General features: G+C 43.7%; 2 protein-coding genes and 1 long non-coding RNA gene across 8 annotated transcripts; 1 reads left to right on the top strand and 2 right to left on the bottom strand.

Annotated features, from left to right (window-relative positions):
• Positions 1-23,662: 23,662 nt before the first annotated feature.
• On the bottom strand, positions 23,663-37,265 carry LOC112253317. 2 transcript variants are annotated; one of them, XR_002953975.2, is made up of 5 exons: positions 36,826-37,265; positions 36,220-36,582; positions 35,162-35,320; positions 34,994-35,064; positions 23,663-24,195 (listed from the first exon to the last, which is right to left on the bottom strand). It is a non-coding gene; the product is annotated as an uncharacterized LOC112253317 (long non-coding RNA). The 2 variants fall into 2 exon arrangements; XR_002953974.2 differs by having other exon boundaries at positions 23,665-24,195; positions 35,162-35,227.
• Positions 37,266-39,460: 2,195 nt separating this feature from the next.
• Positions 39,461-43,111, top strand: ifi44g (interferon induced protein 44g). 3 transcript variants are annotated; one of them, XM_024423077.2, is made up of 8 exons: positions 39,461-39,613; positions 39,732-39,910; positions 40,839-40,908; positions 41,017-41,212; positions 41,408-41,560; positions 41,977-42,148; positions 42,249-42,349; positions 42,756-43,111. In XM_024423077.2, exons 2-8 carry the CDS (start codon positions 39,733-39,735, stop codon positions 42,942-42,944), a joined length of 1,059 nt encoding a protein of 352 aa, XP_024278845.1. In that variant the 5' UTR covers positions 39,461-39,613; position 39,732; the 3' UTR covers positions 42,945-43,111. The 3 variants fall into 3 exon arrangements, with proteins under 3 accessions (XP_024278845.1, XP_024278843.1, XP_024278846.1); XM_024423075.2 differs by having other exon boundaries at positions 41,017-41,218; XM_024423078.2 differs by having other exon boundaries at positions 39,516-39,613; positions 39,788-39,910; positions 41,017-41,218.
• Positions 43,112-46,532: 3,421 nt separating this feature from the next.
• LOC112252115 (phospholipase A2 inhibitor gamma subunit B) lies at positions 46,533-69,299 on the bottom strand. 3 transcript variants are annotated; one of them, XM_024423074.2, is made up of 6 exons: positions 69,169-69,299; positions 68,278-68,413; positions 68,023-68,133; positions 67,633-67,797; positions 62,462-62,584; positions 46,533-47,140 (listed from the first exon to the last, which is right to left on the bottom strand). In XM_024423074.2, the coding sequence occupies exons 2-6, from the start codon at positions 68,324-68,326 to the stop codon at positions 47,097-47,099; spliced, it is 492 nt and encodes a 163-aa protein (XP_024278842.1). In that variant the 5' UTR covers positions 68,327-68,413; positions 69,169-69,299; the 3' UTR covers positions 46,533-47,096. The 3 variants fall into 3 exon arrangements, with proteins under 3 accessions (XP_024278842.1, XP_024278840.1, XP_024278841.1); XM_024423072.2 differs by lacking the exon at positions 46,533-47,140 and adding an exon at positions 55,775-56,293 and having other exon boundaries at positions 69,169-69,298; XM_024423073.2 differs by lacking the exon at positions 46,533-47,140 and adding an exon at positions 55,775-56,293 and having other exon boundaries at positions 68,278-68,432; positions 69,169-69,277.
• Between the last annotated feature and the right edge of the window lie 2,035 nt (positions 69,300-71,334).

Below are 71,334 nucleotides of genomic sequence, written 5' to 3'. Positions count from 1 at the left end.
TGGCGGCGGGGTTACTTAGCGCCTTGTCTGCGATTTGCGTGTCAGACATGACGCAGGGACTCGGCTCTAGCGTTGACAGATGCACCAGGTTTGTATGTGTCGGTATGTGTGTTTATGTGTGTGTGTGTGTGTGTGTGTGTGTGTGTGTGTATGTGTGTGTGTGTCAGAGTACTCTGTGTCCGTACTGTAGGGAGCTATTCTGTGTCACGAAATGGAGGAACCCACTGTCCCACAGGCGCACACACAGACAGACAGACAGACAGACAGACAGACAGACAGACAGACAGACAGACAGACAGACAGACAGACAGACAGACAGACAGACAGACAGACAGACAGACAGACAGACAGACAGACAGACAGACAGACAGACAGACAGACAGACAGACAGAAACTGTCTTATATAAATACACCAAGTGTACAAAATATTAAGAACACTCCCCCTTTTGCCCCTCAGAACAGCCTTATTTTTTGGGGCATGGACTCTACAAGGTGTCAAATGCGTTCCACAGGGATGCTGGTCCATGTTGACTCCAATGCTTCACAAAGTTGTGTCTAGTCGGCTGGATGTCCTTTGGGTGGTGGACCATTATTGATACACACTGTTGAGTGTGAAAAACCCAGCAGCGTTGCAGTTCTGAGCCTGGCACCTACTGCCATACCCTGTTCAAAGACACTTAAATAGTTTGTCTTGCCCATTCACCCTCTGAATGGCACCCACAATCCATGTCTCAATTGTCTCAAGGCTTTAAAATCCTTCTTTAACTTGTCTCCTCCCCTTCATCTACACAAATTGAAGTGGATTTAAAGAGTGACATCAATAAGGGATCATAGCTTTCAACTGGATTCACCTGGTCAGTCTATGTCATGGAAAGAGCAGGTGTTCATATTGTTTTATACACTCAGTGTAGTTTCTCACATATTGGAGTTCCCCCAAATTAATTTGTTTGTCTGGTTTTGCAGAACAACAAGAAATTCTAGGAATTGGACAACCAGAATGTTACTCAATACACCATAATTAAAAGTTGCACACAAACCAATTTTTGTATGACATTTGACATATTCCTGCATTTGTTTTGAGCCCCTTCCAATGTACAACAATGAGATGGTTGAGTGAACAAGAGGCTTTTTATATCAGATCCTTTGTCTAAATCAATGAAGAAATATCCCATGAAGAAGATCCAGTCTGTGCTGTGTCAAATCACAAAATATGTGCCATCTCTCTATGCAAATTGTCACGTTCTGACCTTTATTTCCCTTGTTTTGTATTTATTTAGTATGGTCAGGGCGTGAGTTGGGTGGGCAGTCTATGTTTGTTTTTCTATAATTTGGGTATTTCTATGTTTCGGCCTAGTATGGTTCTCAATCAGAGGCAGGTGTCATTAGTTGTCTCTGATTGAGAATCATACTTAGGTAGCCTGGGTTTCAATGTGTGTTTGTGGGTGATTGTTCCTGTCTCTGTCTTTACACCAGATAGGACTGTTTAGGGTTTCACATCTTCCATGTTTATTGTTTTGTAGTGTTCATGTGTACATTTACATATTAAAAGAACCATGGACACTTACCACGCCGCATATTGGTCCTCTGATCCGTTTCGCCTCTCCTCTTCGGAAGAAGAGGAGGAAATCCTTGACAGAAACACCCACCCAACTCGGACCAAGCGGCGTGGTAAACAGCAGCGACGACAGCAGCAGCAGCAGCAACAACAGCGGCCAGCATCACAGGACTCCTGGACATGGGAGGAGATATTGAACGGAGAGGGACCCTGGGCACAGGCTGGGAAACATCGCCATCCGAAAGCAGAGCTGGAGGCAGCGAAAGCTGAGCGGCGGCGATATGAGGAGGCAGCACGGCAGTGCGACAGGTACGAGAGGCAGCCCCAAAAATTTTTTTGGGGGGGGCAGACGAGGTGTGGTGCTAAGCCAGGTAGCAGACCTGAGCTCACTCCTCGTGCTTATGATAAGCAGCGCATTACTGGTCAGGCACCGTGTTATGCGGTTAAGCGCACGGTGTCGCCAGTGCGTGCCCATAGCCCGGTGCGCTATAGGGCAGCCCCCCGAAAGTGCCATGCGAGTGTGGGCATTGAGCCAGGGTGTATGGTGCCTGCTCAGCGGGTCTGGTCGCCGGTACGCAGTTTTGGTCCAGGTTATCCTGCGCCGGCTCTTCGTGCTGTGTCTCCGGGGCGCTGGGAGGGTGCAGTGAGTCCTCTGCCTGCGCTCCGCTCGTGCCGGGCAAATGTGGGAGTGGAGCCTAGGGGAGAGGTGCGTGTAGTGAGCACTAGATCTCCCGTGCTTATCCACAGCCCAGTTCAACCTGTGCCTGCACTCTGGAGGGTCCGGGCTAGAGTAGTTGTCCAGCCTGGGGAAGTGGTGCCAAGGTTGCGCACCAGAGCTCCAGTGCTCCCCCACAGCCCGGTCCTTCAGGTGCCTCCTCCTAACACCAAGCCTCCTGAAGGTCTCCCCTGGGGTGGCCATGGCTGTCTCTCCGTCTCCTTCCTGCAGGTCCTCCCGCCTGTCCGGCGCCGCTGCCGGAGCCTCCCGCCTGTCCGGCGCCACTGCCGGAGCCTCCCGCCTGTCCGGCGCCGCTGCCGGAGCCTCCCGCCTGTCCGGCGCCGCTGCCGGAGCCCCTCAGCCCAGAGGCGCCAGAGCCCCTCAGCCCAGAGGCGCCAGAGCTTCCGCCCCTCTGTCCCGAGCTTCCGCCCCTCTGTCCCGAGCTGCTCCTCTGTCCCCGAGCTGCTCCTCTGTCCCGAGCTGCTCCTCTGTCCAGTGGGGTCATTGAGAGGGGTGGCCATGGGTAGAAAGCCACGGAGGCGGACAATGAGGCGGACTAAGACAATGGTTAAGTGGGGTCCGCGTCCCGCGCCAGAGCCGCCACCGCGGACAGACGCCCACCCAGACCCTCCCCTATAGGTCAAGGTTTTGCGGCCGGAGTCCGCACCTTTGGGGGGGGTACTGTCACGTTCTGACCTTTATTTCCCTTGTTTTGTATTTATTTAGTATGGTCAGGGCGTGAGTTGGGTGGGCAGTCTATGTTTGTTTTTCTATAATTTGGGTATTTCTATGTTTCGGCCTAGTATGGTTCTCAATCAGAGGCAGGTGTCATTAGTTGTCTCTGATTGAGAATCATACTTAGGTAGCCTGGGTTTCACTGTGTGTTTGTGGGTGATTGTTCCTGTCTCTGTCTTTGCACCAGATAGGACTGTTTAGGGTTTCACATCTTCCATGTTTATTGTTTTGTAGTGTTCATGTGTACATTTACATATTAAAAGAACCATGGACACTTACCACGCCGCATATTGGTCCTCTGATCCGTTTCGCCTCTCCTCTTCGGAAGAAGAGGAGGAAATCCTTGACACAAATAGTATTCGGCAAACACATCTCTACACAGTGCCTCACAGGCAGCATATACAACAAACCCAGTAATTTGTGTACTTTGAAGACACACCAGTCGGACATCAGCAAACAGTCAGACGCATGCCACTGAACAGGAGCCAGTCAGTCAGACATCAGCAAACAGTCAGACGCATGCCACTGAACAGGAGCCAGTCAGTCAGACATCAGCAAACAGTCAGACGCATGCCACTGAACAGGAGCCAGTCAGTCAGACATCAGCAAACAGTCAGACGCATGCCACTGAACAGGAGCCAGTCAGTCAGACATCAGCAAACAGTCAGACGCATGCCACTGAACAGGAGCCAGTCAGTCAGACATCAGCAAACAGTCAGACACATGCCACTGAACAGGAGCCAGTTCTACCGCTGTGACTGGGTTAACCAGTGTGGAGGACCTTTGGATGGTTTGGTCTGCCAGGGCAGTCACTCCCCTCTCTGTGTTTGCAAGTGGAATTGTCTTGAGGTCTGTGAATGGGGAGCTTGTGAGAGAAGGGTCCCCACCGAGGAGGGGGGTGGGGATGGTCACTAACACAGCTGTTCAGCTCAAATAGTGCCTGCTGTCGTTTGGGGACTCCTGTTGGAAGTTAGTGTGTTTTGCTGGGAGAGAGCGTTGTAAGGAGCAGCAAGGAGGGATACTCTATTGTTTTTCTGTGTTTTTACTTTGCTGGGAAAGACTTTAGTGATAAAGGAAGAGTCCAGGCTGTTTTGCTTGAATTTCATTTTATCCACTTCAAACTGGTCAAAATGGATGTTCTTGTTAAATGCTATTCCACTGTATGTATGATAAGTCAAGCTTACGTGATCATGAGAGTTTTTTTGGGGAATCTATGCTACATTTTGAACTTCCTCAGTTACAGTGTGTCCAACCAAAAAGGGATCACAGTTATAGTGGCCAAAAGTGAAACCTGTAGTCGTCCTTCACTGTTTGAACACCAAATCAGATTTTCGTGTGTTGTGTTCCCTTAAAGGCGGTCCCTGGTGCAACGAGGAACATGCTCTGCAGGGGAATTCGTGACACTGGTAGTTTACGGCTCTTTGGTCACGGGTTATAAAAACTCTGAATCAGCATGGAGTGGAGGCTCCGGACTGGGGTCTATCCCACAGTGCAGTGGGGTAATGAATGCCCCTCACCACGGTGAAGCTCTCGACTGAGTTATGAGGTGAGAGCAAAGGTCGTAACCTCTCCCTTAACACGGCCTCCTCCAGGGGCCTAATTCTAAATCCAATTACAATGTTTAACCTGGATCCTTCAGCCATATAAACCAGAAACAGACGTAACGTTCTACTCTACCACTGTGCAATCATTACCTTGTAAGACAGCTTTGCCTTCTCTATCAAGACGTAACTTTGGGAATTCCATAGAATACCCACATGCACATGTACATCAATCTACAAACATATGTTGACACAAGCGGGTGTATAGCTATTTACAGACTGGTAATTTATTGTTGAAATTACCTGACGAAGGTCCTAGTGCAGGGGTTGTCAACGTTTTCTTGCCCAGGGACCCCCTCTCAGGCAAACCGGCGACCCAGGGACCCCCTCTCAGGCAAACCGGCGACCCAGGGACCCCCTCTCAGGCAAACCGGCGACCCAGGGACCCCCTCTCAGGCAAACCGGCGACACAGGGACCCCCTCTCAGGCAAACCGGCGACCCAGGGACCCCCTCTCAGGCAAACCGGTGAACCAGGGACCCCCTCTCAGGCAAACAAGCGACCCAGGGACCCTCTCTCAGGCAAACCGCCGACCCAGGGACCCCCTCTCAGGCAAACCGCCGACCCAGGGAACCCATCAAACGTTAAACGTTAGCAAAAAATGTGCTGTCTTGTCTTATCGTATGATGGTGAACGATAATGGCGGAAGTAGTCAACAGTAGTTAACATTTTAAAATCAATTGATTTAGTAGATAGTTTTTCATTATTTTGACCTCCCCACATAATAATTGGAAGAGGAAGTGTAAACTCTAACATAACCTATTAGCTAGGTAACTCTAAACACATTTTCGCTAAGAGCAGCTGTTTAGCTGGTTAAACAAAGGTTAGCCAAGTGTAGGCAAAAATGAATATCCAAGTCAAGAAAGCTTACCAGCTGTCAGTGGCACTTGCCACACTGGTAACCTATTCACATGAGCTTTTTCAAAGCCTATGTCACATACTTCAGGTGGGTGTCTGTAGCTTGACTGTCTGTAGTGGGTGTCTGTAGCTTGACTGTCTGTAGTGGTTGTCTGTAGCTTGACTGTCTGTAGAGGTTTTATGTAGCGTGACTGGTTTAGGTGGGTGTCTGTAGCTTGACTGTCTGTAGTGGTTTTATGTAGCGTGACTGTCTGTAGTGGTTGTCTGTAGCTTGACTGTCTGTAGTAGGTGTCTATAGCGTGACTGGTTTAGGTGGGTGTCTGTAGCTTGACTGTCTGTAGAGGTTTTATGTAGCGTGACTGTCTGTAGTGGGTGTCTGTAGCTTGACTGTCTGTAGTAGGTGTCTATAGCGTGACTGGTTTAGGAGGGTGTCTGTAGCTTGACTGTTTGTAGTAGGTGTCTATAGCGTGACTGGTTTAGGTGGGTGTCTGTAGCTTGACTGTCTGTAGTGGGTGTCTATAGCGTGACTGGTTTAGGAGTGTGTCTGTAGCTTCACTGTCTGTAGTAGGTATCTATAGCGTGACTGGTTTAGGTGGGTGTCTGTAGCGTGACTGTCTGTAGTGGGTGTCTGTAGCTTGACTGTCTGTAGTGGGTGTCTGTAACGTGACTGTCTGTTCTGGGTGTCTGTAGTGTGACTCTCTGTAGTGGGTGTCTGTAGCGTGACTGTCTGTAGTGGGTGTCTGTAGCTTGACTGTCTGTAGTGGGTGTCTGTAGCTTGACTGTCTGTAGTGGGTGTCTGTAGCGTGACTGTCTGTGGTGGGTGTCTGTAGCGTGACTGTCTGTAGTGGGTGTCTGTAGCGTAACTGTCTGTAGTGGGTGTCTATAGCTTGACTGTCTGTAGTGGGTGTCTGTAGTGTGACTGGTTTAGGTGGGTGTCTGTAGCTTGACTGTCTGTAGTAGGTGTCTATAGCGTGACTGGTTTAGGTGGGTGTCTGTAGTGTGACTGTCTGTAGTTGGTGTCTGTAGCTTGACTGTCTGTAGTGGGTGTCTGTAGCTTGACTGTCTGTAGTGGGTGTCTGTAGCTTGACTGTCTGTAGTGGGTGTCTGTAGCTTGACTGTCTGTAGTGGGTGTCTGTAGCTTTGACTGTCTGTAGTGGGTGTCTGTAGCTTGACTGTCTGTAGAGGTTTTATGTAGCGTGACTGTCTGTAGTGGTTGTCTGTAGCTTGACTGTCTGTAGAAGGTGTCTATAGCGTGACTGGTTTAGGTGGGTGTCTGTAGTGTGACTGTCTGTAGTGGGTGTCTGTAGCTTGACTGTCTGTAGTGGGTGTCTGTAGCTTGACTGTCTGTAGTGGGTGTCTGTAGCTTGACTGGTTTAGGTGGGTGTCTGTAGTGTGACTGTCTGTAGTGGGTGTCTGTAGCTTGACTGTCTGTAGTGGGTGTCTGTAGCTTGACTGTCTGTAGAGGTTTTATGTAGCGTGACTGTCTGTAGTGGTTGTCTGTAGCTTGACTGTCTGTAGTAGGTGTCATTAGCGTGAATGGTTTAGGTGGGTGTCTGTAGCTTGACTGTCTGTAGAGGTTTTATGTAGCGTGACTGTCTGTAGTGGGTGTCTGTTGCTTGACTGTATGTAGTAGGTGTCTATAGCGTGACTGGTTTAGGTGGGTGTCTGTAGCTTGACTGTCTGTAGTGGGTGTCTGTAGTGTGACTGGTTTAGGTGGGTGTCTGTAGCTTGACTGTCTGTAGTAGGTGTCTATAGCGTGACTGGTTTAGGTGGGTGTCTGTAGTGTGACTGTCTGTAGTTGGTGTCTGTAGCTTGACTGTCTGTAGTGGGTGTCTGTAGCTTGACTGTCTGTAGTGGGTGTCTGTAGCTTGACTGTCTGTAGTGGGTGTCTGTAGCTTTACTGTCTGTAGTGGGTGTCTGTAGCGTGACTGTCTGTAGTGGGTGTCTGTAGCTTGACTGTCTGTAGAGGTTTTATGTAGCGTGACTGTCTGTAGTGGTTGTCTGTAGCTTGACTGTCTGTAGTAGGTGTCTATAGCGTGACTGGTTTAGGTGGGTGTCTGTAGTGTGACTGTCTGTAGTGGGTGTCTGTAGCTTGACTGTCTGTAGTGGGTGTCTGTAGCTTGACCGGTTTAGGTGGGTGTCTGTAGTGTGACTGTCTGTAGTGGGTGTCTGTAGCTTGACTGTCTGTAGTGGGTGTCTGTAGCTTGACTGTCTGTAGAGGTTTTATGTAGCATGACTGTCTGTAGTGGTTGTCTGTAGCTTGACTGTCTGTAGTAGGTGTCATTAGCGTGAATGGTTTAGGTGGGTGTCTGTAGCTTGACTGTCTGTAGAGGTTTTATGTAGCGTGACTGTCTGTAGTGGGTGTCTGTTGCTTGACTGTATGTAGTAGGTGTCTATAGCGTGACTGGTTTAGGTGGGTGTCTGTAGCTTGACTGTCTGTAGTGGGTGTCTGTAGTGTGACTGGTTTAGGTGGGTGTCTGTAGCTTGACTGTCTGTAGTAGGTGTCTATAGCGTGACTGGTTTAGGTGGGTGTCTGTAGTGTGACTGTCTGTAGTTGGTGTCTGTAGCTTGACTGTCTGTAGTGGGTGTCTGTAGCTTGACTGTCTGTAGTGGGTGTCTGTAGCTTGACTGTCTGTAGTGGGTGTCTGTAGCTTTACTGTCTGTAGTGGGTGTCTGTAGCGTGACTGTCTGTAGTGGGTGTCTGTAGCTTGACTGTCTGTAGAGGTTTTATGTAGCGTGACTGTCTGTAGTGGTTGTCTGTAGCTTGACTGTCTGTAGTAGGTGTCTATAGCGTGACTGGTTTAGGTGGGTGTCTGTAGTGTGACTGTCTGTAGTGGGTGTCTGTAGCTTGACTGTCTGTAGTGGGTGTCTGTAGCTTGACTGGTTTAGGTGGGTGTCTGTAGTGTGACTGTCTGTAGTGGGTGTCTGTAGCTTGACTGTCTGTAGTGGGTGTCTGTAGCTTGACTGTCTGTAGAGGTTTTATGTAGCGTGACTGTCTGTAGTGGTTGTCTGTAGCTTGACTGTCTGTAGTAGGTGTCTATAGCGTGACTGGTTTAGGTGGGTGTCTGTAGCTTGACTGTCTGTAGAGGTTTTATGTAGCGTGACTGTCTGTAGTGGGTGTCTGTTGCTTGACTGTATGTAGTAGGTGTCTATAGCGTGACTGGTTTAGGTGGGTGTCTGTAGCTTGACTGTCTGTAGTGGGTGTCTATAGCGTGACTGGTTTAGGAGGGTGTCTGTAGCTTGACTGTCTGTAGTAGGTATCTATAGCGTGACTGGTTTAGGTGGGTGTCTGTAGCGTGACTGTCTGTAGTGGGTGTCTGTAGTGTGACTGTCTGAGATGGGTGTCTGTAGCCTGACTGTCTGTAGTGGGTGTCTATAGTGTGACTGTCTGTAGTGGGTGTCTGTAGCCTGACTGTCTGTAGTGGGTGTCTGTAGCATGACTGTCTGTAGTGGGTGTCTGTAGCCTGACTGTCTGTAGTGGGTGTCTGTAGCTTGACTGTCTGTAGTGGGTGTCTGTAGCTTGACTGTCTGTAGTGGGTGTCTGTAGCATGACTGTCTGTGGTGGGTGTCTGTAGCGTGACTGTCTGTAGTGGGTGTCTGTAGCGTAACTGTCTGTAGTGGGTGTCTATAGCTTGACTGTCTGTAGTGGGTGTCTGTAGTGTGACTGGTTTAGGTGGGTGTCTGTAGCTTGACTGTCTGTAGTAGGTGTCTATAGCGTGACTGGTTTAGGTGGGTGTCTGTAGTGTGACTGTCTGTAGTGGGTGTCTGTAGCTTGACTGTCTGTAGTGGGTGTCTATAGCTTGACTGTCTGTAGTGGGTGTCTGTAGCTTGACTGTCTGTAGTGGGTGTCTGTAGCTTGACTGTCTGTAGTGGATGTCAGTAGCGTGACTGTCTGTAGTGGGTGTCTGTAGTCTGACTGTCTGTAGTGGGTGTCTGTAGGGTGACTCTCTGTAGTGGGTGTCTGTAGCTTGACTGTCTGTAGTGGTTGTCTGTAGCTTGACAGTCTGTAGTGGTTGTCTGTAGCATGACTGTCTGTAGTGGGTGTCTGTAGTGTGACTGTCTGTAGTGGGTGTCTGTAATGTGACTGTCTGTAGTAAGTGTCTGTAGAGTGACTGTCTGAGATGGGTGTCTGTAGTGTGACTGTCTGAGATGGGTGTCTGTAGCCTGACTGTCTGTAGTGGGTGTCTATAGTGTGACTGTCTGTAGTGGGTGTCTGTAGCCTGACTGTCTGTAGTGGGTGTCTGTAGCATGACTGTCTGTAGTGGGTGTCTGTAGCCTGACTGTCTGTAGTGGGTGTCTGTAGCCTGACTGTCTGTAGTGGGTGTCTGTAGCGTGACTGTCTGAGATGGGTGTCTGTCGTGTGACTGTCTGTAGTGGATGTCTGTAGTGTGACTGTCTGTAATGGGTGTCTGTAGTGTGGTTGTCTGTAGTGGGTGTCTGTAGCATGACTGTCTGTAGTGGGTGTCTGTAGCCTGACTGTCTGTAGTGTGAAGCAGCGTACACCAGCCTGACCCTGTCCCCTGATTTGCAGATACTTAATCTGATTCTATTCAGTCTGACAATTGGTTTCATTACGCCAACCTGGCTGTCATTGCGTGTTAGGCAGTAATGGGCTGTAAACATTTGATTTGAGTGTAATTTATTCTGATGCTATGTCAAATAACTTCTCTATTTATGTTCTAATTCTTATTAAATTTTTCCTTTCCTCCTATTTCCTTCAAAATACAGTATGACAGAAAGAAAGAATTTAGTGTCATATCCTAGCTGGCCAAAAGAGAAGTCTCTCCACACATGCATAGATGGTCAGGATGAGAAATCATTTTGCCGGACTGGACAAGTGAGATCTCTGTGCTGATGATCGTGATGTCCTGATATAGATCTTAAGCGTAAATGTGCCCTAAATAGCCGGGCAGATGACTCCCAAACCAAATGAAGCCACATCATGGGCAGTCATGGGCGGATGTTTAAACCCCCTGTCACGCCCTGGCCATAGAGAGGCTTTTATTCTCTATTTTGGTTAGGCCAGGGTGTGACAAGGGTGGGCATTCTAGTTTCTTTATTTCTATGTTTTGGCCGGGTATGGTTCTCAATCAGGGACAGCTGTCTATCGTCGTCTCTGATTGCGAATCATACTTAGGCAGCCTTTTCCACACCTGTATTTTGTGGGTAGTTGTTTTCCGTATAGTTTATGCACCTTACAGAACTGTTTTGGTTTTCCCTCTTGTTTATTTTGTTAGAGTGTTTTGTGATCAAATAAAATCATGACAACTCAAAACTCATTTCACGCTGCACTTTGGTCCGATCCTCATTACGGCGAGAGCCGTGACACCCCCTCACCCCAGTCGTGTACCGCAGTTTCACTGGCCCCCCCCGCAAGGTCTGAGCAAACCCCTCCTCTCCAAATTGTATATACTGTATATATATATATATCCCCAGTGGATGGCTGCGCCCCTTCCCATTCATGTGAAATCCATAGATTAGGGCATAATGAATTTAATTCAATTGACTGATTTCCTTCTATGAACTGTAACAGTAAAATCTTTGAAATTGTTACATGTTACATTTATATATATATATATATATATATATATTTTGTGTTTTTTTGTTTGTAATTTTACCCCCTTTTTCTCCCCAATTTTGTGGTATCCAATTGTTAGTAGCTACTATCTTGTCTCATCGCTCCAACTCCCGTACGGGCTCGGGAGAGACGAAGGTAGAAAGTCATGCGTCCTCCGATACACAACCCAACCAAGCCGCACTGCTTTTTAACACCCAAGTCGCACCAATGTGTCGGAGGAAACACAGTGCACCTGACAACCTTGGTTAGCGTGCACTGCGCCCGGCCCGCCACAGAAGTCGCTGATGTGCGATGAGACAAGGATATCCCTACCGGCCAAACCCACCCTAACCCGGACAACACTAGGCCAATTGTGCATCGCTCCACAGACCTCCCGGTCACGGCCGGTTGCGACAGAGCCTGGGCGCGAACCCAGAGTCTCTGGTGGCACAGCCCTTAACCACTGCGCCACCCAGGATGCCCTACATTTATATTTTTGTTCAGTACATAAACTCAGCAAAAAAGAAATGTCCCTTTTTCAGGACCCTGTCTTTCAAAGATAATTCATAAAAATCCAAATAACTTCACAGATCTTCATTGTAAAGGGTTTAAACACTGTTTCCCATGCTTGTTCAATGAACCATAAACAATTAATGAACACCTGTGGAAAGGTTGTTAAGACGCTAACAGCTTACAGACGGTAGGCAATTAAGGTCACAGTTATGAAAACTTAGGACACCAAAGAGGCCTTTCTGATGACTCTGAAAAACATCAAAAGAAAGATGCCCAGGGTCCCTGCTCATCTGCATGAACGTGCCTTAGGCATGCTGCAGAGAGGCACGAGGGCTACAGATGTGGCCAGGGCAATAAATTGCAATGTCCGTACTGTGAGACGCCTAAGACAGTGCTACAGGGTGACAAGATGGACAGCTGATCGTCCTCGCATTGGCAGACCACATGTAACAACACCTGCACAGGATCGGTACATCCGAACATCACACCTGCCGGACAGGTACAGGATGACAACAACAAGCTGCCCAAGTTACACCAGGAACGCACAATCCCTCCATCAGTGCTCAGACTGTCCGCATTAGGCTGAGAGAGGCTGGACTGAGGGCTTGTAGGCCTCTTGTAAGGCAGGTCCTCACCAGACATCACCGGCAACAAAGTCGCCTATGGGTACAAACCCACCGTCGCTGGACAAGACAGAACTGGCAAAAAGAGCTCTTCACTGACGAGTCATGGTTTTGTCTCACCAGGGGTGATGGTCCGATTGGCGTTTATCGTCGAAGGAATGAGTGTTACACTGAGTCCTGTACTCTGGAGTGGGATTGATTTGGAAGTGGAGGGTCCGTCATGGTCTGGGGCGGTGTGTCACAGCATCATCGGACTGAGCTTGTTCTCATTGCAGGCAATCTCAATGCTGTACGTTACAGGGAAGACATTCTCCTCCCACATGTGGTACCCTTCCTGCAGGCTCATCCTGACATGACCCTCCAGCATGACAATACCACCAGTCATACTGCTCATTCTGTGCGTGGTTTCCTGCAAGACAGGAATGTCAGTGTTCTGTCATAGCCAGCGAAGAGCCCGGATCTCAATCCCATTGAGCATGTCTGGGACCTGTTGGATTGGAGGGTGAGGGCTGGGGCCATTCCCCCCAGAAATGTCTGGGAACTTGCAGGTGCCTTGGTGGAAGAGTGGGGTAACATCTCACAGCAAGTACTGGCAAATCTGGTGCAGTCCATAAGGAGGAGATGCACTGCTGTATGTAATGCAGCTGGTGGCCACACCAGATACTGATTGTTACTTTTGATTTTGACCCCCCCTTTGTTCAGGGACACATTATTCTGCTTATTTTAGTCACATGTCTGTGGAACCTGTTCAGTTTATGTCTCACTTGTTGAATCTTGTCATGTTCATACAAATATTTACACATGTTAAGTTTGCTCAAAATAAACACAGTTGACAGTGAGAGGACATTTCTTAGTTTGCTGAGTTTATATATATATATATATATATATATATATATATTGTTATTATTATTTTATTTTTTCTATGGGGAAACAATTCTACACATTTTGCCATGGACAAAGAGAAAAATGTGCAGTTTTATAGCTAATCTCATGCTTGTCTACACATTTTGAAATGAGGCTGAGAAAATGTTGCTGCTGTTTTAAAGCTAATGTCCTGCAATTCTATTGATATTGCCAAGGGACAAAGAGAAACATTTGCAGTTTCATAGCTAACCTCCTGCTTGTCTACACATTTTGAAATGAGGCTGAGAAAATGTTGCTGTTTTAAAGCTAATATCCTGCAATTCTACACATATTGCCATTGGGCAGAGAAAAATGTGCAGTTTTATAGCTAATCTCATGCTATTCTACACATTTTCCAATGAGGCTAAGAGAATTTAGCATGTTAAAGCTAATTTCCTGCTATTCTACACATTCCCCCCCAGAGACTGTGGGCCCCATCTTGCGGCTGCAGGGAGGGGGAGGGCGGATACGCCAGTGCCCTGACCCATATGAGGTGTATCCACTACACCCCATCCAGTACATATGGTTCTTCTCAGCGTAGGTATGTGTAGATATGTACTCATGTCAAGTATGCATGCCTTATGATAATCAATACATATGACATGCCCATGACACCTCCTGACCGCCTTATGTAACTGTGGTGAAAACACCTGTCATGGACGCCCTGTGGTGCTCCGATCCCCATGCATGCATTTTCATCATCATTGAACTGCCTTGGGAGAAGATGGAGGACGGGTCCTCTTCAACTTCTCAGGAATGTATACCCGGGTCCTTTTACAGGAGACAGAATGTAACGGGGTGCTTGGGGAAAAGTTCAGCCAGTCCTCGTCTGAGACAGAGAGAGAGACAGAGAGAGAGAGAGAGAGAGAGAGAGAGAGAGAGAGAGAGAGAGAGAGAGAGAGAGAGAGAGAGAGAGAGAGAGAGAGAGAGAGAGAGAGAGAGAGAGAGAGAGAGAGAGAGAGAGAGAGAGAGAGAGAGAGAGAGAGAGAGAGAGAGAGAGAGAGAGAGAGAGAGAGAGAGAGAGAGAGAGAGAGAGAGAGAGAGAGAGAGAGAGAGAGAGAGAGAGAGAGAGAGAGAGAGAGAGAAAAGGAGGGAGAGAGAGAGAAAGGAGGGAGTGGGTTGGACTTCCCCTGAGAGTCGGCGCGCGCTGGTTCAGACCGGTTCCTGTTTTCCCCTTTCCCTTCACAGACATGTAAATACCGGCCTGGCTTGCCACCAGCATTAGTCACCATTCTGTCTTGTGAGAGAGAGAGAGCGAGAGAGTGAGAGAGAGAGAGAGAAGTAGAGAGACGCAAATTAAGTGAAGAGAGGCTCACATGAAGAGAGAGGGAGACAGAGAGGGATAGAGAAAGAGAGCGAAAGAGAGAGAGCAAGAGAGAGAGAGCAAGCCAACACCCACTCTGGCTCACAGCTCTCTAGACTACTCTCTGTCACGTGGTTGGACACCGAAAGCAGCGATAAGGCTTCACACACACAGGGCTTCTGGGGTTGTTTGCAGAGAGGACAGGAGTTCTAGATGAAAACCCTGAAGCTGCACATCTTCCCTAGTCTGGGAGGGATTAAGGGCTTTTCAGACCGACGCCTCGGAAAAACTATTACTTTAGAGCAATTATAGCCAGTTTGATTAGTATCCCTTATTGTCCGAAACAAATAAAGGACTTTGTACTGTTGTGAAATTAACGTGACATGACCAATAAAAGGAATGTGAAAAAAAGGAGGAGAATAACTCTCCTAGAATGTAAATATTGATATCACCCCCTCTTCATGTTTCATGCGTCATTTGGGGTCTTATAGATAGGGTCTCGTGGTGATTATACATGTCTTGAGCAACAACAACAACAGCAAAAAGGTCTACAATTTTATCCCTGATGTCCTTACACAGCTCTCTGGTCTTGGCCATTGTGGAGAGGTTGGGGTCTGTTTGATTGAGTGTGTGGACAGGTGTCTTTTATACAGGTAACAAGTTCAAACAGGTGCAGTTAATACAGGTAATAAGTGGAGAACAGGAGGGATTCTTAAAGAAAAACTAACAGGTCTGTGAGAGCCGTAATTCTTACTGGTTGGTAGGTGATCAAATACTTATGTCATGCAATAAAATGCAAATGAATTACTTAAAAATCATACAATGTGATTTTCTGGATTTTTGTTTTAGATTCCGTCTCTCACAGTTGAAGTGTACCTATGATAAAAATTACAGACCTCTACATGCCTTGTAAGTAGAAAAACCTGCAAAATCGGCAGTGTATCAAATACTTGTTCTCCCCACTGTATATATCACACTTGCCTTCCCAAGTAAGAATTGCAAACTATGCAAATGTCGACACTTCACATGTGGTTAGCATATGTCACTTTGGCTAATGTCAGACCTAAACTGAAAGCATCAATCTTCCGCTCAGACTATATTCAAATGTTACAGTGTTTTATGATACTTATTATAATTATACTTATTATAACACATTATAAGACTTAATGAACACGTCATAAACACGTTCACACCCCTATAATGGCTTAGAATCATCTCCTAATGATCCTGTTTAAATTAAACTTATTTTCAGTATTTTTTTACTTTTGGGGTTAGTAGCCCTCTCCTGCAGTCACATGACCAAAGCACCCTCTAGTGGTCTCATGGGTGGAATGTTATTAATATTTCTCAATATGTCATAATGAATAACTTTATTTTATTTTTTACCAATGAAACTCTGGTGTTACTATGTGAAACGGTTTTGTTATAGTTCAGTCTTCTGTGATGTATATCAAGTGTAATTTTGGGATGCAGACTCAAAATGGAATACATTTCAACTCTATATCTGACATGGTACAGGTGTCTTCTTTTTTTAAGCCCATAACCATGTGTGTGAGCGGTATACTTTTGTATTAAAGTAGATTTGTTTAAGACTACCAATAAACACTGTGACCCTGATTTAGCCCACTGCAGTAAAAGGTTAATACTGGGGCAAACCTATCTTGATTCAAATTTCAGATTATAGTATAGTGATACCTGTAACTATTTTATGTGAAATGTACCATGTAATATAACCGTATTTACCAGAGTATGGATCTTATCCCTTTAAAAGGCTAGGAAACAACACGTCCACAAATATGTGCAACAAAGCTTATATTTGAATGTGAGTTCAAAAGTGTTAAAGGACAGGCACAATCAGCACTTCAGATGTTGTCAATGATGACATCCATTTCTATGCCTGAGCAAAAATAATAAACCACCAAACCGGTTTCAGTGCTCAGAGGCAAGTCAGGACCTGTCAAAATCTACAACCCAGAGTGTGATGACAGGTGTTCAACTGCAGCAGTGACCAATGTTCCCTCAAATTGGGGGGACTGGGAAAATGTTAGGTCTTGTGAGTGGAAACTTGAACATTTTGAGAATTTTGTGCAACTTCAGGCGCTCGTATACAGTGAACACTGAGGCTATACCCTTACAGTTTTAGACAGTAGCCAATAGGCTATTGTGGCTATTTGAACATAATGTAGGCCTACCAACAAAACCAATGGAGCAAATCCCAAAACATTTTCACATGGAAATATCTTTTGATTTCTATGATGTAGCCTACTGTATATGTGGTGTTCAATGCAGGTGTTACGTGCCTCCTTGAAGGAGGGAGGTGCAGGGATCAGGAGTAGGAGAGCAAGGAAGTCCCAGTGGCACAATCGTTTATTTAGATGTCCCAACTCAACAACAACATGGGGGGGATACACCCAAACGAGGTTGCCACACGCAGGGAAACAAACGCCGCACAAGGAGGAGAAATCTCTACTCCTAAACACATACCAAAACGGTACAACTACCGTGTGAAAGAGAACCTTGTGGTGCAGACACGCACCCCTAACAAAGTAACCACAGCAAAAATCAAATCAAATGTATTCATATAGCCCTTCTTACATCAGCTGATATCTCAAAGTGCTGTACAGAAACCCAGCCTAAAACCCCAAACAGAAAGCAATGCAGGTGTAGAAGCATGGTGGCTAGGAAAAACTCCCTAGAAAGGCCAAAAGCTAGGAAGAAACCTAGAGAGGAACCAGGCTATGAGGGGTGGCCAGTCCTCTTCTGGCTGTGCGGGGTGGAGATTATAACAGAACATGGTCAAGATGTTCAAATGTTCATAAATGACCAGCATGGTCAAATAATAATGGTTGTCGAGGGGGCAGCAAGTCAGCACCTCAGGAGTAAATGTCAGTTGGCTTTTCATAGCTGATCATTCAGAGTATCTCTACCGCTCCTGCTGTCTCTAGAGAGTTGACAACAGCAGGTCTGGGACAGGTAGCACGTCCGGTGAACAGGTCAGGGTTCCATAGCCGCAGGTAGAACAGTTGAAACTGGAGCAGCAGCCCGGCCAGGTGGACTGGGGACAGCAAGGAGTCATCATGCCAGGTAGTCCTGAGGCATGGTCCTAGGGCTCAGGTCCTCTGAGAGAGAGAGAAAGAAAGAGAGAAAGCGAGAATTAGAGAGAGCATACTTAAATTCACACAGGACACCGGATAAGACAGGAGAAGTACTCCAGATATAACAGTCTGACCCTAGCCCCTGTTAGCAAACAATCCCGCACAAAGACTAGCAGGCAGCGGAGGTAAATAAACCCACCGAAATCAACTAATATAGGACACAGGTGTAAACAATACAGAAAAACACAAATGAAAAATGGGTCGGTGGTAGCTAGTAGGCCGGCGACGACGACCGCCGAGCACCGCCCGAACAGGGAGAGGAGCCACCCTCGGTGGAAGTCGTGACAGCAGGCCTACATTGCATTAAACTTTTAAAACGTTATTACATTATGAAGGGCTTGACATGAATTAATTATTGTTTTTTACTTGGTCTGTAACACCATTGGCCAAATAGATTGCATTGTATTGTGTTGTATGATGCAAGAAACCACTTTACAAAATAAAATCTACTATTATTACCTTAAAGAGAATTAGACAACGTAGGCTACCCCTCTGCCCATTGGCTTATTTTGCATATTCAAGCCTGTCTCAAAATACAACACTACCCATTTAGTTTGCCAATGACACAACAGTGGTAAGCCTGGTCACCGACAACCACAAGGCAGCCTATAGGGAGGAGGTCAGAGACCTGGCCGTGTGGTGCTAGGACAACAACTTCTCCCTCAATGCGATCAAGACAAAGGAGATGATTGTGAACTACAGGAAAAGGAGGATCGAGCAAGCCCCCATTCTCATCAACAGGGCTGTAGTGGAACAGGTTGAAAGTTTCAAGTTCCTTGTTGTCCACATCACCAACAAACTAACATGGTCCAAACACACCAAGACAGTCGTGAAGAGGGTACGACAAAACCTATTACCCCTCAAGAGACTGAAAATATTTGGCATGGGTCCTCAAATCCTCAAAATATTCTACAGCTGCACCATCGAGAGCATCCTGACTGTTTGCATCACTGCCTGGTATGGCAACTGCTCGGCCTCGGACCGCAAGGCACTACAAAGTGTAATGTGTACAGCCCAGTACATCACTGGGGCTAAGCTTCCTGCCATCCATGACCTCTATACCAGGCGGTGTCAGAGGAAGGCCCTAAAAATTGTCAAAGACTCCAGCCACCCTAGTCATAGAATGTTCTCTCTGTTACTGCTTGGCAAGCGGTACCGGAGCGCCAAGTCTAGGTCCAAGAGGCTTCTAAACAGCTTCTACCCCCAAATCATAAGATTCCTGAACATCTAATCAAATGGCTACCCAAACTCGTTTATGCTGCTGCTACTCTCTGTTTATTATCTATGCATAGTCACTATAACTCTACCTACATGTACATATTACCTCAACTACCTTGACTAACCGGTGCTGCACATTGACTCTATACCAGTAACCCATGTATATTATTGTTATTTTACTGCTGCTCTTTAATAATTTGTTAATAATATTTCTTTTTTTAAAAGGTATTTTTCTTGAAACTGCATTGTTGGTTAAGGGCTTGTAAGTAAGCATTTCACTGTAAGGTTGTATTCGGCACATGTGTAAAATAACATTTGATTTTAATTAAGACATAAGCTTTTTACCTGAATACATGTTTTGTACTCTTGTAGGAATCAGAAACTCCCCATTGCTGACCTATATTTAGCTATAACTGGGCTAATAGCTCGCTAACGGGCAAAGAATATCAACAAATGTGCACCCGCGCGGCACTCTGATTAGAACTGATCTGAAAAGCGCATTCGCTCGCGGGTGACTGAAAGACTGCTCATGGGCTACCCCCGCCAATATAATTATACTCTGCTGCGCTCTGGCTCTCCAAACAACAAAATCATAGACTAAATCTTGCAAATATAGATTTGTTTTAGTTTGTAGCATTGAAAAGGGGCTGACATAATGTTGATTCGATCACAGAAAAAACATTGATCTATATAGTGCAAATTAAATGGGGTGAACTCAGTGAAGTTCAATCACGCCTCTCTGCGTGGCGTGATATTTCTTCTGCGCGGCAGTTTAGACTAGAGGGACCATTGCCAGTGAAGTGGCTTCAGCTCGGTTACACAATGTTACACAATTCAGCCAAGTTCCTCCGTTTTTCTGTTTTGCATGGAAAATGTATTTATTGCATGTTTTTGTACAAAGAATCCCTTTCCTGCTTGTCTGCTGTAAAAATACTTGGGGTCGGGTGGTGGAGGTTGGGAGTGGGGAGTTGGGAGTGGGGAGTTGGGAGTGGGGAGTTGGGGGAGATTGAACACACTGGACAATTGTCAGCTTCTAACCTCCTAAAGGGTAAAAAGAAAAAGAAAAATTGCCCCAAAAAACAAAAGTGTGATTCACTGAATTGAGGCCAAGAAGCATAAACTAGCTTCAAAATGGGGTTTATATAGTCCTAACTAACATCTCCCCTCTCTCCTTTGCTGACAGACTTTGTAGTGCAAACTCATTCCAATTATACAGACTTTAAGGATTCAAACATGACTGGTATCTGTTTACTACATTCCTCTTATCTGGTAGGACTATTTCTGCAGCTGAACAACATGTCTGCAGCTTCAGACAGACAGGGTTCAGCTGTCGAACACTAAGAGCCCAACCGGTAGAGCAGACCTGCAGGCAGCCAGGCCAGTTGCGTCAGACAACTGTTGTTATTGAGGGGTCCTGATAATAACCAGTGTCAGCAGTCACATATTGACATGTTTAGATGCAGCAAATCAAATCAAATGTATTTGTCACATGTGCCAAATACAACAGGTGTAGACTTTACCGTAAAATGCTTTCTTGTGAGCCTTTTCCCAACATTGCAGAGTTTTAAAAAGTATGAAAAATTTGCACAAAAAAAGGAAATAGTAACACAATTAAATAACAACAACGAGGCTATATACAATAAGTACTGGTACCGAGTCAATATGTAGGGGTACGAGGCAATTGAGGTAATTGAGGTAATATGTACATGTAGGAAGGGGTAAAAGTGACTAGGCAAATCAGGATAGACAATAAACAGAGTAGCATCGGTGTATGTGAAGAGTGTGAAATAGTGTGAAAGTGTGTCTGTGTGAGTGTGTGGCGTCAATATGCATGTGTGTGGCGTCAATATGCATATATGTGTGGGTTTTATGTGTGTGAGCATATGGAGTGTGTGTGTGTGTGTGTGTGTGTGTGTGTGTGTGTGTGTGTGTGTGTGTGTGTGTGTGTGTGTGTGTGTGTGTGTGTGTGTGTGTTGGAGTGTCAGTGTAGTATGTTTGAGTAGTATCCGGTGAGTATGCATAAAGCCAATGCAAGAGAATCAGTGCAAAAGAACGGGGTCAATGTAAATAGTCCAGGTACCCATTTTATAAACTGTTCAGAAGTCTAATGGCTTAGGGGTAGAAGCTGTTCAGGAGCCTTTTGGTCCAAGACTTCACACTCCGGTGGTGATGGTATTGGAGTCGTGCGTGGCCATCCAGTCGTGGGTGAATAGGAAGTACAGGAGGGGACTAAGAACCCACCCCTGAGCATGTCTCACTACTCATTCATTCTACTCATTATTCATGTACACACGACTGAGTTTATACCGTATAATCTAAAGCTATGAAAGGGAATATGCCCCTATCGTCAGTGTGGGTTGTAAGGTTAATAGGGGTTTAGGGGCTATTTAACAAACTACTGTACTTTGTCTGGAACTTTCATCAGAAAAAGCATATTCATCCTCTCAAAGTTTTGCTTGAAATTTCAGGACATTAATGTCACAGCTGCCGACAAACATCTAGTCAAACCACCACCCAACTAATTCTTTAACATTTGAAATCCTTTAATGAGGCCTTTGTTTCTATTTTCTCCCCAAGCAACCACCAGCCGGCTTCATCCAGATCATCTCCTGGTTTCCATCCTCTCAGCACTTCAGGTTAACGAGGCCACCGTCCGTAGTGAAAATGCCATTGCCTCCAATAAGGCTGGCAAGTCTTGGGATAGTGAGAGAGCCTGTGTGTGTGTGTTTGTGTGTGTGACTGCTGAGCATGTGTGTGTGTGTGTGTGAGTACGGTGAGGAGGCAATTGTAAAAGACTGCAATGTCACATGGATAAATAGTCGGCATAGCTCCCTGTTCCCCTCCTCCATCCCTCCCCCTATCCCCCCTCACCCTCTCTATCTACAACTCCAATAGTCATGCAGTACATGTCTCTCATCACCACAGCCAATCAGTGAGGGCTGAGCACAAAGGTACTTCCTTCTTAGTCAGAAAAACCAAAATGAATGGGTGAGCTTCCTGACCTCTTCCATAGAACAGCCCAAACGTAGTGACACACACGGTTTATTCGCTGGTGTCCTTATAGAGATGCAGGTTGGCCCCATGTGCAGATCTAGGATCAAATTACCCCACTGTATCCTTACCGTGACCATTAGGAGGTAAAATACAAATCTGAGATCAGTCCATGGGGGCAACAACATGTTTCACAAGTACAGTACCATTCAAAAGATCAGACACACCTACTCATTCTAGGGTTTTTCTTTATTTTTACTATTACTGTTAAACAAATCAAAATATATGTTATATTTGAGATTCTTCAAAGTAGCCATCCTTTGCCTTGACAGCAGCTTTGCATACTCTTGGCATTCTCTCAACCAGCTTCATGAGTTAGTCACCTGGAATGCATTTCAATTAACAAGTGTGCCTTGTTAAAAGTTAAATACTGCTCATCCTGTGTCTCCTTGACCTGCCGCCACTCCCCCAGTACTCTCTCCCTCTCCCTCTCTCTCTCTCTCTCTCTCTGTGTGTGTGATTGTGTGGGCGGATGCCCCAACCCCTCTCGCTCCAGCCTCAGCCTCCGCACCTGGTTTCCTGCAGTCCACCCAAGCTTGCCCTGGCCTGCACTTCCTCTTCCCCCTGTGTTTCAATTAATACCTTGGTTACTTCATCCCAGTTTCCTCGTCTGAGTCTGCTCTTGGGTTCCCCTGTTCCACTCCGCGTAACATCCTCCTTAATGCGTTTGAGCCAATCAGTAGTGTTGTGAGAAGGTAGGGGTTTTATACAGAAGAAAGCCCTATTTGGTAAAATACCAAGTCCATATTATGGTTCATTTTCCATGATAGTACCCCAAGCAGTGGTCACGTTCAAGTTATTGTGAAGCCAGCAGGCTACACATGGCAGTGAGATGAATCGGACGGGGTACATACACTCTTAGAAAAATGGGTTCCAAAAGGGTTCTTCACTATTAGAAAAAAGGGTTCCAAAAGGGTTCTTCATTGTCCCTATAGATGAACCTTTTTTGGATCCAGGTAGAACCATTTTGGGTTCCATGTAGAACCCTCTGTAAAAATGGTTCTTTATGGAACCCAAAAGGGTTCTTCTGCCTGGAACCAAAAAGGGTTCTTCAAAGGGTTATCCTATGGGGACAGCCGAAGAACCCGAGGTTCTAGATATAACTTTTTTTCTGGGTGTACTGCCAAAACACGTTGCCTTTCAAATTAGAAACAGCTCACAGACACACTCACGACGTAAACGTTTTCCCATCCCATCTCCCATTCAGAAATTCCTCATATCTCCAAGGTTTCTTCAACAAGTGTCCCAAAACTGCTGAATTTACTCACACAGCAAGCAGTTAGCTGAGCTCCAACAGCAATTTCATTGGCTGATAATGGCAATTGGGTTGTTATGGTTAATTCTTCACAGGAATCAGACAGCAACCAATGGCCCCAAGAATATAAGCAAACGCATGCATGGCCAGGACAAAATAAAGAAGTGGTTGTGAGTTTGTATGTGAAAGTGCAATGCAGATTAGTTAATTATTTGTATATTTTATTGATGATATTATGAACTTGTAAATTATGCAAAAATATTTTTAGAGGGCTGACAGAAACACAATTGTTGTTTGGAACATAAACTAAAGAGTATTCAGCTTTGTGCTTATGACCATTTGTACAACAGCTTGTTGTTGAGAGATACATCCAGGAACAAGAGCAGCATTGTCTCAGTTGAAATCAGTGAGTTTGTAAAACAGACATGCCATGCATATGAACTTAACATCACTCAACAACCTCTTCAACTGCAGGTAGTGAGCGCCATCTAGTGTCAACATATGGTAATGGCAACCAGAAAGATAATCTTTATTTGTATTTTTTTCTTTACCTAGACAAGTCAGTTAAGAACAAATTCTTATTTTCAGTGACAGCCTAGGAACAGTGGGTTAACTGCCTGTTAAGGGGCAGAACAACAGATTTGTACCTTGTAAGCTCAGGGATTTGAACTTGCAACCTTTCAGTTACTATTCCAAAGCTCTAACCACTAGGCTACCTGCTCTTTCAATAAAATACTCAAGAAACATCATGAATACTTTAATAATAGTAAAGATTGTACATGAAACGCTAAGGATAATTTTTGATAGGTTAACAAATATTTGTAATCAAGTAAAATCCATGCAAAGCGAGGGCTGTGTACCATTTCTATAATGCTTTCCTTCATGTCTGGTTCCACACTCATAGTTGCTATAGGGATTCCAGTCCTTTCCAGACATAGTCCACAGTCCGGTAGTTGTGTACGTGCCATCACTTCCCCTGGAACTCCAAATGGCATTGTTCTCAGGGGTTACTACTGTGTCGTTGATCCACCAAATGATGTCCAACAAATGGTGTGTTTTTAAACCACTGAGTATACACACCAGTGTAGGTGAGGCACCAGGGTTGTGCCCAAATGAGGAGAGGATTACTACAGAGGGATTAGAAGGGTTCAAACCTGAGGAGAGAAAGAACATCAACATGCATGAAGCTCTTGGGGTGAAAGGTGTTGGAACCAAACACGTTTAGAAACATTTGGAACTCTGTACTACAGTATATCTTGAACAAATGTTATTGAATACAGACACTTGGGTCGTTCCACAAAATGAGAGGCTTTTGTGTCCTTTTGATATTTAAGTAGAAATTGTGCACCAATATTGAATTTTAAAGCCTGTTATATTATTATCATGCTTGCTCCCACTCCCCCACTCTGGCGCTCGAGGGTGCCAGGCTGCCCTTCATTACGCACACCTGTCACCGTCATTACACGCATCAGCGCTCATTGGACTCACCTGGACTCCTTCATTTTGTTGATTGCCCCTCTATATCTGTCTGTTCCTCAGTATTGTCCCCTCTATATCTGTCTGTTCCTCAGTATTGTCCCCTCTATATCTGTCTGTTCCTCAGTATTGTCCCCTCTATATCTGTCTGTTCCTCAGTATTGTCCCCTCTATATCTGTCTGTTCCTCAGTATTGTCCCCTCTATATCTGTCTGTTCCTCAGTATTGTCCCCTCTATATCTGTCTGTTCCTCAGTATTGTCCCCTCTATATCTGTCTGTTCCTCAGTTGTGTTTCCCGTGTCAGCATTATTGTAGTTTACTTTTCCCGTGTCCAGACGCTGTCCGTGTCTGACACCACTATTGGAAGCATCAGGGAGTCTTTGTTTTTTGTTTTTGTTGGCAACGTTGGGTCCATATGCCGTCGTCGATGGAAACGGGGGTGCCTCAGCTAGCTCGTTAGGCTGTCATGCCTCGCCCGGCCCGTCGGCTTCCACGCTGGCTCGTTAGGCTTCCACGCCTTAGCTGGCTCGTTAGGCTACCACGCCTCAGCCGGCTCGTCGGCTTTCCACGCCTTAGCTGGCTCGAGACGTTTTCTTGCCTCGGTTGGCTCGGCAGGCGTCCATCCCACATCATGCCCCAGCCGGCTCGTCGGGCTCCCACGCCTCAGCCGTTTCGTCAGGCTTTCACGCCTCACCTGGCCCGTCAGCTTTCACGCCTCACCTGGGCCGTCGGCTTCCACGCCTCAGCTGGCTCGTCAGCTTTCACGCCTCACCTGGCCCGTCAGCTTTCACGCCTCACCTGGGCCGTTGGCTTCCACGCCTCAGCTGGCTCGTCGGGCTTCTACGCTGTACTGTCACACCTGCTCCCACTCCCCCTCTCTGGCGCTCAAGGGTGCCAGGCTTCCCTTCATTATGCACACCTGTCACCAGCATCTGTGCTCATTGGACTCACCTGGACTCCTTCAAATTTGTGGATTGCCCCTCTATATCTGTCTGTTCCTCAGTTGGTTCCCCGTGTCAGCATTATTGTCGTTTATGTTTCCCCTGTCCAGACGCTGTCTGTGTTCTGTTTCATGTCTGTGTTTTTATTAAATGTTCCCTACCTGTTCTTGCTTCTCTTCTCCTCCATCTGTCCTTAAAATTATAGTAAATTAAGTAAATAAATGGGATTTTCAATAGGAATAAATATTTGCTAAAGTTTCAAAACTCAGCATCAACCCTGTGTAACCTTGGAATATTTTAACCCACTTCACCCAAACTTTCTCCAGGTTTCCTAGTTATTATATTGCTTTGACAAAGCCATATCTGAAGATGATTATTTACTTATTGTTATGATTCATTTACATCCATCCCTCATTTTAAGGTCATCCCTGTTACGTGAACTGAGCTTTTGTTTTAATATGGTGAAACTATTCCTTTATTAACTATTCCTTTTTCACAAGAAACATTGAACATATAATTGTCCAATCATAGTGTAAAAACAGCTGAGCTGGTTCTGCTCTTTTTTGGCAATTGTCTGGTGTTGTGGGGGAAAACTGAGCGGGTCGAGCAAAACACATCAACCCTGTTACCCATACATAGACAGGCTAGACATTTTTTAACAAAAACATTTTTGATGGTAAAGCTTGCATGCAAATGCCACTCCCTGTTTCACACAACAAGCTTTCAATCCCACCTGTCACAAGGGGATTTATGGCTGATTTCAGATGAAATCCTCAACCGTGTCACAGTTAATGTTGTTACTTTATTTGGCACCTAATAGAGAGCAAAAGTAATGGCGTATTTTTGTAGACACTTTCCCTATGAATTGCCCCCATAGGAATGACTGAACTAACCAGAGGTAAAGCATGTCCAGAGTCTAGGACTTCAAGCTGTCGAGTTTTATTGCCACTTACTATAGTCATTTATGAAAATGAACAAGTGCTGTTGCCTAGTCACTTTACCTCTACCTATATGTACAGTACATAGCTACCTCAATTACCTCGTACCCCTGCACATCGACTCGGTACTGGTACTCCCTGTATGTAGCCATGTTATTTTATACTCCCTGTATGTAGCCATGTTATTTTATACTCCCTGTATGTAGCCATGTTATTTTATACTCCCTGTATATACCCATGTTATTTTATACTCCCTGTATGTAGCCATGTTATTTTATACTCCCTGTATATACCCATGTTATTTTATACTCCCTGTATATAGCCATGTTATTTTATACTTCCTGTACAAAGCCATGCTATTTTTTACACCCTGTATATAGATAGCCATTATATTTTCTACTCTTATAGATAGCCATGTTATTTTCTACTCCCTGCATGTAGCCATGTTATTTTATACTTCCTGTACAAAGCCATGCTATTTTTTACACCCTGTATATAGATAGCCATTATATTTTCTACTCTTATAGATAGCCATGTTATTTTCTACTCCCTGTATATAGCCATGTTATTTTCTACTCCCTGTATATAGCCATTATATTTTCTACTCTTATAGATAGCCATGTTATTTTCTACTCCCTGTATATAGCCATGTTATTTTCTACTCCCTGTATATAGCCATGTTATTTCCTGTTCCCTGCATGTAGCCATGTTATTTTCTGTTCCCTGTATATAGCCATGTTATTTTCTACTCCCTGCATGTAGCCATGTTATTTTCTACTCCCTGCATATAGCCATGTTATTTTCTACTCCCTGCATGTAGCCATGTTATTTTCTGTTCGTGTATATAGCCATGTTATTTTCTACTCCCTGCATGTAGCCATGTTATTTTCTACTCCTGCATATAGCCATGTTATTTTCTACTCCCTGCATGTAGCCATGTTATTTTCTGTTCCCTGTATATAGCCATGTTATTTTCTGTTCCCTGTATATAGCCATGTTATTTTCTGTTCCCTGTATATAGCCATGTTATTTTCTGTTCCCTGTATATAGCCATGTTATTTTCTGTTCCCTGTATATAACCATGTTATTTTCTGTTCCCTGTATATAGCCATGTTATTTTCTGTTCGTGTATATAGCCATGTTATTTTCTACTCCCTGCATGTAGCCATGTCATTTCCTACTCCCTGCATGTAGCCATGTCATTTCCTACTCCCTGCATGTAGCCATGTTATTTTCTGTTCCGTGTATATAGCCATGTTATTTTCTGTTCCCTGTATATAACCATGTTATTTTCTGTTCCCTATATATAGCCATGTTATTTTCTGTTCCCTGTATATAGCCATGTTATTTTCTGTTCCCTGTATATAACCATGTTATTTTCTGTTCCCTGTATATAGCCATGTTATTTTCTGTTCCCTGTATATAACCATGTTATTTTCTGTTCCCTGTATATAGCCATGTTATTTTCTGTTCCCTGTATATAGCCATGTTATTTTCTGTTCCCTGTATATAACCATGTTATTTTCTGTTCCCTGTATATAGCCATGTTATTTTCTGTTCCCTGTATATAACCATGTTATTTTCTGTTCCCTGTATATAGCCATGTTATTTTCTGTTCCCTGTATATAACCATGTTATTTTCTGTTCCCTGTATATAACCATGTTATTTTCTGTTCCCTATATATAGCCATGTTATTTTCTGTTCCCTATATATAGCCATGTTATTTTCTGTTCCCTATATATAGCCATGTTATTTTCTGTTCCCTATATATAGCCATGCTATTTTCTACTCCCTGTATATAGATAGCCATGCTATTTTTTATTCCCTGTATATAGATAGCCATGTTATTTTCTGTTCCCTGTATATAACCATGTTATTTTCTGTTCCCTGTATATAGCCATGTTATTTTCTGTTCCCTGTATATAACCATGTTATTTTCTGTTCCCTGTATATAGCCATGTTATTTTCTGTTCCCTGTATATAACCATGTTATTTTCTGTTCCCTGTATATAACCATGTTATTTTCTGTTCCCTATATATAGCCATGTTATTTTCTGTTCCCTATATATAGCCATGTTATTTTCTGTTCCCTATATATAGCCATGTTATTTTCTGTTCCCTATATATAGCCATGTTATTTTCTACTCCCTGTATATAGATAGCCATGCTATTTTCTATTCCCTGTATATAGATAGCCATGTTATTTTCTACTCCCTGTATATAGATAGCCATGTTATTTCCTGTTCTCTGTATATAGATAGCCATGTTATTTTTACTCCCTCTATATAGATAGCCATGGTATTTTCTACTCCCTGTATAGAGCCATGTTATTTTCTACTCCCTGTATATAGATAGCCATGTTATTTTCTACTCCCTGTATATAGATAGCCATGGTATTTACTACTCCCTGTATATAGATAGCCATGTTATTTTCTACTCCCTGTATATAGATAGCCATGTTATTTTTACTCCCTCTATATAGATAGCCATGGTATTTTCTACTCCCTGTATATAGATAGCCATGTTATTTTCTACTCCCTGTATATAGATAGCCATGTTATTTTTACTCCCTCTATATAGATAGCCATGGTATTTTCTACTCCCTGTATATAGATAGCCATGGTATTTTCTACTCCCTGTATATAGATAGCCATGGTATTTTCTACTCCCTGTATATAGATAGCCATGTTATTTTCTACTCCCTGTATATAGATAGCCATGTTATTTTTACTCCCTCTATATAGATAGCCATGGTATTTTCTACTCCCTGTATAGAGCCATGTTATTTTCTACTCCCTGTATATAGATAGCCATGTTATTTTCTACTCCCTGTATATAGATAGCCATGGTATTTACTACTCCCTGTATATAGATAGCCATGTTATTTTCTACTCCCTGTATATAGATAGCCATGTTATTTTCTACTCCCTGTATATAGATAGCCATGTTATTTTTACTCCCTGTATATAGATAGCCATGGTATTTTCTACTCCCTGTATAGAGCCATGTTATTTTTTACTCGCTGTATATAGATAGCCATGGTATTTTCTACTCCCTGTATATAGATAACCATGTTATTTTCTACTTCCTGTATACAGCCATGTTATTTTCTACTCCCTGTATATATATAGCCATGTTATTTTATACTCCCTGTATATTTATTTATTTTAATTTTATTTCACCTTTATTTAACCAGGTAGGCAAGTTGAGAACAAGTTCTCATTTACAATTGCGACCTGGCCAAGATAAAGCAAAGCAGTTCGACACAGAGTTACACATGGAGTAAAACAAACATACAGTCAATAATACAGTATAAACAAGTCTATATACGATGTGAGCAAATGAGATGATATAAGGGAGGTAAAGGCAAAAAAAGGCCATGGTGGCAAAGTAAATACAATATAGCAAGTAAAACACTGGAATGGTAGATTTGCAATGGAACAATGTGCAAAGTAGAAATAAAAAATAATGGGGTGCAAAGGAGCAAAATAAATTAATTAATTAAATACAGTAGGGAAAGAGGTAGTTGTTTGGGCTAAATTATAGGTGGGCTATGTACAGGTGCAGTAATCTGTGAGCTGCTCTGACAGTTGGTGCTTAAAGCTAGTGAGGGAGATAAGTGTTTCCAGTTTCAGAGATTTTTGTAGTTTGTTCCAATCATTGGTAGCAGAGAACTGGAAGGAGAGGCGGCCAAAGAAAGAATTGGTTTTGGGGGTGACTAGAGAGATATACCTGCTGGAGCGTGTGCTACAGGTGGGAGATGCTATGGTGACCAGCGAGCTGAGATAAGGGGGGACTTTACCTAGCAGGGTCTTGTAGATGACATGGAGCCAGTGGGTTTGGCGACGATTATGAAGCGAGGGCCAGCCAACGAGAGCGTACAGGTCGCAATGGTGGGTAGTATATGGGGCTTTGGTGACAAAACGGATTGCACTGTGATAGACTGCATCCAATTTGTTGAGTAGGGTATTGGAGGCTATTTTGTAAATGACATCGCCAAAGTCGAGTATTGGTAGGATGGTCAGTTTTACAAGGGTATGTTTGGCAGCATGAGTGAAGGATGCTTTGTTGCGAAATAGGAAGCCAATTCTAGATTTAACTTTGGATTGGAGATGTTTGATATGGGTCTGAAAGGAGAGTTTACAGTCTAACCAAACACCTAAGTATTTGTAGTTGTCCACGTATTCTAAGTCAGAGCCGTCCAGAGTAGTGATGTTGGACAGGCGGGTAGGTGCAGGTAGCGATCGGTTGAAGAGCATGCATTTAGTTTTACTTGTATTTAAGAGCAATTGGAGGCCACGGAAAGAGAATTGTATGGCATTGAAGCTTGCCTGGGGGGTTGTGAACACAGTGTCCAAAGAAGGGCCAGAAGTATACAGAATGGTGTCGTCTGCTTAGAGGTGGATCAGAGACTCACCAGCAGCAAGAGCGACCTCATTGATGTATACAGAGAAGAGAGTCGGTCCAAGAATTGAACCCTGTGGCACCCCCATAGAGACTGCCAGAGGTCCGGACAGCAGACCCTCTGATTTGACACACTGAACTCTATCAGAGAAGTAGTTGGTGAACCAGGCGAGGCAATCATTTGAGAAACCAAGGCTGTCGAGTCTGCCGATGAGGATGTGGTGATTGACAGAGTTGAAAGCCTTGGCCAGATCAATGAATACGGCTGCACAGTAATGTTTCTTAACGATGGCGGTTAAGATATCGTTTAGGACCTTGAGCGTGGCTGAGGTGCACCCATGACCAGCTCTGAAACCAGATTGCATAGCAGAGAAGGTATGGTGAGATTCGAAATGGTCGGTAATCTGTTTGTTGACTTGGCTTTCGAAGACCTTAGAAAGGCATGGTAGGATAGATATAGGTCTGTAGCAGTTTGGATCAAGAGTGTCCCCCCCTTTGAAGAGGGGGATGACCGCAGCTGCTTTCCAATCTTTGGGAATCTCAGACGACACGAAAGAGAGGTTGAACAGGCTAGCAATAGGGGTGGCAACAATTTCGGCAGATAATTTTAGAAAGAAAGGGTCCAGATTGTCTAGCCCGGCTGATTTGTAGGGGTCCAGATTTTGCAGCTCTTTCAGAACATCAGCTGAACGGATTTGGGAGAAGGAGAAATGGGGAAGGCTTGGGCGAGTTGCTGTGGGGGTTGCAGTGCTGTTGACCGGGGTAGGAGTAGCCAGGTGGAAAGCATGGCCAGCCGCAGAAAAATGCTTATTGAAATGTTCAATTATGGTGGATTTATCAGTGGTGACAGCGTTTCCTATCTTCAGTGCAGTGGGCAGCTGGGAGGAGGTGTTCTTATTCTCCATGGACTTTACAGTGTCCCAGAACTTTTTTGAGTTAGTGTTGCAGGAAGCACATTTCTGCTTGAAAAAGCTAGCCTTGGCTTTTCTAACTGCTTGTGTATAATGGTCTCTAGCTTCCCTGAACAGCTGCATATCACAGGGGCTGTTCGATGCTAATGCAGAACGCCATAGGATGTTTTTGTGTTGGTTAAGGGCAGTCAGGTCTGGGGAGAACCAAGGGCTATATCTGTTCCTGGTTCTAAATTTCTTGAATGGGGCATGTTTATTTAAGATGGTGAGGAAGGCATTTAAAAAAAATATCCAGGCATCCTCTACTGACGGGATGAGATCAATATCCTTCCAGGATACCCCGGCCAGGTCGATTAGAAAGGCCTGCTCGGTGAAGTGTTTCAGGGAGCGTTTGACAGTGATGAGTGGAGGTCGTTTGACCGCTGACCCATTACGGATGCAGGCAATGAGGCAGTGATCGCTGAGATCTTGGTTGAAGACAGCAGAGCAGAGGTGTATTTAGAGGGCAAGTTGGTTAGGATGATATCTATGAGGGTGCCCGTGTTTAAGGCTTTGGGGAGGTACCTGGTAGGTTCATTGATAATTTGTGTGAGATTGAGGGCATCAAGTTTAGATTGTAGGATGGCTGGGGTGTTAAGCATGTTCCAGTTTAGGTCGCCTAGCAGCACGAGCTCTGAAGATAGATGGGGGGCAATCAGTTCACATATGGTGTCCAGAGCACAGCTGGGGTCAGAGGGTGGTCTATAGCAGGCGGCAACGGTGAGAGACTTGTTTTTAGAGAGGTGGATTTTTAAAAGTAGAAGTTCAAATTGTTTGGGTACAGACCTGGATAGTAGGACAGAACTCTGCAGGCTATCTTTGCAGTAGATTGCAACACCGCCCCCTTTGGCAGTTCTATCTTGTCTGAAAATTTTGTAGTTTGGAATTAAAATTTCAGAATTTTTGGTGGTCTTCCTAAGCCAGGATTCAGACACAGCTAGAACATCTGGGTTGGCAGAGTGTGCTAAAGCAGTGAATAGAACAAACTTAGGGAGGAGGCTTCTAATGTTAACATGCATGAAAACAAGGCTATTACGGTTACAGAAGTCGCCAAAAGAGAGCGCCCGGGGAATAGGAGTGGAGCTAGGCACTGCAGGGCCTGGATTCACCTCTACATCGCCAGAGGAACAGAGGAGGAGTAGAATAAGGGTGCGGCTAAAAGCAATAAGAATTGGTCGTCTAGAACGTCTGGAACAGAGAGTAAAAGGAGGTTTCTTGGGGCGATAAAATAGCATCAAGGTATAATGTACAGACAAAGGTATGGTAGGATGTGAATACAGTGGAGGTAAACCTAGGTATTGAGTGATGAAGAGAGATATATTGTCTCTAGAAACATCATTGAAACCAGGAGATGTCATTGCATGTGTGGGTGGTGGAACTAATAGGTTGGATAAGGTATAGTGAACAGGACTAGAGGCTCTACAGTGAAATAAGCCAATAAACACTAACCAGAACAGCAATGGACAAGGCATATTGACATTAAGGAGAGGCATGCTTAGTCGAGTGATCAAAAGGGTCCAGTAGGTAGAGAGGTTGGTTGGGGGTCACGCGATTTAGACAGCTAGCCAGGCCATCGGTAGCAAGCTAGCATAGGATGGAGGTCTGTTATTAGCCACCTCTTGCGTTCCGTCAGTAGATTAGTGGGGTTCCGTGTGGTAGAGGGGATTAATCCAAATCACACAACAACAAAAAAACACAGTAGATATAGTTATAGAGGCCCAAGAAGAAAAAATAAATAATAATAATAATAAAAATAAATAACTAAATTGTCCGATTGTCTATTCAGATAGCAGCCGATAAGCCAGCTAACGGTTAGCAGGCCGCAGATGGGCGTTCAGGTAACGTCGCGACGGAGGAGCCAGCCGGATAACTCCTTCGGGTAGATAACGTCGGCAGTCCAGTTGTGAAGGCCCGGTGGGGCTCCGCGTATATAGATAACCATGTTATTTTCTACTTCCTGAATACAGCCATGTTATTTTCTACTCCCTGTATATAGATAGCCATGTTATTTTCTACTTTCTGTATACAGCCATGTTATTTTCTACTCCCTGTATATAGATAACCATGTTATTTTCTACATCCTGTATACAGCCATGTTATTTTTTACTCCCTGTATATAGATAGCCATGTTATTTTCTACTCCCTGTATATAGATAGCCATGTTATTTTCTACTCCCTGTATAAAGATAGCCATGTTATTTTTTACTCCCTGTATATTAATAGCCATGTTATTTTTTACTCCCTGTATATAGATAGCCATGTTATTTTCTACGTCCTGTATATAGCCATGTTATTTTCTACTTCCTGTATACAGCCATGTAATTTTCTACTTCCTGTATACAGCCATGTTATTTTCTACTCCCTGTATATATATAGTCATGTTATTTTCTGTTCCCTGTATATAGCCATGTTATTCTGTACTCCCTATCAATAGCCATGTTATTTTTTTACTCCTTATCAATAGCCATGTTATTTTTTACTCCCTATCAATAGCCATGTTATTTTTTTTACTCCCTATCAATAGCCATGTTATTTTTTACTCCCTATCAATAGCCATGTTATTTTCTGTTCCCTGTATATAGCCATGTTATTTTCTGTTCCCTACATATAGCCATGTTATTTTCTGTTCCCTGTATATAGCCATGTTATTTTCTGTTCCCTGTATATAGCCATGTTATTTTCTGTTCCCTGTATATAGCCATGTTATTTTCTGTTCCCTGTATATAGCCATGTTATTTTCTGTTCCCTGTATATAACCATGTTATTTTCTGTTCCCTATATATAGCCATGTTGTTTTCTGTTCCCTGTATATAACCATGTTATTTTCTGTTCCCTGTATATAGCCATATTATTTTCTACTTCCTGTATTCAGCCATGTTATTTTTTACTCATTGTTATTTGTTAATCAATGTATATTTATTCCTTGTGTCGCTTTTTAAATGATTTTTAAATGTTTTACCTTAGCTTTAACTCTGCGTTGTTGGACATGGACCCATAAGTAAGCATTTCACTGTTAGTCTACACCTGTTGTCTGCAAACCATGTGACAATTGATTTGAGTGGCTCTTTATGACAGAATGTTAAAATGTCTTGAAATCAAACATTTTTGGAACACTTCTCAAAAAGCACCAAATTGGTGGAACGACCCAATTGTGGCCTGCGTTGTAGGAGAATGTGTACAAAAACAATTCACCTATATATTTACATTTTATTAATGCAAAAGGGATTTAATTCTAGCCTACCTTCAACAAAGAGTTGGATCCCTCTACTGAATACCACTTCTCTTTGAGGAGACTTGCTCCCATGTACACACCTAAGGAAAAACATGACCATAATTATCATCAGAACACTGCAAAAGTCCACATAGTACCTACAACGCAATCTGGATTGAAAGTTGAGCTGAAAGTTACCCCAGTAGTAGTAAAGTGAAACACAGTCCTCGTGCTCTGTTCATTCTGTCTGTTTCAGTTGGTGCTCTGGAGAGGAGAAAAGCACACCTGCTGTGAGTCTCTTATTGGTGTCTTGTCCTCCTAGTATCATACAGCTCTCTCCTCTCACATGGACTTCTACTGCAGGGAAAGATAGTTCTTCACCTCAGGTTTTTATTTCAGCATTTATCCCAATCCTGCTAAGAACCGTCAGTTAATCACTAATTAGGAGAATATCAATAAATGATACAGTCATATGGCTACCTCCTCTAAAGATACAGACTTTCTCACAACTAAGTTGGTCTAGAGGAGGGACACCGGTGCAAAGAGGAAATGTTGTGAAAAACTATCTGGGTGGAATATGAGTTTTTTTTCCCAAGGCACGTGTTGTCCCCCTCTATTGCAGGCTCAAAACAAGTAGATCAGTTATTCAGTTTGAAGGAGTATAGAAAAACAAGAAGATCTGGCACGAGTGGTTGTGTCTGAAACAAATGTAGACTCATGTACGACTTCTCAAGTTCTGCCCACTCTGGAGTATTTGGGGGATTCTGACAATGAGGATTGTCTGTGGTAAACCACAAGCGGCTTAACTTTACTTCTCCCTTTGCCATTATACTGTTAGTCAACCCACGATAAATATTTACTCTCAGAACATGGCAATAACAAAACAACAACATCAACCTGAGAGTTTATTAGGAGTTGCTTTGGAAGGCCATTACAGAGTACCTTATACAGATGCAGAATTTTAATTTGAGCCAGTTTGCTACAACAGGAAAATAATCCTGCAGCAACTGGAAATATGAATTATTATGTGGATTGTAATTAAAGGATATTTTCGGTAGGGGTTGACAATTTTTTTTGTACGGCAAATCAGTCAGAAATGTTAAAGTGGAAATTACAAGCCTTAGAAGCCTTTTTAAACATTGAATAAACAACAAGTTTGCATTTCCTGCTGTGCAGGAAAATACTCAGCAACAAAAGAGTTATCAAATTAAGATCCTACATCTGTAGATACAGTACAATGTTATTACATAGTATACCTTTAATCTCTACAAATCAGTTGTTGTTTCTCTCAAGTCCTTCTGTAGGTCCACAGTAATAAACTGCCATGTCATTCTCTTTAGATCCATGGATCACTAACTGCTGCTAGTGAAATGGGCTGCTATCGTTGGTCTGGACAGTGAACATGTTGGGATGGAAGCCTTGACCGTAGAGCAGATGGGAGGTGTTGGTCAGGGGGTAGCTCAGTACTATCTCAATCCTCTCTCCTGTACTCTGCCTGAACCAGCTTACAGTGGCCAACCTACAGTTAGTGGACAGAAGGCAGTCCAGAATGGCATCCTCCCTCACTTTCAATGATAAGCTCTTCAGTGATACACCCAGAGATTCTCCCAAATGTAGACCTGTAGAAGTCATAACAGAATGTCAAAGAAGACAAGTCATATAGGCCTAAAGACAGTGGCCCGGTCTAGAAACAACCCATAGTTCTCGAATCAATTCTGTTTAAAAAATGCATTACATTTCATAATGTCTTAATATGACTACTGAACTTCCACAGAGACATAATGTCACAATTACTGAATCTGGTTATTTCAAAATAATGTTTCCTATGATGTTTTGAGAATGTTATTGTGAAATTGACTTACCATTTTGAATGACTGACAAGTGTAACATGATTCTCGTTATCCCTTTCATGGCCTGGTTCCGTGCTCTATTCTGTGAGATGATGAAAAATAAGCATTCAATCCCAGACTGCCTTACTGTATAGACTCTACTTGAGGTTTCTCTGGAGGTGAAGGGAGGCTATGTTTGTTAGTCCAACTGAGTATCACAGAGGAACTGCCTTCCAACATGTAGTACACATAACTCATTAGACCATTTTGACTTCAGATGTGCGTCTATCACAGTCTGCAAAGGTAGCATTACCTTTAGGCTCTCATCTATTGTACTTTATTTTTGGGATGTGTTAATTTATAGTGCATTCGGAAAGTATTCAGACCTCTTGACTTTTTCCAAATGTTGATACGTTACAGCCTTAATCTAAAATGGATTCAATTGTTTTTCCCCCCTCATCAATCTACACACAATACCCCATAATGACAAAGCAAAAACAGGAAAACTGAAATATCACATTTACGTAAGTATTCAGGCCCTTTACTCAGTACTTTGTTGAAGCACCTTTGGCAGCGATTACAGCCTCGAGTCTTCTTGAGTATTATGCTAAAAGCTTGGAACACCTGTATTTGGGGAGTTTCTCCCATTCCTCTCTGCAGATCCTCTCAAGCTCTGTCAGGTTGGATGGGGAGTGTCGCTGCACAACTATTTTCAGGTCTCTCCAGAGATATTTGATCAGGTTCAAGTACGGGCTCTGGCTGAACCACTCAAGGACATTCAGATACTTGTCCCGAAGGCACTCCTGCAATGTCTTGGCTGTGTGCTTAGGTTTGTTGTCCTGTTGGAAGGTGAAACTTCAAGTCTGAGGTCTTGAGCCCTCTGGAGCAAGTTTTCATAAAGGATCTCTCTGTACTTTGCTCCATTCATCTTTCCATCGATCCTGACTAGTCTTCCAGTCCCTGCCTCTGAAAGACATCCTCACAGCATGATGCTGCCACTACCATGCTTCACCATAGGGATGGTGCCAGGTTTCCTCCAGACGTGACGCTTGACATTCAGGCCAAAGAGTTCAATCTTGGATTCATCAGACCAGAGAATCTTGTTTCTCATGGTCTGAGTCATTTAGGTGCCTTATGGCAAACTCCAAGCAGGCTGTCATGTACCTTTTACTGAGGAGTGGCTTCCGTCTGGCCACTCTACCGTAAAGGCCTGATTGGTGGAGTGCTGCAGAGATGGTTGTCCTTCTTGACGGTTCTCCCATCTCCACAGAGGAACTCTGAAGCTCTTGGTGGTTACAAACTTCTTCCATTTAAGAATGATGGAAGCCACTGTGTTCTTGGGGACCTTCAATGCTGCCGAAATGTTTTGGTACCCTTCCCCCAAACTGTGCCTCAACACAATTCTGTCTCGGAGCTCTACAGACAATTCCTTCGACCTTACGGCTTGGTTTTTGCTCTGAAAGGCACTGTCAACTGTGGGACCTTATACAGACAGGTGTGTGTTACAAATAATTTCCAATCAATTGATTTTACCACAGGTGGACTCCAATCAAGTTGTAGAAACATCTCAAGGATGATCAATGCAAACAGGATGCACCTCAGCTCAATTTCCAGTCTCATAGCAAGGGCCTGAATACTTATGTAAGTAAGGTATTTTGCCAAAATGTCTAAAAACCTGTTTTCACTTTGTCATTATAGGGTATTGTGTATAGATTGATGAGGACATTTTTTTATTGAATCAATTTTACAATAATAATCAATTGATTGGAAATTATTTGTAACACACACCTGTCTGTATAATGTAACAAAATGTGGAAAAGTCAAGGGGTCTGAATACTTTCTGAATGCACTGTACATAGAGAACTGTGAATTTTATTTTACCTTTATTTTACTAGGCAAGTCAGTTAAGAACAAATTCTTATTTTCAATGACAGCCCAGGAACAGTGGGTTAACTGCCTGTTCAGGGGCAGAACGACAGATTTGTACCTTGTCAGCTCGGGGATTAGAACTTGCAACCTTTCGGTTACTAGTCCAACGCTCTAACCACTAGGCTACCCTGCCGCCCCAAACGACATACAGTGTGTGTGTACAATAGCATGTCCATAGGCAAAATATGTGGTTTCAGCATAATTGCCCCAAACTTTCTGATTCAGTTTTTCGATGGGCTATTCATTGTCTGTTTTTCTGTCTCATTAAAAATGGTGTCTTGCTGAAATTGTGTTGCATCAGTTCAGTATTTCACGCAAGTGTAGTATGTCAGTGTAGTACTAGAGGACTGGACTTAGTTATATAGCATGGGCGGTAGTTAGATTTCCCTGTCACAACAGGGTCGCAAGTTGGTGCAGTTTGAGCACTTTCCATTTAATTAATACACTGGTGCCAATGGTGGGATAATCCTCGGGCAGTCTCAAGATAATGCCACTGTTCTAATCACCACACGAGTAGCCTATAATGAAATTGGATCCTCAGCTACAGTATGTGGGCAACACTCCTGCTGAACCCACAACAGTTATAGATTGTGCTCCCAACAGCCGCATCCCTTTTCCTGCTAGTCCAAGACAGACCTTTATAAAATTATGATAGACTTATTGTAATTATTAAAAGTCTAAGTTCAAGTTGAGTTAACTGAGGTTTGTTTTTACTCTAGGCTGAACACAGCTCTACTGGAAAGACAAGTATGGGATTTCAAAATTTCACTTTCGTTTCCACACAACAGACACGCCCACAAGTCTACTGAGAAACAGATACACAATACTATCAGGTCAAACTGATCCATAGGCTCAGCTGGTTGTGGATACAATCTCCAAGCAATCTTGCTAGGTAGGTTTGTTTAGTTTACTTTATGTTACTCTTTGAACCATGTTAATTTTATTACTGTCATTGGCTTTAAGAATTCAATGTTGCATGATGGTATGTGAATATGTTATTACATTGACAGCATGTCCTTCAACTTCGGGATGGTACCTGGATATTGTCCTAATTTTTCTGCACCAGTTTTGCTTGGTGAGAAACCCTCATCAATAACTTTGGCAACAAACCTGTTGGGAGGGGACGGCAGACCTGACTCGAGTAAAGTCCGCAAGGGGAATGTGATAAATGCACCTGGGGGGTTTGCAGGTAAGCAAATAGGTGTTGACTATCATGATGTTGGAGTACATTTCTTAAAGGTCCAATGCAGCTGTTTTTACCTCAATATAAAATAATTTCTGTGTAACAATTAAGTACCTTACAGTGAGTGTTTCCAATTAAAATGGTCAAAAATAAACAAAAATAGCTTAGCGAAGAGCAATTTCTCAAGCAATAATTTTGCTGGGAATGTCTGGGAGTATGGAAGGGAAAACTGAAAACTAGCTGTTATTGGGGTCTTTTCAAACAATTTCACAGTACTATTCCAACCTTATAGTGTGGAAATATATATAAAACACAGGGAAATCTGCACTGGGCCTTTAATAGTCTAACAGGGAAATCTGCACTGGGCCTTTAATAGTCTAACAGGGAAATCTACACTGGGCCTTTAATAGTCTAACAGGGAAATCTGCACTGCGCCTTTAATATTCTAATAGGGAAATCTACACTGGGCCTTTAATAGTCTAACAGGGAAATCTGCACTGCGCCTTTAATATTCTAACAGGGAAATCTACACTGGGCCTTTACTAGTCTAACAGGGAAATCTACACTGGGCCTTTAATAGTCTAACAGGGAAATCTACACTGGGCCTTTAATAGCCTAACAGGGAAATCTACACTGGGCCTTTAATAGTCTAACAGGGAAATCTACACTGGGCCTTTAATAGTCTAACAGGGAAATCTGCACTGCGCCTTTAATATTCTAACAGGGAAATCTACACTGGGCCTTTAATAGTCTAACAGGGAAATCTACACTGGGCCTTTAATAGTCTAACAGGGAAATCTACACTGGCTGCACCAGACCTTTAATCACCTATTGTGTGTTGTGAGACTCATTGCCACTTTCCAGTAGACTACACTTACCTGATAGTTCATGATTTTCATTAGTTTGCTCTTACACTATACTCTCTCAACTCTAGGCCTGCTAGGGGCAGAACAGTGGAAAAGTAAGATGGAGTCCCCATGGAGGGAGGTGGCATGGACTGAGGAGTGAGTAGGGCATCACAACAATACACTCAAACTTACCTATGTACACCAACTAGGCCTACTAAACATATTAAACATATTAATCATATTTAATTGTTCATGTTTGCCCAGTCGCAGGGAGACCCTGATGGAGTCTATCAGTTCCTACAAGCCTGGTTGTGAGGCTTTGTCTGAGGCTCGGGTTCTGCTGCTGGGTCCTGTCGGAGCCGGCAAGTCCAGCTTTATCAGCTCTGTTCAGTCAGTCTTCACAGGAAGATTCACTAACCGGGCCATGGTTGGCTCTTCCTCTGCCAGCTTCACCAAAAAGGTAGAGGTAAAAAAACACAGAAAGTATTTGAGTTTGTTAGAAACTGGGAGTTTTGGGGCTGGATGATATAGATCAATTACATGCATAAATAAAGATTTAGTTAAGTTACAAAAACTATTATTGTTAATCACTCCATATTGTAAACCACATTGTATATCCTTACACGTATAATTCTGTCTGTGTTCTCTATCTCAGCTCCAGTTGTTCAACATCCGTGGGCGGAGTCCAGAGCAGCCTACTGCGCTGGTCCTGTGTGATGTCATGGGTCTGGGAGATGGGGAGACCACTGGACTAACCCTCCATGACACTCTGGCTATCATCAAAGGCCATGCACCCGAGGGACACAAGGTACGTGAGGGAGAACGGACACAGGTGCCACCGTTGTGTGTAAGAAAGAATGCAAGTATTGGATGTCGACGTTAAAATTACAGGGGCACAGTGTGTGTAACATTCGTATAACTCGGAGTTGAGCAACAGCGGCCACAGTGTGTTCCAGGTCTGCTCTAACACACAGTGTGTGCCGATTTTTGTTCCAGTTTAGTTCTAACACACCTGATTCAACTCATCACAGTCTGCAATTTAGACCACTATTATGATTCAGGTGAGATAGTGCTGGGTTGGAACATACTCATGCAGGTAGCCTCACAGGATAGGAGTTGCTCACCCCTGATATACATTTCTCTGTTCAGTAGAGAATATTATAAATACTCTCTCAGCTGGTTGGTTTGAACAACCAAGCTAATGTTCTCATCCATCCTCTACAGTTCAGTCCTGAGCAGCCTGTGAGATCAGAGACTGTGGGGTATGTAAAGAAGCCGTCCCTTAAAGACAAGGTCCACTGTGTCGTCTTTGTGGTGGATGCTTCTAAAGTGTCCAGCTACACCAAAGGTCTGGGCACCACCTTCCAACAGCTCCGAGAACACATCAGTGACCTGGGTGAGCAATACAAGAAGCTTTTTCGCAATGGCAGTAATGGTTGTAGGAACTGTGGTCAATTCTATCAGTTGACAGTGTGTGAAACCAATGTGTTTTGTAGGTGTGCATCAAGTGGCACTGCTGACACACGTGGACCAGGTGTGTCAGGAAACTGCCCGTGACATCACCCAGGTGTACAACAGTCGGATCGTTCAGCAGACGGTATTCTCAATAATACCCTTTATTGACGTTTTAGTTAGCTATTGGAACATCAGCTATCGGAACATCTGACATTTAACCACCCTGTATGAACATCCTTGACTGACTTGTGTATTTGGTTTTACTGTCATGGTGGGGACAAGAAATCCTCACAAGGATAGTAAAACAAGGAAAAAAAATACTATTTTAAGCTTAGGGGTTAGGTTTAGGGTTTCACTTTGGGTTAAGGTTAGAATCAGGGTTAGGGGTAGGTTCAGGGCTAGGGTTACGGGTTAGGATTAGTATCAAGGTTACGGTTAGGATAAGGGTTAGATGTTAGATGTTAGGGAAAATAGTATTTTGAATGGGAATCAATTGTTTGGTCCCCACAAGGATAGTAAAACAAATGTGTGTGTGTGTATGTGAGTAGATGACCAACGCTGGGGCTCTGCTTGGCATGTCCACCTCCTACATCGTCCCGGTGAAGAACTACTCCTCTGAGCTGGACGTTGATGAGAACACAGACATCCTTCTGCTCAGTGCTGTGGACCACATCCTGCAATACGTGGATCTGCATTTCCAGGACTGTGCTGGAACATACCCTAAATTGTCTCTTTAAAAAGGCTGTGAAATGCTCTTTAAAAATGCATTACATATGTTTATCATGTTTTATGACTTGCTTGCACTATTGTTAACTTTTTAATTTGATTTGATTTGATTTAATTTGTCCTTTACAGAAGTCTTGCTTTGACTAAGACAAATAAGTAAAAGTCATTTTGAACGGTGTACATGTTGTCTGTCTAGGAATGTTTTAAGCTGTTTTGTACAATAGGGGCACTCTCACGAGGGATTATGGGTCACTGGCCACATGTACATAGGTACAATGTGTTAGCTCAGCATAGGTGAGCAAGTACAGTGGGGCAAAAAAGTATTTAGCCAGCCACCAATTGTGCAAGTTCTCCCACTTAAAAAGATGAGAGAGGCCTGTAATTGTCATCATAGGTACACTTCAACTATGACAGACAAAATGAAAAAAGAAAATCCAGAAAATCACATTGTAGGCCTCGGGGACCACCCGGAGGGCGAGGCGCAGTGCAATCCGGATGGAGACGGTGGAATTCTCGCAGCATGGAAGGATCTAACACGTCTCCACCGGAACCCAGCATCTCTCCTCCGGACCGTACTCCTCCAAGTCCACGAGGTACTGAAGGCCCCTCGCCCGACGTCTCGAATCCAAGATGGATCGAACGGAGTACGCCGGGACACCCTCAATGTCCAGAGGGGGCGGAGGAACATCCCGCACTTCAGCCTCCTGAAGCGGGCCAGCCACCACCGGCCTGAGGAGAGACACATGGAACGAGGGGTTAATACGGTAATTAGTGGGTAGCTTTAACCTACAACATACCTCGTTCACTCTCTTCAGGACTTTAAACGGCCCCACAAACCGCGGACCCAGCTTCTGGCAGGGCAGGCGGAGGGGCAGGTTTCGGGTCGGGTCCATACCCTGTCCCCTGGTGCGAACACCGGGGCCTCACTGCGGTGGTGGTCTGCGCCAACTTTCTGGCGCAGTATGGAGCCCTGAAGGTGGACGTGGGCAGCCTCCCAGGTTTCCTCCGCGCGCCGGGACCAATTGTCCACCGCAGGAGCCTCGGTCTGACTGATGCCAAGGAGCCAGAGCCGGCTGATACCCTAATACACATTGAAAGGGAGAAAGGTTAGTGGAGGAGTGGCGGAGCGAGTTCTGGGCCATCTCTGCCCAGGGCACGAGCTTCGCCCACTCTTCCGGCCGGTCCTGGCAATAAGACTGCAGACACCTACCCACATACTGGTTTACTCTCTCCACCTGCCCATCACTCTCGGGGTGAAAACCGGAGGTAAGGCTGACCGAGACCCCCAGACGAGCCTTCCAGACCCTTGACGTGAACTGGGGACCCCAATCAGACACTATATCCTCAGGCACCCCATAGTGCCGGAAGACGTGTGTTAACAGGGCCTCCGCAGTTTGTAAGGCCGTAGGGAGACCCGGGCAAAGGGAGGAGACGACAGGACTTAGAAAAACGATCCACAACGACCAGGAAAATGGTGTTACCCTGTGAAGGTGGAAGATTAGTTAAGAAATCCACTGACAGGTGCGACCACGGCCGTTGTGGAACGGGTAAGGGTTGTAACTTACCTCTGGGCAGGTGTCTAGGAACCTTGCACTGGGCGCACACTGAGCAGGAGGAAACATAAATCCTCACGTCCTTAGCGGCCACCAGTACCTCCCATCAAGACAGCGCACCGTCCGACCTATCCCAGGATGACCAGAGGAGGGTGACGTGTGGGCCCAATAGATCAGTCGGTCGCGGACAGCAGACGGAACGTACGGACGCCCAGCTGGACACTGAGGGGGAGAGGGCTCTGCACGTGACGCCCACTCAATGTCCGCTTCCAGCTCCCACACTACCGGCGCCACCAAACAAGAGGCTGGGAGTATGGGAGTGGGATCCGTGGACCGCTCCTCTGTGTCAGACAGTGCGTCTGCCTTCACGTTCTGGGAGCCTGGTCTGTAAGAGAGGGTAAACACAAAACGGGTGAAAAACATGGCCCACCTTGCCTGACGAGGATTCAGTCTCCTCGCCTCCCGCATGTACTCCAGATTGCGATGATCAGTCCAGATGAGAAAAGGGTGTTTAGCCCCCTCAAGCCAATGTCTCCACGCCTTCAAGGCCTTGACGACAGCCAACAACTCCCGGTCCCTCACATCATAGTTTCGCTCTTCCGGGCTGAGCTTCTTCGAAAAGAAGGCACAGGGGCGGAGCTTCAGTGGCGTACCCGAGCGCTGAGAGAGCACTGCTCCTATCCAAGCTTCGGATGCGTCCACCTCCACTATGAACGGAAACGAGGGATTCGGATGGGCCAACACAGGAACCGAGGTAAACAGAGCCTTCAGGTGACTAAAAGCCCTGTTCGCCTCAGCTGACCACTGCAAGCGCATCTGGCCCCCCTTTAGCAGTGAGGTAATGAGAGCAGCAACCTGACCAAAACCCCGGATAAACCTCCGATAGTAGTTGGAAAACCCTAAGAATCACTGCACCTCCTTTATCGTGGTGGGAGTCGGCCAATTACTCACGGCTGCAATGCGGTAACTCTCCATCTCCACTCCTGACGTGGAAATCCGATGCCCTAGGAAGGAGACGGACTATTGGAAGAACAGGCATTTCTCAGCCTTGACATACAGGTCATGCTCCAACAGGCGACCAAGCACTTTGCGCACCAGGAACACATGCTCTGCACATGTAGCGGAGTATATCAGAATGTCATCGATATACACCAGTACACCCTGCCCCTGCAGGTCTCTGAAAATCTTGTCTACAAATGATTGGAAGACTGATAGCGCATTCATCAACGCATACGGCATGAAGAGGTACTCATAATGCCCTGAGGTGGTACTAAATGCCGTCTTCCACTCGTCTCCCTTCCGGATACGCACCAGATTGTACTCACTCCTGAGATCCAGTTTAATGAATAAGCGCACCCCGTGCATTGACCCAATCGCCGTAGCGATAAGAGAGCGGGTAACTATACCTCAATGGGATTTTATTGAGACCTCGATAATCAATGCACGGGCGCAAACCCCCATCCTTCAGGTAAAATGGAGGGCTGAATGTACCCCTGACGCAGGGATTCGGAGACATATGTCTCCATAGCCACCGTCTCCGCTTGTGACAGGGGATACAAGTGACTCCTAGGAAGTGCAACGTCTACCAGGAGATGTATTTCACAATCCCCCCATCGATGGGGTGATAATTGAGTCGCCTTCTTTTTACAGAAGGCGAGAGCCAATACGGCATATTCTGGGGGAATGCGCACGGTGGAGACCTGGTCTGGACTTTTCACCGTAGTATCACCAATGGAAACCCCTAAACACTTACCTGAGCACTCTCGCGACCACTCTGTGAGAGACCTCTGTGGCCAAGAAACAGTGGAGTTATGACAAGCTAACCAGGGTAGGCCCAGCACCATGGAATACACAGGAGAATCAATAAGAAAAAGACTAATCTTTTCCCTGTAACCCCCCTGCGTTACCATACTCAAAGGAGTGGTGGCCTCCCTGATAAACCCTGACCCTAATGATCGACTATCTAAGGCATGAAAGGGGAAAGGCATATCCACAGGAACAATGGGGATCCCTAAACTATGAGCTAATCCTTTATTAATGAAATTCCCAGCCGCGCCTGAATCTACTAGAGCCTTATGCTGTGAACGTGGGGAAAATTCAGGAGAAGTAACAGAGACAAACATATGTGCAACAGAGGGCTCTAGATGAGAATGGTGCCTACTCACCTGGGGTGACGCCAGAATGCTCTGCTTGCTACCTCGATTCTCAGAGGAAACAACCCGGCACCGACCAGCAGTGTGACCTCTGCGGCCACATATGGTGCACAAGCGGTAACCCCCTCCGGTCTCCCTGCGCACCTTTCCCAGTTTCATGGGTATCGGAGAGGGTATGCGGGAGGATGAAACAATCAGACCCCGATCTGGACGTCCACGAGTAGCCAGCAGGTTGTCCAGCCGGATGGATAGGTCTACCAGCTGGTCAAAGGTGAGGGTGGTGTCTCTGCAGGCCAGCTCCCGACGGACGTCCTCACGTAGACTATAGCGGTAATGATCGATCAGGGCCCTGTTGCTCCATCTAGCGCCGGCAGCCAGGGTCCTAAACTCCAGTGCAAACTCCTGGGCGCTCCTCATCTCCGGCCTCAGATGGTAGAGGTGCTCACAACTGTTCCCATCAGATGATTTTGCTGATGGTGAGGCCCAGCAATTGGTGTCTTGCTGAAAATGTGTTGCATCAGTTTAGTATTTCATACAATAGGCCTAAGTGTATCCTCAGTATGTCAGTGTAAAACCTCTTCCAAGAGGTCTGGACTTATGAAGCATGGGCAGTAGTGAGCTTTCCCTGTAACAGAATATATATGTATTTTTTTAACCTTTATTTATCTCGGCAAGTCAGTTAAGTTGCAAAAACTATATTTGGTAATCACTCCATATTTTAAAACCTGTTGAGGCGAGGGGTTCCCCTACGGGAACTCCACCCCCCCGTGGTGGAGTTGAAAAGGTGGCGCAGGGAATGCAAAAATATTCTTTAGAAATATTTAACCTCCACACATTAACAAGTCCAATACCTCAAATGAAAGATAAACACCTTGTTCATCTACCCAGCGTGTCAGATTTTTAAAATGTTTTACGGCGAAAACACAGCATATATTTATGTTAGACCACCACCAAACCAAAGAAAAAACATAGCCATTTTTTCCAGCAAAAGATAAAAATCACAAAAGCAGGATTTTAAAAAAATCAATCACTAACCTCTTGAAAATCTTCATCAGATGACAGTCATATGACATGTTACAGTACATTTATGTTTTGTTCGATAATATGCATTTTATATCCATAAATCTCGGTTTACATTGACGCCATGTTCAGAAAATCCTCCAAAATATCCGGAGGAATTATATCAAATCAAATCAAATTTATTTATATAGCCCTTCGTACATCAGCTGATATCTCAAAGTGCTGTACAGAAACCCAGCCTAAAACCCCAAACAGCAAGCAATGCAGGTGTAGAAGCACGGTGGCTAGGAAAAACTCCCTAGAAAGGCCAAAACCTAGGAAGAAACCTAGAGAGGAACCAGGCTATGTGGGGTGGCCAGTCCTCTTCTGGCTGTGCCTGGTGGAGATTATAACAGAACATGGCCAAGATGTTCAAATGTTGATAAATGACCAGCATGGTCGTATAATAATAAGGCAGAACAGTTGAAACTGGAGCAGCAGCACGGTCAGATGGACTGGGGACAGCAAGGAGTCATCATGTCAGGTAGTCCTGGGGCATGGTCCTAGGGCTCAGGTCCTCCGAGAGAGAGAAAGAAGGAGAGAATTAGAGAACGCACACTTAGATTCACACAGGACTCCGAATAGGACAGGAGAAGTACTCCAGATATAACAAACTGACCCTAGCCCCCCGACACATAAACTACTGCAGCATAAATACTGGAGGCTGAGACAGGAGGGGTCAGGAGACACTGTGGCCCCATCTGAGGACACCCCCGGACAGGGCCAAACAGGAAGGATATAACCCCACCCACTTTGCCAAAGCACAGCCCCCACACCACTAGAGGAATATCTTCAACCACCAACTTACCATCCTGAGACAGTGCTGAGTATAGCCCACAAAGATCTCCGCCATGGCACAACCCAAGGGGGGGGGCGCCAACCCAGACAGGATGACCACATCAGTGAATCAACCCACTCAGGTGACGCACCCCTTCCAGGGACGGCATGAGAGAGCTCCAGAAAGCCAGTGACTCAGCCCCTGTAATAGGGTTAGAGGCAGAGAATCCCAGTGGAAAGAGGGGAACCGGCCAGGCAGAGACAGTAAGGGCGGTTCGTTGCTCCAGAGCCTTTCCATTCACCTTCCCACTCCTGGGCCAGACTACACTCAATCATATGACCCACTGAAGAGATGAGTCTTCAGTAAAGACTTAAAGGTAGAGACCGAGTTTGCGTCTCTGACATGGGTAGGCAGACTGTTCCATAAAAATGGAGCTCTATAGGAGAAAGCCCTGCCTCCAGCTGTTTGCTTAGAAATTCTAGGGACAATTAGGAGGCCTGCGTCTTGTGACCGTAGCGTACGTGTAGGTATGTACGGCAGGACCAAATCAGAGAGATAGGTAGGAGCAAGCCCATGTAAATGCTTTGTAGGTTAGCAGTAAAACCTTGAAATCAGCCCTTGCTTTGACAGGAAGCCAGTGTAGAGAGGCTAGCACTGGAGTAATATGATCAAATTTGTTTGGCTCTAGTCAGGATTCTAGCAGCCGTATTTAGCACCAACTGAAGTTTATTTAGTGCTTTATCCGGGTAGCCGGAAAGTAGAGCATTGCCGTAGTCTCACCTAGAAGTGACAAAAGCATGGGTTAATTTTTCTGCATCATTTTTGGACAGAAAGTTGCTGATTTTTGCAATGTTACGTAGATGGAAAAAAGCTGTCCTTGAAATGGTCTTGATATGTTCTTCAAAAGAGAGATCAGGGTCCAGAGTAACGCCGAGGTCCTTCACAGTTTTATTTGAGACGACTGTACAACCATTAAGATTAATTGTCAGATTCAACAGAAGATCTCTTTGTTTCTTGGGACCTAGAACAAGCATCTCTGTTTTGTCTGAGTTTAAAAGTAGAAAGTTTGCAGCCATCCACTTCCTTATGTCTGAAACACATGCTTCTAGCAAGGGCAATTTTGGGGCTTCACCATGTTTCATTGAAATGTACAGCTGTGTGTCATCCGCATAGCAGTGAAAGTTAACATTATGTTTTCGAATAACATCCCCAAGAGGTAAAATATATAGTGAAAACAATAGTGGTCCTAAAACGGAACCTTGAGGAACACCGAAATTTACAGTTGATTTGTCAGAGGACAAACCATTCACAGAGACAAACTGATATCTTTCTAACAGATAAGATCTAAACCAGGCCAGAACATGTCCGTGTAGACCAATTTGGGTTTCCAATCTCCCCAAAATAATGTGGTGATCGATGGTATCAAAAGCAGCACTAAGGTCTAGGAGCACGAGGACAGATGCAGAGCCTTGGTCCGATGCCATTAAAATGTCATTTACCACCTTCACAAGTGCCGTCTCAGTGCTATGATGGGGTCTAAAACCAGACTGAAGCATTTCGTATACATTGTTTGTCTTCAGGAAGGCAGTAAGTTGCTGCGCAACAGCCTTTTCTAAAATTTTTGAGAGGAATGGAAGATTCGATATAGGCCGATAGTTTTTTATATTTTCTGGGTCAAGGTTTGGCTTTTTCAAGAGAGGCTTTATTACTGCCACTTTTAGTGAGTTTGGTACACATCCGGTGGATAGAGAGCCGTTTATTATGTTCAACATAGGAGGGCCAAGCACAGGAAGCAGCTCTTTCAGTAGTTTAGTTGGAATAGGGTCCAGTATGCAGCTTGAAGGTTTAGAGGCCATGATTATTTTCATCATTGTGTCAAGAGATATATTACTAAAACACTTGAGCGTCTCTCTTGATCCTAGGTCCTGGGAGAGTTGTGCAGACTCAGGACAACTGAGCTTTGAAGGAATACGCAGATTTAAAGAGGAGTCCGTAATTTGCTTTCTAATAATCATAATCTTTTCCTCAAAGAAGTTCATGAATTTATCACTGCCAAAGTGAAAGTCATCCTCTCTTGGGGAATGCTGCTTTTTAGTTAGCTTTGCGACAGTATCAAAAAGGAATTTCGGGTTGTTCTTATTTTCCTAAATTAAGTTAGAAAAATAGGATGATCGAGCAGCAGTAAGGGCTCTTCGGTACTGCACGGTACTGTCTTTCCAAGCTAGTCGGAAGACTTCCAGTTTGGTGTGGCGCCATTTCCGTTCCAGTTTTCTGGAAGCTTGCTTCAGAGCTCGGGTATTTTCTGTGTACCAGGGAGCTAGTTTCTTATGAGAAATGTTTTTAGTTTTTAGGGGTGCAACTGCATCTAGGGTATTGCGCAAGGTTAAATTGAGTTCCTCAGTTAGGTGGTTAACTGATTTTTGTCCTCTGGCGTCCTTGGGTAGACAGAGGGAATCTGGAAGGACATCAAGGAATCTTTGTGTTGTCTGTGAATTTATAGCACGACTTTTGATGTTCCTTGGTTGGGGTCCGAGCAGATTATTTGTTGCAATTGCAAACGTAATAAAATGGTGGTCTGATAGTCCAGGATTATGAGGAAAAATATTAAGATCCACAACATTTATTCCATGGGACAAAACTAGGTCCAGCGTATGACTGTGACAGTGAGTGGGTCCAGAGACATGTTGGACAAAACCCACTGAGTCGATGATGGCTCCGAAAGCCTTTTGGAGTGGGTCTGTGGACTTTTCCATGTGAATATTAAAGTCACCAAAGATTAGAATATTATCTGCTATGACTACAAGGTCCGATAGGAATTCAGGGAACTCAATGAGGAATGCTGTATATGGCCCAGGAGGCCTGTAAACATTAGCTATAAAAAGTGATTGAGTAGGCTGCATAGATTTCATGACTAGAAGCTCAAAAGACGAAAACGTCATTTTTTTTTTGTAAATTGAAATTTGCTATCGTAAATGTTAGCAACACCTCCGCCTTTGCGGGATGCACGGGGGATATGGTCACTAGTGTTGCCAGGAGGTGAGGCCTCATTTAACACAGTAAATTCATCAGGCTTAAGCCATGTTTCAGTCAGGCCAATCACATCAAGATTATGATCAGTGATTAGTTCATTGACTATAATTGCCTTTGAAGTAAGGGATCTAACATTAAGTAGCCCTATTTTGAGATGTGAGGTATCATGATCTCTTTCAATACTGACAGGAATGGAGGTGGTCTTTATCCTAGTGAGATTGCTAAGGCGAACACCGCCATGTTTAGTTTTGCCCAACCTAGGTCGAGGCACAGACACGGTCTCAATGGTGATAGCTGAGCTGACTACACTGACTGTGCTAGTGGCAGACTCCACTATGCTGGCAGGCTGGCTAACAGCCTGCTGCCTGGCCTGCACCCTATTTCATTGTGGAGCTAGAGGAGTTAGAGCCCTGTCTATGTTGGTAGATAAGATGAGAGCACCCCTCCAGCTAGGATGGAGTCCATCACTCCTCAGCATGTCAGGCTTGGTCCTGTTTGTGGGTGAGTCCCAGAAAGAGGGCCAATTATCTACAAATTCTATCTTTTGGGAGGGGCAGAAAACTGTTTTCAACCAGCGATTGAGTTGTGAGACTCTGCTGTAGAGCTCATCACTCCCCCTAACTGGGAGGGGGCCAGAGACAATTACTCGATGCCGACACATCTTTCTAGCTGATTTACACGCAGAAGCTATGTTGCGCTTGGTGATCTCTGACTGTTTCATCCTAACATCGTTGGTGCCGACGTGGATAACAATATCTCTATACTCTCTACACTCGCCAGTTTTAGCTTTAGCCAGCACCATCTTCAGATTAGCCTTAACGTCGGTAGCCCTGCCCCCTGGTAAACAGTGTATGATCGCTGGATGATTCGTTTTAAGTCTAATATTGCGGGTAATGGAGTCGCCAATGACTAGAGTTTTCAATTTGTCAGAGCTAATGGTGGGAAGCTTCGGCGTCTCAGACCCCGTGACGAGAGGAGTAGAGACCAGAGAAGACTCGGCCTCTGACTCCGAATCGCTGCTTAATGGGGAAAACCGGTTGAAAGTTTCTGTCGGCTGAATGAGCGACACCGGTTGAGCGTTCCTACAGCATTTCCTTCCAGAAACCGTGAGAAAGTTGTCCGGCTGCGGGGACTGTGCCAGGGGATTTATACTACTATCTGTACTTACTGGTGGCACAGACGCTGTTTCATCCTTTCCTACACTGAAATTACCCTTGCCTAACGATTGCGTCTGAAGCTGGGCTTGTAGCACAGCTATCCTCGCCGTAAGGTGAGTACAGTGACTGCAATTAGAAGGCATCATGTTAATGTTACTACTTAGCTTCGGCTGTTGGAGGTCCTGACGAATCGTGTCCAGATAAAGCGTCCGGAGTGAAAAAGTTGAGGGAAAAATACATATATATAAACGGTAATTAAAAAGTAAAAACCGTAAAGTTGTCAGGTAGCAAAATAGGTTGGCAACAAAACACACAGCAACTCAAAAACAAGTCTGCAAGTTGTGACCGGAAATGACGTCACCAAGCTGTAGAAAGAGCTACGCCAGATAACAGAAATACTCATCATAAACTTTGACTAAAGATACATGTTCTACATATAATTAAAGATACACTGGTTCTTAATGCAACCGCTGTGTCACATTTTTTTTTACGTTACGGAAAAAGCCTAACATTGCAATAATCTGAGACGGCGGTCAGACGTAACAATATTTCTCCGCCATGTTGGAGTCAACAGAAATACAAAATTACAACATAAATATTCCCTTACCTTTGATGATCTTTCATCAGAATGTAGTGCAAGGAGTCCTAGTTCAACAATAAATCGTTTTGTTTCATAATGTTCAATTCTAGTGTCCAAGTAGCAGCATTTGCTACCACTTTCAGCTCAAATGTCCAAAAAATGACTTCTGGTCCAGGATAACTTTGCATCAAAACTTCCAAATGACATATTACAGGTCGAAGAAAATGGTCAAACTAAGTGCAGAATCAATCTTCAGGATGTTATAATCATATAGATCCAATAGCATTCCAACCGGATCATTCGTTTTCATCTGGAGCTGATTGGAACAGCCGAAGCACTGAAAGGCAAACGCACCTCAACAAAATGGAATCCTTTTGCGACACCAACTACTTTCCTTCCCATTAGGTCAAGGTTTACAGCAAATGCTCCATTACACTTTCTACTGAATGAGGACATCTAGTGGAAGACGTAGGAGGTGTTTCCAGATCCATAACTTGTTGGGAAGGGAGGGGGCGATGGCGTCAAAGTTGCCCCAACTTTCAGGATTTCAAAACTTGTTTGGAAGATTGCCTGCCCTGTGAGTTCTGTTATACTCACAGACATAATCCAAACGGTTTTAGAAACTTCAGAGTGTTTTCTATCCAATATTAATAATAATATGCATATATTAGCAATTTAGGACAGATTTTGATGCAGTTCACTATGGGCATGCAATTCATCCAAAGTGGAAATACTGCCCCTTATCTCTAACTCGTTTTAAACCACATAGTCTATCCTCACACATTATATAACAAAAAAAACTGAAATATCACATTTACCTAAGTATTCAGACCATTTACTCTGTACTTTGTTGAAGCACCTTTGGCAGCAATTACAGGCTTGAGTCTTCTTGGGTATGAGCTACAAACTTGGCACGCCTGTATTTGGGGAGTTTCTCCCAATCTTCTCTGCAGATCCTCTTAAGCTCTGTTAGGTTGAAAAAAAACTTGTTTTCACTATTGTTAACATGTTAATTAACTTCTTGAGTCTCAATGCAACTGTTTATGTTCTATGTTTTGTGTTCTACTTGTGGCCCTGGTTGTCCTGAAAAGAAAACGGTAAACACTTCAATGCAAGGCTAAATATGAGGGCAGAGCAAGCAGATGAATGAAAGTACTGAATTTCAGCTTGTTTTGCTGCGGTAAGATTGGTTACAATGAATAGTCATTCACAGAAGTCTTGCTTTGAGTAAAATTAATGTGTCAGAGCCATTTTGACCTGTGTACATGTTGCCTGTCTAGGGATGTTTTAACCTGTTTTGTATAATAGGGGCACTTTCACATGGGGTTATGGGCCACTGGCTACATGTGGATATAGGTACAAAGTGGCCATGGAAGTGTTAGCTTAGCACAGGTGAGGGGCATATTCAACAGAGGCAGGGCCAACTTGTCTTGGATGAACAGGAGGAGGTGGGCTCTTCCTGTCTACAGTGGCCCATAATGCCACAGATTCCCCCAGTACTGCTGCTTATTCCGTGCACCAGTTCTGGAGTTCTATGTCACCAGCCTCTAGACGTCACTGAACTGTCTCATTACGCACACCTGATTCCAATTCCCCTGATTAGTAATTTTCAAACGTGCCCTCTGTTCACCATTGTCTTGTCACTTATTGTTCACATGTCCGTTGGTCTTGTGAGTACCTGTGCTTTGTTGTTTCGGCTTTCGTGCAGCGTGTATTGTGTACACGTTATTACGGGTCTCATCCCGTGTAGTACTGTGCAATTGTTATTACGGGTCTCGTCCCGTGTATTGTTTATGGGTCTCGTGCTGTGTATTGTTTACGGGTCTCGTGCTGTGTATTGTTTACGGGTCTCGTGCTGTGTATTGTATACGGGTCTCGTGCTGTGTATTTTTTACAGGTCTCGTGCTGTGTTATTGTGTGTTATTGTTGTCTTGTGTATTTATTAGGGGTTTAACCTCACTCTTTTGTTTGGGTTACATCCATGTTTCTTAGTATACGTGTTTGATTTGGGCTTCGTTTCTGTGTTTTTCAAGGCATGTTGTATTTTTGGATGAAGTATTAAAACCCCCTATTACGAATTCCTGTGCCTGTCTCCAATCAATCAATTATACACGTTACACATAAGGCCTTTGTGGAGGTAAACAAGGAGGGGACTAAGGCAGTGGCTGCCACTGCTGGCATGGTGCCATTCTGTATGATCCAAGTGGAACGCTTCACGGCAGACCACACCTTCCTCTCCTTTATAGACACATCCTGTTCCCCGGCAGGTTTTCCTCTCCTCTGTAGAAGAAGTGTAGAGAGAAACTGAATCCACTAAGTCAAATAAAAAAGACTGTCTAAGTTTATTTTCTGTTTGGACGGTAGCATTCTGTATGACTAGGTTCTCCCATACACTCTGTTATTATTTGGATTATTTGGATTAAAAGTGTTAGCTAGCTATTATCCCTATCTGTTAAAAAATAAGCATTAATTCCTAATAAAATAAAAAATATTGTGTGATTGGTTTACGTTCACAATAAGTTAACACTTTATTTCCATTTTGCTAAAGTGATAGAAACTTTATTGGCATTGACAGAGATTATTTGTTTTAAACTTACAAGCAATCACACTTTATCAAATATACAGAGTAATATATAAGAAAGTATCTCCTCAAGCAAGCATATATAATGTAACAGGGCATCATCTGGCAAATTCCATATAAACAACAGAATTTCAATTATAGTACGTATTTCACAATACATAAAAATCATTGTACATTCTGTTGTTTTGTAATCAATGCATTATGTTGTCAGATGAGTCCCGATATGTTCATCTCTGTTTATATCAGATGAGTTTGCTGATAGTGAGGCCCAGCAGCAGAGGGACTAGGCTCAGTCTGATGGACCAGGCTGTGTTATGGGCTTTGGTTAGAGTTACAGGTAAAGGGGCTGTGTTACAGGTGAATTGCACAAAGTTGATGTAACTTGAGGGCAGCAGTTGATCAATATAGTTGCACACGTTGGTAGATGTACAGCCCTGGATGTTCACCATATAATTGATTGAGCCAAGTACTGTCAAAGAGAACAACATATTTAGTTTTCCGAACATCTTTCTCTCATAGAACAACTAAAATCGAATTGTTTTGAATCAACAATAATACCATGAGCTCCAAAAGTATTGGGACAGTGACACATTTGCTGATTTGGCTCTGTACTCCAGTACTTTGAAATTATACAATGACTGGGGTTAAAGCGCAGACTGTCGGCTTTAATTTGAGGATATTTTCATCCATATCGGGTGAACTGTTTTAGAAAATATGTGTATTACAGTTGTCAAAAGTTGAGTATTTAGCCCCATATTCCTAGCACACAATGATTACATCAAGCTTGTTACTCTACAAACTTGTTGGATGCATTTACTGTTTGTTTTGATTGTGTTTCAAATGATTTTGTGCCTAATAGAAATGAATGGTAAATAATGTATTGTGTCATTTTGGAGTAACTTAAAAAAAAGAAGTAATAATAGAATATGTTTCTAAACACTTCTACATTAATGTGGAGGCTACCATGATTATGGTTAATAAATGAATGAATCATGAATAATTATGAGTGAAGACACGACTCTGATGCATATGGGAATATCTTTGGTTTGTCGCCATGACATTCAGAAGCTGAGCTTCGACCTTCAAAAGTTGAGGAGTCAAAGAAATTGGATTTTGGTTAGGAAGTAAATCTTATACAATGTTTGACTCTGTTCCTATCAATTGATCTAATCACTTTTTTGTCAAATAGAATATGTACAATATAAATTGAGGGTTCATAATAAAACATAATAAATCAATTTGGGGAAATCGGGTCTAGACTTAATTTGTATTATTATTCATAATATTATCATTAAAAAGCCTAACTCAAAGATGAATGAGCTTCAAAACAACATAAACAACATTTTCCTAATTCCCTCAGATTAAACTAAATTATTCGGGTGGAGTCTGCCACTAGCACAGTCAGTTTATTCAGCTCAGCTATCCCCACTGAGACCGTGTCTGTGCCTCGATCTAGGTTGGGCAAAACTAAACATGGCGGTGTTTGCCTTAACAATCTCACTGGAATAAAGACCTCCTCCATTCCTGCCATTATAGAAAGAGATTGTGATATCTCACATCTCAAAATAGGGCTACTTAATGTTAGATCCCTCACTTCCAAGGAAGTTATAGTCAATGAACTAATCACTGATCATATTTTTGATGTGACTGGCCTGACTGAAACATGGCTTAAGCCTGATGAATTTACTGTGTTAAATGAGGCCTCTCCTCCTAGTTACACTAGTGACCATATCCCCCGTGCATCCAGCAAAGGTGGAGGTGTTGCTAACATTTACGATACCAAATTTAAATAAAAATAAATAAAAAAATGACTGCGTTTTCATCTTTTGAGCTTCTAGCCATGAAATCTATGCAGCCAATTCAATCACTTTTTATAGCTATTGTTTACAGGCCTCCTGGGCCGTATACAGTGTTCCTCACTGAGTTTGCTGAATTCCTATTGGACCTTGTAGTCATGGCAGATAATATCCACATCTTTGGTGACTTTAATATTCACATGGAAAAGTCCACAGACCCACTCCAAAAGGCATTCGGAGCCATCGTCGACTCAGTGGGTTTTGTCCAACATGTCTCCGGACCTATTCACTGCCACAGTCATACTCTGGACCTAGTTTTGTCAGGTGGAATAAATATTGTGGATCTAAATGTTTTTCCTCAAAATCCTGGACAATCGGACCACCATTTTATTATGTTTGCAATCGCAATTTATAATCTGCTCAGACCCCAACCAAGGGTCATCAAAAGCCGTGCTATAACTTCTCGCACAATTCAAAGATTCTTAGATGCCCTTCCAGACTCCCTCCACCTACCCAAGAACATAAGAGTACAACAATCGATTAACCACGTACTGTAACTGAGGAACTTAATTTAACCTTGTGTAATACTCTAGATGCAGTCGCACCCCTAAAAACATTTATTATATGAAACTAGCTCCGTGGTATATAGAAAATACCCGAGCCTTGAAGCAAGCTTCCAGAAAATTGGAACGGAAATACACCAAACTGGAAGTCTTCCGATTAGCTTGAAAAGACAGTACCGTGCAGAATTGAAGAGCCCTCACTGCTGATCGATCATCCTATTTTTCCAATTTATTTGAGGAGAATAAGAACAATCCTACAATTATTTTTGATACTGTCGCAAAGCTAGCTAAAAAGCGGCATTCCCCAAGAGAGGATGGCTTTCACTTCAGCGGTGATAAATTCATGAACTTCTTTGACGAAAAGATTATGATCATTAGAAAGCAAATTACGGACTCCTCTTTAAATCTATTTATTTCTCCAAAGCTCAGTTGTCCTGAGTCTGCACAACACTGCCAGGACCTAGGATCAAGGGAGACAGTCAAGCTTTTTTAATCGTATTTCTCTTGACACATTCATGAATATAGTCAAAACCTTCAAGCTACATACTGGACCCTATTCCGACTAAACTACTGAAAGAGCTGCTTCCTGTGCTTGGCCAACCTATATTGAACATAATAAACGGCTCCCTATCCACCTTATGTGTACCAAACTCACTAAAAGTGGCAGCAGTAAAAGCCTCTCTCCCAGAAAATATAAAAAACCATTGGCCTATATCAAATATCCCATTCCTCTATAATTGTAGAAAAACCTGTTTCCCAGCAACTCACTGCCTTCCTGAAGACTAACAATGTATACGAAAAGCTTCAGTCTGGTTTTAGACCCCATCATAGCACTGAGACTGCACACTTGAAGGTGGTAAATTACCTTTTAATGGCATCAGACCAAAGTTCTGCATCTGTCCTCGTGCTCCTAGACCTTAGTGCTGCTTTTGATACCATCGATCGCCACATTCTTTTGGGTGAGATTGGGTACCCAAGTTGGTCTACACGGACAAGTTCTGGCCTGGTTTAGATATTATCTGTCAGAAAGTTATCAGTTTGTCTCTGTGGATGGTTTGTCCTCTGACAAATCAGCTGAAAATGTTGGTGTTCCTCAAGGTTCCGTTTTAGGACCTCTATTGTTTTCCCTATATATTTTACCTCTTGGTGATGCCATTCAGAAACATAATCTTAACTTTCTCTGCTATGCGGACGATACACAGCTGTACATTTCGATGATACATGGTGAAACTCCAGAATTGCCCTCCCTGGAAGCCTGTGTTTCAGACATAAAGAAGTGGATGGTGGCAAATGTTTTACTTTTAAACTCAGACAAAACAGAGATGCTAGTTCTAGGTCCCAAGAAACAAAGAGATCTTATGTTGGATCTGACAATTAATCTTGATGGTTGTACAGTCATCTCAAATAAAACTGTAAAGGACCTCGGCGTTACTCTGGACCCTGATGATTCAGAAAAATTAATCCATGTCACTTCTAAATTAGACTACTGCAAAGCTCTACTATCCGGCTACCTGGATAAAGCACTAAATAAACTTCAGTTAGTGCTAAACACGGCTGCTAGAATCTTGACTAGAACCAAAAAATGTGATCATATTACCTCAGCGCTAGCCTCTCTACACTGGCTTCCTGTTAAGGCTAATGCTGATTTCAAGGTTCTATTGCTAGCCTACAAAGCATTACATGGGCTTGCTCCCATCTATCTTTCCGTTTTGGTCCTGCCGTACATACCTACATGTATGCTACAGTCACAAGACACAGGACTCCTTATTGTCCCTACAATTTCTAAGCAAAGAGCTGGAGGCAGGGCTTTCTCCTATAGAGCTAAATTTTTATGGTATGGTCTCCCTATCCATGTGAGAGACGCAGACTCGGTCTCGACCTTTAAGTCTTTATTGAAGACTCCTCTCTTTAGTAGGTCCTATGATTGAGTGTAGTCTGGCCCAGGTGTGTGAATGTGAACGGAAAGGCACTGGAGCGTCAAACCACCCTTGCTGTCTCTGCCTGGCCGGTTCCCCTCTCTCCACTGGGATTCTCTGCCTCTAACCCTATTACACTGGCTTACTGGTGCTCTTCCATGCTGTCCCTAGGAGGGTTGCATCACTTGAGAGGGTTGAGTCTGACGTGATCTTCCTGTCCGGGTTGGCGCTCCCCTCGGGATCGTGCCGTGGGGGAGATCTTCGTGGGCTACTGTATACTCGGCCTTGTTTCAGGATGGTAAGTTCGTGGTTGAAGATATCCCTCTAGTGGGGTGGGGGCTGTAATTTGGCAAAGTGGGTGGGGTTATATCCTGCCTGGTTGGCCCTGTCCGGGGGTATAGTCTGACGGGGCCACAGTGTCTCCCGATGCCTCCTGTCTCAACCTCCAGCATTTATGCTGCAATAGTTTGTGTTGGGGGGCTAGGGTCAGTCTGTTAAATCTGGTGTATTTCTATTTTCTTATCCGGTGTCCTGTGTGAATTTAAGTATGCTACCTCTAATTCTCACTCTCTCTTCTCTCAGAGGACCATGCCTCAGGATGACCTGGCTTGCTTGCTGTTCGGGGTATTAGGCTAGGTTTCTGTATAGCACTTTGTGACATCGGCTGACGTAAAAAGGGCTTTATAAATACACTGCTCAAAAAAATAAAGGGAACACTTAAAATTCACAATTTAACTCCAAGTCAATCACACTTCTGTGAAATCAAACTGTCCACTTAGAAAGCAACACTGATTGACAATAAATTTCACATGCTGTTGTGCAAATGGAATAGACAACAGGTGGAAATTATAGGCAATTAGCAAGACACCCCCAATAAAGGAGTGGTTCTGCAGGTGGGGACCACAGACCACTTCTCAGTTCCTATGCTTCCTGGCTGATGTTTTGGTCACTTTTGAATGCTGGCGGTGCTTTCACGCTAGTGGTAGCATGAGACGGAGTCTACAACCCACACAAGTGGCTCAGGTAGTGCAGCTCATCCAGGATGGCACATCAATGCGAGATGTGGCAAGAAGGTTTGCTGTCTCTGTCAGCGTAGTCTCCAGACCATGGAGGCGTTACCAGGAGACAGGCCAGTACATCAGGAGACGTGGAGGAGGCCGTAGGAGGGCAACAACCCAGCAGCAGGACCGCTACCTCCGCCTTTGTGCAAGGAGGAGCAGGAGGAGCACTGCCAGAGCCCTGCAAAATGACCTCCAGCAGGCCACAAATGTGCATGTGTCTGCTCAAACGGTCAGAAACAGACTCCATGAGGGTGGTATGAGGGCCCAAAGTCCACAGGTGGGGGTTGTGCTTACAGCCCAACACCGTGCAGGACGTTTGGCATTTGCCAGAGAACACCAAGATTGGCAAATTCGCCACTGGCACCCCGTGCTCTTCACAGATGAAAGCAGGTTCACACTGAGCACGTGACGGACGTGACAGTCTGGAGATGCCGTGGAGAACGTTCTGCTGCCTGCAACATCCTCCAGCATGACCGGTTTGGCGGTGGGCCAGTCATGGTGTGGGGTGGCATTTCTTTGGGGGGCCGCACAGCCCTCCATGTGCTCGCCAGAGGTAGCCTGACTGCCATTAGGTACCGAGATGAGATCCTCAGACACCTTGTGAGACCATATGCTGGTGTGGTTGGCCCTGGGTTCCTCCTAATGCAAGACAATGCTAGACCTCATGTGGCTGGAGTGTGTCAGCAGTTCCTGCAAGAGGAAGGCATTGATGCTATGGACTGGCCCGCCCGCTCCCCAGACCTGAATCCAATTGAGCACATCTGGGACATCATGTCTCGCTCCATCCACCAACGCCACGTTGCACCACAGACTGTCCAGGAGTTGGCGGATGCTTTAGTCCAGGTCTGGGAGGAGATCCCTCAGGAGACCATCCGCCACGTCATCAGGAGCATGCCCAGGCGTTGTAGGGAGGTCATACAGGCACGTGGAGGCCACACACACTACCGAGCCTCATTTTGACTTGTTTTAAGGACATTACATCAAAGTTGGATCAGCCTGTAGTGTGGTGTTCCACTTTAATTTTGAGTGTGACTCCAAATCCAGACCTCCATGGGTGGATAAATTAGATTTCCATTGATAATTTTTGTGTGATTTAATTTTTGTGTGATTTAATAAGAATATTTCATTCATTCTGATCTAAGATGTGTTATTTTAGTGTTCCCTTTATTTTCTTGAGCAGTGTACATTTGATTGATATAGGCTATCTCAACAAACATTTGACATTTTTTGGGGGGGAACACCTGATCTATAGTTGCACAAATGTGATGGGTTTTTGTATCATGAACAACAAAACAAGTCACCATTGCTGCTGAAGCTCAAGCACTGGTCCTCCACCCCCAGGCAGGCCACAGTGCTGTTATGCACAACACCTTGGAAGCTGCTGTAGGAGGTACATTGTCTTCCGTTAGCCAGTGAACTCGGGGCTGTAGGAAGAGAACGGAAATGGATATCAGTGGATATGCATTCTACAGTACATTCAGTGGACATAGCTAGCTCCAATATCTAAAAATAACTATTTTCATTGGTAATGCAATGGAAACACATTCAGGAAGCATATTGTCCTGGTTCTGATAGCAGAATTGAGCCAATGACACAGTACAGTGGGGTCTGACATTATTGACACCCTTGATACAGATAAGTAATAATGACTGAATAAAATAAATAATTTAAATAAATATTTTGTATGCAATAAAACTAGGGACATATGATTTTATACTAATAAAACTGCTCAGCGAAAGAGACTTTGTTTAACAAGTAATAGGTTCTTTCTCAAAAAGGTAGGGGTGAAATTGACACCCCTAAAAATTCATATACAGTGGGGCAAAAAAAGTATTTAGTCAGCCACCAATTGTGCAAGTTCTCCCACTTAAAAAGATGAGAGAGGCCTGTAATTTTCATCATAGGTACACTTCAACTATGACAGACAAAATGAGAAGAAAAAAATCCAGAAAATTACATTGTAGGATTTTTAATGAATTTATTTGCAAATTATGGTGGAAAATATGTATTTGGTCAATAACAAAAGTTTATCTCAATACTTTGTTATATACCCTTTGTTGGCAATGATAGAGGTCAAATGTTTTCTGTAAGTCTTCACAAGGTTTTCACACTCGGTTGCTGGTATTTTGGCCCATTCCTCCATGCAGATCTCCTCTAGAGCAGTGATGTTTTGGGGCTGTTGCTGGGCAACACGGGCTTTCAACTCCCTCCAAAGATTTTCTATGGGGTTGAGACCTCGAGACTGGCTAGGCCACTCCAGGATCTTGAAATGCTTCTTACGAAGTCACTCCTTCGTTGCCCGGGCGGTGTGTTTGGGATCATTGTCATGCTGATGGAAGGAAGGAGGTTTTCACTCAAAATCTCACGATACATGGCCCCATTCATTCTTTCCTTTACACGGATCAGTCGTCCTGGTCCCTTTGCAGAAAAACAGCCCCAAAGCATGATGTTTCCACCCCCATGCTTCACAGTAGGTATGGTGTTCTTTGGATGCAACTTAGCATTCTTTGTCCTCCAAACACGACAAGTTGAGTTTTTACCAAAAAGTTATATTTTGGTTTCATCTGACCATATGACATCCTTCCAAACTTCTTCTGGATCATCCAAATGCTCTCTAGCAAACTTCAGACGGGCCTGGACATGTACTGGCTTAAGCAGGGGGACACGTCTGGCACTGCAGGATTTGAGTCCCTGGCGGCGTAGTGTGTTACTGATGGTAGACTTTGTTACTTTGGTCCCAGCTCTCTGCAGGTCATTCACTAGGTCCCCCCGTGTGGTTCTGGGACAGGTGTCTTTTATACTGATAACAAGTTCAAACAGGTGCCATTAATACAGGTAACGAGTGGAGGACAGAGGAGCCTCTTAAAGAAGAAGTTACAGGTTTGTGAGAGCCAGAAATGTTACTTGTTTGTAGATGACCAAATACTTCTTTTCCACCATCATTTGCAAATAAATTCATTAAAAATCCTACAATGTGATTTTCTGGATTTTCTTCTTCTCATTTTGTCTGTCATAGTTTAAGTGTGCCTATGGTGAAAATTACAGGCCTTTCTCATCTTTTTAAGTGGGAGAACTTGCACAATGGTGGCTGACTAAATACTTTTTTGCCCCACTTTAAATAATGTAGTCAAAAGTGTAGTATTTGGTCCCGTATTCCTAGCACACAATGACAACATCAAGCTTGTGACTGAATGCCTTTGCAGTTCTTTTTGTTTGTGTTTCAGATTATTGTAATGTATTGTGTCATTTTGGTGTCACTTTTATTGTAAATAAGAATAGAATATGTTTCTGAACACTTCTACATTCATGTTGATGCTACCATGATTACGGCTAATGCTGAATGAACGGTGAATAATGCTGAGTGAGAAAGTTAGAGGGTGAAATATCATACCCCCCTGTTATTGGTAATGGAGAGTTTAGAATGTCTTGGCGGCAAGATCTTTTAATTTATTTGACCTTTATTTCACTAGGCAAGTCAGTTAAGAACACATTCTTATTTTACAATGACGGCCTACTCCGGCCAAACCATCTCCTAACCCGTACGACGCTGGGTCAATTGTGCGCCGCCCTATGGGACTTCCGATCACGGCCGGTTGTGATACAGCATGGACCAAACCAGGGTCTGTAGTGATGCCTCTAGCACTGAGATGCAGTGCCTTAGACCGCTGCACCACTCGGGAGATCTTTCACCCTCAGTCATCATTATTCACGATTCATTCAGGATTATCTGTAATCATGGTAGTTAATGTAGAAGAGTTTAGAAACATAGTCAATTATTATATGTAAAAAAAGTCACTCCAAAATAACAATACAAAATTTACCACTGTTGCTTTGTCAATAATAGGGGATAGGATTCGAAAACCACTCAGTATCTGGTGTGACCACCATTTGCCCCATTCAGCGCATGCAGCCCATTTGCCTCATCTCATTCGCCTCATCTCATTCGCATAGAGTTGATCAGGCTGCTGATTGTTGCCAGTGGAATGTTGTCCCACTCCTATTCAATGGCTGTGCGAAGTTGCTGGATATTGGCGGGAACTGGAACATGCTGTCGTACGCGTCGATCCAGAGTATCCCAAACATGCTCAATGGTGACATGTTTGTTGAGTATGCAGGCCATGGAAGAACTGGGACATTTTTAGTTTCCAGGAATCATGTACAGATCCTTGCTGCATTGGGCCGTGCATTATCATGCTGAAACATGAGGTGATGGTGGCGGATGAATGTCACTACAGTGGGTCTATGGATCTCGTCACGGCATCTCTGTGCATTCAAATTGCCATCGATAAAATGCAATGGTGTTCGTTGCCCGTAGCTTATGCCTGCCCATACCATAACCCCACTGCCACCATGGGGCACTCTGTCCACAACATTGACATCAGCAAACCGCTTGCCACACAATGCCATACACGCTGTCTGCCATCTGCTCAGTACAGTTGAAACCGGGATTCATCCGTGAACAGCACACTTCTCCAGCATGCCAGTGGCCATCGAAGGTGAGCCTTTGCCCACTGAAGTTGCTTACGACGCCAAACTGCAGTCAGGTCGAGATCCTGGAGAGGACAACGAGCATGCATATAGGCTTTCCTGAGACGGTTTCTGACAGTTTGTACAGAAATGATTTAGTTGTACAAACACAGTTTCATCAGCTGTTTGGGTGGCTGGTCTCAGACAATCCCACAGGTGAAGAAACATGATGTGGAGGTCCTGGGCTGGCTTGGTTACACATGGTCTGCGGTTATGAGACCGGTTGGACGTACTGACAAATTCTCTAAAACGTTAGGGAAATGAACATTGAATTCTTTGGCAACAGCTCTGGCAGAAATTCCTGCAGTCAGCATGCCAATTGCACGCTCCCTCAAAACTGAAGACATTTGTGGCATTGTGTTGTGTGACAAAACATTTTAGAGTGGCCTTTTAATGTCCCCAGCACAAGGTGCACCTGTGTAATGATCATGCTGTTTAATCAGCTTCTTGATATGCCACACCTGTCAGGTTAATGGATTATCTTGGTAAAGAAGAAATGCTCATTAACAGGGATGTAAACAAATTTGCTCACAACATTTTCGAGAAATCATGAAACGTGGGACCAACACTTGATATGTTGCGTATATATTTTTGTTCAGAGTAATCAATATATGATCTTGCGAGACAGTGATTCAGCTTTGATCTAACTTTACTTAACAAGCACCATTGTGAGAAGTGGTAATCTTCTATTTGTAATAATAATAATACGTGATGAGTAGGTCTATAAGGCGTAGGTTCTACAAGGACAAAGAAATAAACTTTGATTTGATCAGCTTGGACACATGGTTACAATATACCCTATTACAGAATAAAAGAAGACCGAGAGGTGAACTATCAATTCTTATAATTTATTTGCATAGATTTTGTCATCAAATCATTTGACCAAGTAGTGAACATAAATAATTACTAAGCGATAGCAGGAAATTCATTTTAAAACAGCCATACAATCAATCTTTTAGCGTGGTGTATTTAGGCATCTTAATAAAATATCATCAAAATGCATTATTACCTCCAACTTGGCCTAATTCCCATTTTCAATCTCCCATACCATGGTAGCCTGGGACCTGTGTCTCAACCAATAGTCAATGTAGGCTAAATATCCCAAGCAGGGCTACAGCAACTTCCAGAGAGGGTCAGGCTCTTGGGCTTTGCAGTGGCCACTCTGGTTTGTGTGTCCTTGGGAGAACGGTTTCACAGTAACCAAGTGGTCACATATAGATCTGGGTTCCATTCAGTGGTGGTCGGTCCGTTTAAGATTAGGGAGGACAATAATCTTTTTATGAGCGTGGCCTTATTTCTATTACAGCATTTTGGATGACGGTCATTCATATTCCATTCTACCAGCTCAATGTAACATCAATAGGTTTAGGCTACTATATGACACTTGCATTTTCCCTGTATCCATCATGAGGTTGTTACAACCTAGCCAATAAATGAAAGTTTACAACGTAGGTCCACAGGTCGAGAGAAACATTTGAGTAATCAAGGTGACAGACAGTGCACATTCAATACTGCCTTGCACACCCTTGCCTGCATCTAGCTGATCTAGGGTGTAATCATTAGTCCAACATTTGTAAACAAGAGTTTCTATTGGACAAATTCAGGTATCTGAATTTAGTTTGCTTCCGTTTAAGATGTTTTTTTCAACAGAATCGGCAGAATGAATACATCCCTGATCATACGCAAACACAGTTCACTTTCATAGCAGCCACATACAAACAGCATGATCACTTGGAGGGGGGGGGGTTTGCTATGGGATTTAGTCAAGATATTCTAAAGAGGTAGGGTTTCAGACATTTTCTGAAGATGAGCATGGATGCTGTCCAGATGTGTAAGAAACACACTCGGATCATATATTTCTTCAAACTATGACAATTGAAATCAGGACATCAAATACATTGTTGAAAACCTAATTTAATTTAAGTAAAGGACACAAGTCTCTTACCAGACAGAGTTTCATTGTTGCACCCATTGGTGTTACAGCAGAGCTGGTTAGAGGCAGCCCTTATGATGCCCAAGTTCCCTGACACTGTGACTTCAGTGTTAAGAGGAGTTACACAGATGGAGGATGGTGAACACATTTTGAGTACCACGGTGGTATTATCGGGACCTTCACCAGTAACAGATCCAAAACCAGAGAAGAATAGATCAATTTAGAATATAATCTGATGAAATAGTATCATAGAGCAATGAGTCAATTACCAATTGAGTCAATTACACTGTAATCTTACAGGAGTGTTCAAAAGCATCCTTCATGAGGAAGCTAATAGCATCATTTAATTTTTAATTTGTCTTGAAGCGTTAGCATGTAGTGGACAACAAACTCTAAACACACCTTTTATGGTTCTGGTTGCAGTGAGACATCTTTCATTTGAGGCTGGACAGGTAACTAAAGAAGAGTTTGTACATGCTGCATCAGTGCAGTTGAAACACTGCAGCATCTCAACTGAAAAACAAGAACATTTAAAAAAATGTACTGTAAAGGCCATTTAGCTATGATGAATATTTACACAGGCATTTGGGAGTGATGCAGTTAAGAAACCATTTATCTTGGTAGACGCCTCTAATTGTGAGAGGTCAGTCGTGTTACCTGAGCAGAAGTGAATGCAGATGAGAGAGAGAGTCAAGATGAGCTTCATCGTGGACAGATAGACAAGCAGGTGAACAGCAGTGGTACTGTGGGCTGATCTGGGCTGGTAGACAGGCAGGTGAGGTGCAGTGGTACTCTGGGTTGGGAAACATGTCCTTATAAACCAGTGAGGAGGAGGAAATGTGAAGACAGAGATTGGGAGGAATATGAAGTAAAAGTATCTTAATAGAAAATGACTCAAGTAAAAGTGAGTCAGACAGTAAAATACTACTTGAGTAAAAGTCTAAAAGTATCTGTTTTTAAATATACTTAAGTGGTGGACAAAGTATTCAATTGTCATACTTGAAAGTAAAAAGTAAATGCTGAAACATATAAAAATGTCAAATATATCAAATTCCTTAATTTAAGCAAACTAGACGGAATTATATATATAAAAAACATTTAACAGACAGGGACACGCTCCAACTCAGACATAATTTACAAACCAAGTAAGAATGGCAACGTGTTACTTTGATACAGTACATTAATCATACCATATTGTTGTCTTGAGTGAGCATTCGTATTCTAACACCTGACTACTTTTAGGTGTCAAGGAAAACATATGGGAGTAAAACGTACATATTTTGCTTAGGAATGTAGTGGAGTAAAAGTTAAGGTTGTCAACAATATAAATAGTTAAGTACATACAGATACCCAAAAGAACTACTTAACTAGTACTTTCAAGTATTCTTACACCACTGGCTGAAGGATGGACATGCAGATAGTGGAAAGAGGACATGAGAGAATGCCAGAAAGATGGAAACAATTCTAACAGAACCACAAAAAAAATGCTAAACAAGGGAAATGTTATGAATTATGATCAATAGATTTTAAACATTAAATACAACTCACCAATATCTTGCACTAAAAGAAAATGCTCTATGATGGTTTCGAAAAAGACAGACAAACACCCAACGAGGCAGGAAGTAACAGGCGTATTTCAGTGGTGGCACTTTTATTTAACAAGAGAGGGGGATGTAGAAACTCATGTTGCGTTCATAACTAGTGGTAAAATTGGAAAATGTGCGAACAAGCTGTGTCTACCATAAACTAAAAGTACAGTTATCATGCCCATAAACAAATAATAGTGTTCAAAAACCATATTAATAGATTGTGTTTATAAATGATGTTTTGTTGCATTTAGGTGCCAGAAAAGCTGTCGAGGTAATTTCCCTTGTATGTGACGCTAGATTTCAGCATGTGGGAGAAGTCGGATCTCAGAGAGATCCCATTAGTAATTAGCAGTTGGAAGGGTGTGTACTTTCATGTAAGACAGTTTCAAGGTGTGACAGCTGGTGTGCAGGTTAGCTGCAGTACATGTGGTTTGGCTGCATTACAAGTTAAAATGCTCTGCAAAAACAAAAATGCTCCAATAATCTATCGTACTGTACAACCATGGTGAATTGAAGTCTGTAAAGGAACACTCAACCCACCCATGAACATACCGTACCTTCAAAGGTAAAAGATAGATGCATAGGGGTTTAATGAATCCATAGAGTGGATGAACCTAACTGGACCTAGTGATTCTGCTAATAAACACCAACTCTTAGAAAAGCAGCTAGAAAAAATAACATATCAGTTATATCACCAGGTTATAGCAACAAGTTTCCATTTTGTTTTATACAGACTGACAAATCCAATTCTTTATTTTACAGTTCATGTGTGGTAAGAGTTAAAGCAATGCAAAACCACTCAGCTGACAGACAATGCAGACTCCAGAGGCAGGAAGTGAGTGGTTGAACACAGGAAGGTTAAAAGAGAGATCAGATCCGCTTTCAGCCTTAGACCACATCCTGTTATGTGCTCCGCTGGCTTGTACAAACACAACACCAGAAACTACTGTGTAACCATAGAGATAGATACAGAATTTATCCATATGCTTAAAACCTACTAACAGCTGCACTTTGTGGTCTATCTATAACCACTAAAATGTATTTTAATTTAATTTGAGTGATTATGTTGTGGGTGGCCTTGGTAGTCCATTTGTAATGCAGAATTTAATTAAGTTATTACTTCCAAAGACTTTGTCACATTCCAACGAAGCCCTTTTCTCAGAGTATGCCCTTTTCACAACCACACACAGAACATGGGGAGTAGTATTTCAGTGAATAGGTAATTAGGTAAATTAATAATCATGTGATGAGCCTGATGTGAACTAGCCTGGTCTCAGATCTGTTCGTGCTGTCTCACCCAACTTCTGTGGTCATTGTCAACCATACAGCCTAAAACAGATCTGGGCCCAGGCTAGATGTGAACTGTACCCGAGGCTGCAATACCTTTGACTGAAGGGTGAGGTAACTTCAGATAAATGAAAAAAATCTATATGTAACACATTTCCTTCTGTTCCGTTGAGCAAATGATCATTGTATGCCTTTTCTCTCTCTATCTTCAAACACAAACAGCGCATTTTAAACGACTATAGTTCAAGAAGAACAGATAGTATCAACAATCTTTTGAAATGAAATATACATTGAGTCAGTCTGCACATGTCAACGTTGGTTTGGTGTTTGTAGCTTCAGGAGCCGTGCCAAATCCAAATACTTCCCATTGTAGCCTGGAGCATTTATGCAAGGGTTTCCCAAACTCGGTCCTCGGGGCCCCAAGGGGTGCACGTTTAGTTATTTGCCCTAGCACTACATAGCCGATTCAAGTCATCAACTATTCATCAAGCTTTGCTCAATTGAATCTGTTGTGTATGGCCAAAAAAACTAAACATGCACCCCTTGGGGTCCGAGAACCGAGTTTGGGATATGCTGGTTAATGCAAATGTATTTGTGACACACAAATATGTATGGTCATAATTTTGATGTTTTATTTTGTTGGTTATTTTACGGGGCCGTCCCTTGTATCCTTTTCTAGGCCTCCTAGGTATTTACATTTAAAGTAATGTATATGATTATTGCGGCTAGGTGGAGCTGTGACGTCAATGGAGAGAGTAAGTGAGATCATCAGGTCTTGGAGGTTTCTTCTTCAATCTAGGAGAATTTCTACACTACCAATGTTTCTCTGTGTCATCAT

Source organism: Oncorhynchus tshawytscha, linkage group LG06 (genome assembly GCF_018296145.1).
Source record: "Oncorhynchus tshawytscha isolate Ot180627B linkage group LG06, Otsh_v2.0, whole genome shotgun sequence".
NCBI classification, from domain to species: domain Eukaryota; kingdom Metazoa; phylum Chordata; class Actinopteri; order Salmoniformes; family Salmonidae; genus Oncorhynchus; species Oncorhynchus tshawytscha.
The sequence above is the reverse complement of the archived record's forward strand: the minus strand, read 5'-3'. Positions and strand labels throughout refer to the sequence as shown.

Excerpts from the sequence above, each read along its gene's own strand:
- ifi44g (XM_024423075.2), top strand. The coding sequence starts at position 39,733 with ATGTCCTTCAACTTCGGGATGGTACCTGGATATTGTCCTAATTTTTCT. Across the intron at positions 41,561-41,976 it reads ATGCACCCGAGGGACACAAG|TTCAGTCCTGAGCAGCCTGT; the intron begins GTACGTGAGGGA and ends CATCCTCTACAG. Across the intron at positions 42,350-42,755 it reads GTCGGATCGTTCAGCAGACG|ATGACCAACGCTGGGGCTCT; the intron begins GTATTCTCAATA and ends GTATGTGAGTAG.
- LOC112252115 (XM_024423072.2), bottom strand. The coding sequence starts at position 68,326 with ATGAAGCTCATCTTGACTCTCTCTCTCATCTGCATTCACTTCTGCTCA. Across the intron at positions 62,585-67,632 it reads CAACAATGAAACTCTGTCTG|CCCCGAGTTCACTGGCTAAC; the intron begins GTAAGAGACTTG and ends CTCTTCCTACAG. Across the intron at positions 56,294-62,461 it reads CTTGAGCTTCAGCAGCAATG|TACTTGGCTCAATCAATTAT; the intron begins GTGACTTGTTTT and ends TCTCTTTGACAG.